Consider the following 72,089-nt stretch of genomic DNA (forward strand, 5'->3'; position numbering starts at 1 on the left):
CGGCAAGGCAGATATGAAAACCTGTGGGATAGGGTTTCTTACCTATTAAATGGAGACCGTATATCGCACAGCTATAAAATTCATATAGTCTTATTCATTAAAGTCTGCCCCACGTGCTGATATGAAATTCATCGCCATAGCCTGTCCGGTTATTGCGGTATGAATCTTCTCAGGAACCTGACCCGCTGCCCTAGCCATGTCTGATGTCATATTAATCGGTATTTTCTGACAAGTATGAATCTGCTATCCCCCTAAATATGACATGTATTGTTCATGAGTTACGGCATTTTATAAGTTTAGCCCTAAAATCTCTCAGATGGAATGAACTGTCATTGGGTGGTAACTCAGAGGGGGCCGGCATTGCCACACCCCCAAACCAGCTTCATCAAAAGCACATGGCCGGCAGGCGAGCCCTCAGTCCTCCACATTCCATCTGTATGAGAGCTGTCTGGTGCTAGCCAGAGGACACATGGCTAGTGGCCATCTTGATCGGCCATCTTGTCTGAACTGAAACAAAGGACATTTTCCATTTTGCTTGGATTTTAAATTGAGCTGAAACAAAGGACTTTACCAAGGAACTTTGATTCTTCCCACTAAAGGACATCTTTCCAGAAACTAAGTATTTTTTTCTCCCTTTCTTTATTTTCCTACTGTGTTATCTCATGTCTCAATAATTGTTGATTTTAATAATTTTCTGTATATATTAATTATTTATATTGCCGTGAATAAAAGACTTTATTAAAGTCATTCACTGTTCCGCTACCCTGCTTTTCAGCCATACACAGAAACTGATCCCAGGTCTCTGGAGAGATGCTACTACTATTGTTGATATCTAGACAGAATAGAGTGTGTTTAACCGTTTTTTATTCGCAGGACTAGTCAGTCAGTCGGGTCCACTGGTCGATTTGCCATCAGATTCGACCAAAAGATAGATCCCTCTCTGATCGAATCTGATCAGAGAGGGATCGTATGGCAGACTTTACTGCAAACAGATTGTGAATCGATTTCAGCATGAAACCGATCACAATCTGTGGAGCTGTGCCGCTGCTGCCGCCTCCCCCCCCCACTGCATACATTACCTGCTCCGCCGGCGCGAGTCCCCTGGTCCACCACTGTTTTCTCCGCCTGGTCCTGGCATCTTCTCCGCATCGGCTCCCGGCTGGCATACGCATATAACTTTCTGTCACTCCAGTGACAGCGGAAGTTCAAATAGAGCGCCCTCTATTTGTACTTCCGCTGTCACTGCAGTGACACAGGAAGTTATGCCGGATGCCGGGATGCGGAAGCTGATGTGGAGAAGATGCCGGGACCAGGCGGACAAGACAGCGGTGGACCAGGGGACTCACGCCGGCAGAGCAGGTAATGTATACCCGCTGTGCTGCATCGGTCGTCAGGCATTCGAACGCACTATCGACGCACTCCCGACCCGCTCCCGACCCTAAAAGAATCTTCCGCACGGATGGATCGAACGGGAGTCGACGGGAACGATGGATTTTGGACGGAAATCCACCGTTCTGTCAGTGGTGTGCACAGCGATTTCACTGGGCCCCTTAACAAAGTATTGAGAAAAAAAGCCCACCCCAATTACAAGCAGATACTTAAAGGACTATCGAGGCGAAATAGGTAATCTATTTTTTACTCGCCTGGGGCTTCTTCTAGCCCTTCACACCCGTCTCAGTTCCTTACCACAGCCCCAGTTTTCCTCATTGTCCCAGATGACGCACTGGATGACGTGGACGCGCAGGCTCCGAAAAGCAGACCCTGATGGCAGATCGCAATCATTACGGTCGGTCAACGGGGACAACTAGGTCAGGAGGACTGGGGCTGTGGCAAGGGACTAAGATGGCTGAGATGGGCTGGACGAAACCCCAGGTGAGTAAAAAATAGATTAGCTATTTCACCTTGGAAGTCCTTTAAGGAACTGTTATTGGAAGGTGAACATGAAGCCATTATCTCTATGGATGAATTAAAATATTTACTACCCAACCATTCATGAATACCTATCATATACTTCACCCCAAAAATTCATAAAGATATTACTAACCCACCGGGGAGACCCATAGTTAGTGGGGTTGGCTCCCTTACCTAAAGGATAGGGGAGTACATTGATATCTTTTTGCAGCCAGAGGTAACCAAACTCCCCCAGCTTTTGAAAGACACTAAGCACATGCTGCAGAAATTGATCAATTGCTGAAGACATGTGAATAACTGAGGATGTTGACATCGTAAAGTTGTACAGGTAGAAGAAAGACTAATTTAAGGAGGAGTTCTAAAAAGATTTTCTAGCAACATTGCTCCAATTGGAATTTTTAAGAGCGACAGATCCACCTGTTTTCTTGGGTGGTCTACATCCGGTGAGCGAACTGGCATTAGGAGTGAGAAGTGAAATCACAGAGTTTGACACGTGTATTGCACCCACATCCGGTGGAGTAACGGATCTTTGCCATACAGTATTACACATTGGCCTCGATTCATAAAAATGCTGTCGAGCAGGGAAACACCGCTGTCGGTATTTCCGCCTTCAAGGTGGTAATTCATAAAAATGTAGCTAGATGTGACAGGCGTGCGGAGATATTCCGCTGTAGGCAGGCGTTAGGCTGTCCTACGCATGCGGAAACAGGAGAAGCAGGCGGAGTCCCTCCGTGCGGTGTTCTCTCTGCAGCTGCTTGGGAGGTCTGTCCCATTCACTGCGCTGTATTCCGCAGGCTTCTCGCCACATCAGAGGTAGCGGTAATACCCCTCCGCATACCGCTACCTCTAATCTTTATGAATTGACTACTTGTTACTTTTGCTATGATAATCACCGCGCAAGGCGGTGATTTATCACTCTGCTCGCGAATGTCGTCTTTTTATGCGGAAAAAGCCTTTATGAATACAGATTTTGCTGTGTGGTCGGTAAAATGAGCCGTTTTCAGCATTTCCGAATGCGGGAATGCTTTATGAATCGAGGCCTATGTCTAAAAACGTAATGCAGATTGCCAAGTGGAGTGCAGTGCGAGTCTTTGGCTTATTATAGTGTCCCTTCATACTTTTTAATCCATAAGTGCCTCTTTTTCTCCTTACATTAAGTGATGCTTTCATCATTATCCTCAAGCCATCTCTTCAAGATCATGTTTTAAAAGCTTCAAGCAGATTTTGATGTTCGAGTTTACAGGAAAGTTACAGCGGTACCCGGTCTTAAAATAAGAAATACGTCTTTAGACTGTAGTTAGCATACTCTTTAGCATTCACAAATGTGTCCCATTGTAGAAGCCTTCATTGTTTGTGTAGCATGCGCTAGCATCAGGATTACAGAGTGAGACTGGCCTTGATGTCAGCTCTAGTGTGCCACTTATATATAAGTATACAAGGAAGTAACAGCCTCTATTCATAATGGATATGTTATGTACGTATGTTGGCTTTATGTGTGTTAAGCTGGGATTCTTTTTTTACTGTATACTCTGAAAGTGCAGGTCACTCTATGTTTTGCTGAACAAAAGGAAATTCAAATGTTGTAATAACATTTTCATCAGTATAGGTAGGTGCTGCTATGTTTTTACAATTTAACTTTGATTACCTTGTTATTCCAAATTGGCTCCAGTCAAAAACTGAAAGTTAGCTCAAATGACACTTTGTGACTATTTCAACAGTACTGAGTATTGAGCTGCACCTGTGCAGTGAAAGGAAGCACTGATGAAGGAGCACTTGTTTTTTCTGTGCTTGTGTGAATCAGAACTTGCAACTGCGCAGTTTCGATTCACGCGTCATCAGTAGAGGGAGCTTGCTGGTTTTCATATTCAACTGGGTGGCATTGAGCAGTGCCAGGCCACTTGAGTAAAGGTAATCTAGCCCATCATGGTCTTTATTTAAAAGATGCTAACCCAGTTCAAGCGTACTTTAACTTTCCAATGCTCAAACTTAGCAAATCTCTATGTACAATGTTTCTCCATAGAGAGAGAGACTTGTTGAATAGAACATGCGCGCTACAGAATCATGCAAATGCACCACCAATTCAATCTCTTTCAGCACATTTTAAAAACATTCTCTTAATACATTATTTCTCATTCATTTTATGTATTCATAACCTCATCCTTGGACTACCAGTACCAACCTTATAAAAGCTATTCATCGATCTGAACACCATTGCCAATGTCTATATGTTGCCTAGGTGCTGAGTATATTTCAGTTCACATGTATTTTTTTTACAGGGTTCACAATTGTATTAATGATAATTAGCTGTGTAAGTGGTGTGGAGAGGTCTGCTTGTATTGTATACATTGTATGGCAAGTAATAATAAGCCTATAGCTCATGCAGCAGGATGCTGTGATATTAAGGTAATGGCAGACATTTAGGTGCATTAGATCATTTCAGCAAATAATGTAAATTCAGAGCAAAGTACACAAAGAAAAAAAATCAATAGCAAAATTACTACCTCTCATGGAAATGAATATTGTCTCTTTGTGTAAAAGCCACACCACTCTTTCTGAAAAGTTTGAATTTAGAGATGTTTTTATAAATTTGTACATTGAAAATAGCTGCTTGTTAAAATAGGTGTCAGGTGTTGCCGACATACATTACCAATATATTACCATACCAATATTCTACTATCAGATTGTCTGACACCTGGCCCGTAACCTTATGCACATGGGGTTGTTGGGGTAGGAGTATTAGGCATTAGAAGGAGTGGTTAGTATTAGAATAGGGGCCAGGTAAAGCCATAGTAAAATATTGGTTATGAACATTACAAATATTTTAGCTATCATCCTCACCTGGTACCCAAGCCAACTAGTTCAATATATATATATTTTCCTATATATTCAATATATAGGAAAAGACTAAGGAAATTTAGCAAAACATTCTTTGGTCAGGATCTTGATGATTCCTCTTTGTTTCTAGTTCACATCTGTCATTCTGCAACACATAGAAATACAGTAATAGTTTTAAGTTGTCAATGGTTTTTATTGATTTTTCAGAATAAACACTTTAGAACAAGTGTATGTACAACTTTTGAAATGTTACAAACACGCAGCAATATTACAAACGGTCACAAATGGGATTGTACATTGGTTTGTTAACTTAGAAAGTTTCACTTTAAAGCAGATCTAAACCGGAAATTGAACAAGACAGATTCCCAAAGCTATTGTGCTAATTCATTTAAGTTATAGGTATTATGTTTGGGTCCAAACTTTTCAAATTCAACAACTCATTCTGTAGCTACCCTTCCCTGCATCTGTGAACCTATGTAAGTTTCATATATGTAAACTGAGATGTTAAAATTGCCCACCATCCACTTCCTGCTACAAGTTTGCTTCCTCATTTTAGACACACACTTTTTACCCTAATTCAAGATTCAAGCACTTTATTTTCATTGTGTTGCACAACAAAATTACTTTTTATGACAGCCCCACGGTGCATATAAGGAACATAGTGATAGCAACAAAGGTAGAAATAGAGGAATTATACATGTATGCCAGGGATTTCAAATATTTAAACAATTTGTACCCAGTGTTAATTATTTTAGAGAGTTCTGAGTTCAACAAGTTTATGGCAGATGGGAAAAAGCTGGTTTTCAGTTTGTTTGTGTGTATGCGGATTGATCTCAAAACAAGTACCTGATGGAAGGATCTCAGATAAGGCGTTTCCGGAATAAGTGTGATCCTAAAGTGGGAATACTGGGCAGTGTATCTATTGCTTTTCCTATTTTTCATGTAACAAGCCTGAATCCATAGAGGAGATAAAATATTCTCTCTACCACTCTACTTTGTTTCTATACACTCTGTCTATGCATCTAACATCTTAACTCTTATTAGATATTGTTTTATTCAATGCTGGGTTTAGTAGAGTTTTAAATAAATACTATAACTGGCTGCGGTAGAATTATTAATTAGTGACAATGTCATCAAATATACACCTTATTTGAGCTCCTTCCATCAGGTACTTGTTTGAGATCAAGAATGAGTTATCTGTATGTATGTATGTATTAAAAAGCTGTTATTTCCCACAATGCAATGAGGTTCACAGGCAGCAAACTGTGAGGTCTGGAAGCAGGGACACACACACACACACACACAGGGACAGGACGCAGAGACACTTAGGTATTATTATATAGGATAACACAGTGTTGGCTGCGCAGCAGTTACAAAACACACAAAAACTGTCCCAGAACACAATGAAACATCAAGACAAGTTCTGTAGGATCTTCAAATGAATTCTATTACTTTAAGAATGTTTGGAAGAATGAAGACATTAACTAAAATTGGCCAACTGTTGCAACTTTATACTAGTAATTATTCGCATGACTCAGCGCCCAAATATTACTGTTCTGTAAGAAAACTATTATTTGAAATAAAATGACTTGTTTAAACATTGCTTCGTAAAATTGAATTAAACTATGGGGAAAAAATGATTAAGACTGTGCCAAGTGGACCTTCAACTAACTTGGGTGGTGGATCTTCATATACAGTACAGTAGCTATTCATGCACCTAGTGCCCAGGTGGTTAACTGTCATACTTTGCTTCCATTGTTGGGCATGGGCACATGTATTACAAATGACCATAGTTTTGTCAGAAGCGGAGGTATAAAAGGCCACCTGGACAGCAAAATTCTTCTCAACAAACCTAAGATTGACCCATTCCTGTGTACTTCTGCTGACTGATGGAACCCTCTTTACAATGGTTATTGATATGTATGCATTGATAGGATCCTACACACCACTAAGTGCACCCACATACATGCATCTACATACACAGGGCACTCACATATGTACACTGCACTCACCTCCCAATTTGAAGTGACAGCAGGAACCCACCACCGCAAAGACTTGGCATCCCTCCTCCACAATCTGATGACATCCTTCTAGAAGCCCCAGTGAGACATCAGTGATGGAGCTGTTGGTGCACATGAGTGTGTAACAAAGGTTAGAGGAGAGAGCTTTGCTTTAGATTGAAAAATGTTGCAGAAGTTTCCCTTCATGATGGTGCTCACTTGGGGATAGATATATTATATCAGGGATAAACATTAAAGAACATGCCTTACAGTGTGCCTAATCACGTACATTTTAACCAAAGCAATTAAAACACAGCCAACTAAGATACATCTGCTGGAAATGTCCTTCCTATTTCCTTTGGTAATAAAACCCATCAAAAAGTTGTTCCGTTATGTCATCAGTTAATTTATGTTGTAAACAAAACCATTTGTCAATTTTAACATCTTCTACGCACATTAGATCAGGATGAGAACAAAGAATTTTAATAAGGAACCTTATCTGCATTCAGAAATCTTCATGAATTGTAAAATGTGTGCTGTATACAGATGTGGAATATTATCAAGCATGAAAATTAAACATAACTGTCAGCACTGTGAAAAGCTGATTGTAATAATTACAGCCTGTTGCCTCTGTAAAAATGGCCAGTTGATAATTAAGCCAATGACAGTAATTGTAAGTTCAGGATTTACCTGTTTAACTGGAAAGTGAGATTTCTCCTCACTTAACTTGCGTTTTCACTTTTCTATGGTGTATTCATCCTTTAGTAGCATGCAGAACCCATAGTGATATTTTCAGCATGCATTTTAGTCATGCTATCCGCCTGCCATTTGTGTATTTCTTTCCTCTGTGTTATGAGTATTTCTTGCCAAGCAGCCTGTTCTGTACTATTGAAGGTGAGGGGGAGGATGGGCAGAAGGCTACCCACTGTGTGAAAAACAATACCATAAAAATTGCTGTATGTTGTAGTCGTGGATGATTGATCTCTAGATGAAGGGACACCAGATTTTGAACAGTTCTTCCTGTGTAGCAGAACTTGCGGAGAAGCAGTTGATCAGTTAGACCAGGTGAGAGATTTGAAAGGCTATGATTTGCTGTTTCCTACCTACAGTAGGTTAAATCATTATATGATCATTATAAATCATAACCTTGCAGTGGAGTAGCTACGGAGCTGTGGGTCCCAGCACAAGTTTTACATTGGGCCTGCCAAGCACTTTATACATAACAATTGATACAGCGCACCAAAACATGCCAAGGACAACTACAGTGTCAGAGGTGCAAGCAAGGGAAAGGGAGCAGTTTCTTAATGGTTACTACTATTCAAGCATCTATCGAAGTGATTATTACCAGCACAGGACCAAGAAAGAGTTAATATTGCAGTTGAGGTAGGGCCCCTCTGGCCCAAGGGCCCCAGTGCGGTCGCAACCTTTGTACTCCCTATTGCTACACGACTGTAGCCTTGCAAATCAATCAACTCAGCAAACTGATCACCTGGCTCTTTATTAGCTCTGCTATAAATGAACAGCTCTCTTACATAGGCTGCAGTACTGTTTGCAGATCTAGTGGAATGTGGCAAAACTCAGAAATTATGGTGTAATGGGGGGCACGGGGCAGGTGCACCTTCAGTGATGATACCTCTATAAATATATGTTTATGTGTCTCCTGAGGAATCCAGCCATGATTCTTTTGTGAACCATGTTTGTCTGAGTTCTATAGGGACTTTTATGTAGGCATTTGCACTGAATTGCAAGGAAGGGCATTTCCATTACAAATCGTTGGCTAATGGCTACCTTGTTAGCACTTTATTTGCAATGCACTTGCAATGATTTTATGATTTGCGTGAGTGCTTGTTGTAGTGGCAACCAGCACTCACGCTGCTTGTAGTGGCAACCAGATAATCTGTGATGGTTTTGAACGCTGCTTGTAGTGGCAACCAGATAATCTGTGATGGTTTTGAACGCTGCTTGTAGTGGCAACCAGATAATCTGTGATGGTTTTGAACGCTGTTTGTAGTGGCAACCAGATAATCTGTGATGGTTTTGAACGCTGGTTGTAGTGGCAACCAGATAATCTGTGATGGTTTTGAAACAAAAGTACGTAAAGGTCAAAAGTAGGCATCGACGTAAGATGTTATTATTCAAGAGCAACTTCTTAATTCTACACAGTTTTATGCAAAATAGTCAGTGGAGCAGCAGGCTGAACTGTCATGAAAAACAAAACAGGTCAACCTAAAATGTGAGCTCACAGGCTGTGGTAGATCCAAAGTTGCCATACACTTTTTATTTTTTATTTTTTTTAAAACCATCAATTTTATTGATCAATCCAATAAAATGTTGTAGCACATCCATGCAGGTATTCATAAATTCTACAACTGATTGAGATTCATCGACTGTAAGAAAAGTTTCAATCCATTTTCTATAAATTTATATATACATATACAGTATATATATGATAATTTTATTGAATAAATGTAAATGATTGGTTGTATCATAATTGCCCAGCTTGATAAATATTCCTTAACGTCTCTTCAGTATTATTAGAATGTTTGTGACTTGTTTTAGGGCCTGTACACACTGCTGCGCTTGCGCTGCGTTTTTAAAAACGCATGCGTTTTTAAAGAGTAACTGTCAGGCTGCAAAAGCTAATTTAAACCTCTATTCTCCTGTGTTAAACAGTTTAGAAGGAAGCCAAAAAGGCAATACTGCAGTTAAAAATCTCTCTTACTTTAGATGTTTGCTGACAGCAAGGCTCCGTATTCCCAGGCTCCTAAGAAGGACTCAAGCCGAATAACAGATACTGCAAAGCATTCTGGGGCCCTCCCCTGGCTGCTAGTGAGGCTCAAGTTTCAACAGCATGTAACAGTCTAGCTCACAGCACTAATAAATCTCAGGGCAGAGTACACTGCAGGAGTCCTCTATTGTTCCTATCCACATGGCTAATTAATATTCACTGCACAGTAGTGTTATTCATTACCAGCGTTTGTGAGAGTGGAATCATCAGGAAGCAGGCAGGACATGACGACACATTTGGCTTCATAGGAGACAGACAAACATGGAACCTGCCATGAGCTGTCAGGAGCATCATTCTCTGCAAATACTATATAAAAATTATGTGAAGTACAAACGTGGACAGTGAAATGCATATGTAATGTAAGTACAGCCAATCTTTAGCTACTGATATATGTGTTTATTTTCTCTGAGACCTTATACCTAACAGCTCCTCTTTAAAATCGCAAGGTCTTTTGAAAAATAATGAAAATCGTGATGACTTGTACACACTGGTGCAATACGTTTTTAGAAAAACGCAATCGCAGTGCCTGCTGCGCTTTTTTAAGCGCAGCGCATGAAAAACGCATTAAAAACGCATGCGCTTGCGTTTTTGCCTGCGTTTTTCAGAAGTCAGTATCCCAGAAGACTCTGCAATCTCCTGATTCCTGTTGAAGTGTAAACTAGAAAAAAAACAAAGGATTCTTTAGCCAATCAGCAATTACAAGAAAAACGCAAACGCACCAAAACCGCAGACAAAAGCACATGCATTTTTAAAACTACATGCACTTTAAAAACGCATGCGCTTGCGATTTTGCTTGCGTTTTTCAGTGTGTACAGGCCCTTACTCACTTTTGTATAACTAAGGCCCATATGCAATTATATTTTTATCCTGAGTTTTCTCCTAGGAGATAATTTTTCATCTTCTATTTAAAGTAACTTTTCAGCACTTTTCAATTGAAAAAGTATCAAAAAGTAGGTGAAAAAGTACTATCAAAATAATTTTGAGTATTTTCTTGCTTGTTGATGGTTTAAAAGTCATTTTATTGACAAGTTTAAAATTATCACCTAGGAGAAAACTCAGGTGAAAAAATAAATTGCATATGGCCCTAAGTGTTGAAAAAATTATTTTTTAGATAAGATGAAAAATAATCTCCTGGGAGTATACTTAGAAAAAAAGTTAATTGGATAAGGGGGCCATTAAGTCTAATTTTAATTTGGTCTAATCTGTTATTATCTGACTCACAGTCCTGACTTGATTGTAATAATAGGTTACTGTCATCAGAATTTTTTTTTGAGCAAGAGTGAATTAACAAAAACAAAGCAATATAGTACTGCCAATAGATCAAACCCTACACAGGGTATTGACTGTCATCAGAAATGTAAACTTCTAACAGAGGTGCCAAGTGTATGTTGGACCGCTGGCTGTGTGATACTCCTGTTGTTTATTGCCTGATGAAGCGGGGATTTGCCTGCGAAATGCATTGCCAGTTGTATCTAGGAGTATTTGGCTCCACCCCTGGTGGAGGGGTGTCACACCCTCTTCTTTCTTCTATATACAGAGAACGACTTCTTAGTCCTGAGTGGGGACAGGCCTAAGCTCCCCACCTGCCGTAACAGTAGTTGGCTTTGAGGTAATCCAGGTTTATAAGTATAAATACTTACATTTCATATTTCTCCTACTCTTCCAATACATACTACACTATATTGGGCTCTCAGTTTTCTGTTTTATATCTCATCAGTGCATGGCATGGATTCATGTGGCTCTATGAGGTAGGACTTGAAACACCCAGAGTTACAGACTACGCAGCAAGCTCATGGTGAACCAGAACTCCTAGTAGTGTGTAAGGAGGTACAAAGGATCAAAAAGCCCTCTTACTAAAATGTTATGCAAAACAAAAGTTTTTCTTCACACTTCTTGGAGTTCTGGTTCGCCATGAGCTTGCTGGGTAGTCTAAAACAATCCTAACATGCACATCTAAACTGAACTAAGAAGTGCATCATTATCCTTCAGCCATTTAGTTGGCACTTGATTAGTTAACACAGCTGCTGGATAACTGGCACTTGGAGACTTTTTTCGGCTAATACAGCATCCACATCTAGGATCAGTAAAGATTTGTATTGAGGTGAATGTTCTGCTCTTCCATTGTAGCTTTTCCTGGCCTGTTCCTTTCCTGCTTATTCTGCCTCAGACAATAAAACACTTCATGTCTGTTTGCCTGTGCCTCATCATTGCGGCCAATGCTTTCATCAGCACCACCAACGGCTACATCATTAGAAAACATAAGTTAACTTCGCTGCTCTCCTCATTGCTGTAAATCAACAGAGGAGCTGTCAAGTGTAATATATAAGCTCTATTTCAGAAAATTGCACTTAAGTCTACATCCAGCTGTGTTGCTGTTTCTGAGCCAGGCTCACAGTAATCTTGGAAGAAGCCAACCCTGGTTGTTTTTTCCGTTTCTGCAACCCAGGCCCAAAGAACCTGCACTTCTCTCACAGTGGGCTACAACATCTCATTAGACGTTATAAATAATATATACATAAGACAGGGATCAGTGAAGTGATATGAGACATGAAAGTAGCAGTGAAAGGTAACAACAGGGTGTGACTTACTGATAAATCAAGCATGCACAATGCATTTTCTCTCATATCAGCTGTCAAAACACTTCAGAAGTTCATTACTCCCATCATCGTTTGAAGCCATCCCATTCCTGAAAAATGATTTCACACCAACATCAATCTGCATACCTAGATATCTATAAGACCTGAGTCCAGCTGTGCTTCAACATCAGCTGGGCCTATATCCATCATTATATATGAGGTGTGCCCAATCAGTGAAAACTGTTGGACAGAGACAGTGACTCAAAAAGTTTTTAATCATAAAAAAAAAATCATTCCTACATGAAGGCAACATCATTAAGACTAAGGGCCTGATTTATCAAGCTGCTCTGCTGTGAAGGAGCCCCCGTTCAGCCTGCCTTACTTAGCACCTCTCACTGCTATGTAAGGAGCGTGCCTGCAGAGGTTACGCGCAATGCTTACATAGTAACACACATAACTATTACTGCGGGCGGTCCTGCGAAGTATCATTACCGCGATACTTCACTCATGGCCGCTACTATGTCAATTTACATAGTTAAAACTATGTAAATTAACTTAGTAGCAGCCGCGAGTGAAGAGTGAGAAAGACAGGGTAAGGGCCCTTTTACACTTAATACGTTAGTACGCGTTAGTGTGCGTTAGTATGCGTTTTCTCCATAGCAGTGCATTGTGAAAAAGATTTCAGTTAAAATGCTTATAGTGTGAACTGTGCCACAAAAAAAACAAGGGCATTGCTTTGAAAATAAGTTTTCTTTCAGTTAAAACTGAGAACAGCTGATTAAAGTGGATCCAAGATAAACTTTTACTCATTGCTCCTTTCATATAGTTTATAGGGCATTCCTCAAGCCAAATACGTTTTTTGTTTTGTTTTAATACTCTAATTCCCTATAAACTAAACAAGCCTCACTAACAGCTTTTCACAGTGCCTTGGCACTGTAGCAAGGGCTTATGGGAGCTTAGTCTGGGCAGGAGGAGGAGGGGGCTACTAGCTATTGATTTCAGAGACAGAGGGGAGGAGGGAGGAGGAGAGGGGAGTGAATTTACACACAGGCAAGCTGATATCATCTCCAGCCCTCAGCCTGTGACAATGTTACATAGTTACATAGTTACATAGTTATTTGGGTTGTAAAAAGACTTACATCCATCAAGTTCAACCAGAGAAATGTGACAAGCAGAACATGGCTGCCCTCATTGTATCTCAGGAATAAATAATCATAAACTTTTGAAGCTGTTTGCAGCTAGATATGCTGTGTAAACTATCTAAACTTTAAATAAGATATTGTAATGCTTGGGGGTTATACTTTGACCTGAATAATGGAAGAGGCTACACAGGTTGCCCAGAGCAACTGCAGCTCTGGGCTTCCGATATCGCTACACATGAAACACAATGACAGCGCAGTGCTGCCTTAGCGATAGCAAGCATTCAGACAGGTACAAGACAGGACTAGATTGGAACGTAACTAGTAGCAACCGCAGCTCACAGTCACGTCCACAGAAGCAGAGCAAGCAGGCTAACAACAGTCACCAGCAAGCATCCACCCAGGCAAGACTACAGGATAGAACGTAACTAATAGCAACTGCAGCCTTTAGTTACGTTCCCAGAAACTAGAGTAGCAGGAATACTGCCAGTCACCAACGTGGTGATGGCAGAATCCAAGCTATCTGGATAATGGACTTCACTGACCCACCGCGGATTCAGCAAACGTCCATCAAGCATGGAACTAGGCAAGACACAATAATAATAAAAATAACAAACGGCTCAACTAACGGATAAATATATATTAGCAAGTCAGGTCGCATAGAACTACAATAACAGAACTATACAGAGTAACAAGGTGCCCAGCAGACCAGCGTACTGGCCGCTATGACAGGCAGGGTCTAAAATGGGAGGCAGACTTTTAAACCGGCATCAGCCAATGGATGCAAGTATGCAAATTTGAATTTGAATGCAAAGCTGAATAGTAATCATTCAATCCTGAGCTGACTTGCTTACCATTTGGTGTAATTGCCTTCTTAAAACAGAAGGGAATTTGCAATAATTCAGTTATAAGTGAACATTTGTGGTTACCCACAATGCACTACTACTAAATATGCAAATTATCCCTTTTCGCCCTTGTTAAAGAACAAGCGACACCCATGCTAACCTAGAAAGAAAAAACCCATATATAAGTAGATAAATACTACTTCTACTTACATAACATATTTATTGTGCTATCCACGTAATGATTCATGTGAATTTTACAAAGGAAAAGCAGAAAATCATATTCTAGGCAGTGGCCATCTTGCCAATTTAATGCTGACATCATATCTCCCTGACTCTTGTTTTCCCCCCTCCTTTCTCTTGCTCATTGTGTATTCATTAGCTGCCCTCCTCCCAGAGTCTTTTTTTTTATTAACACATCCAATCACTGAGTCACCTCAGACTTGCTTGTAAACACAAGTGATCAGCTAGGCAGGGAAATAAATGGAAGAGGAGGAATATATTATAGATAAAAAGAACTCCCAGCATTCAAAAGAACTCCCAGCATTCAACTTTTTGGCACTGTTTGGCACTAGGGCCAGTGCTCCTAAAGTATGTGATAACTACAAACCATAACAGCAGAAAAAGTTTTGAATGCAGGATTAGCATCTTTATCACTTAATACACTCAGACCAGTTGCTGTTGAAATTTGATTTTTATGGTGACAATACCGCTTTAAGCAAAGCAAGCATCCAGAACCGCTGGTGTATAGCAAGCCTATAGCTTTAAGTTTTACACAGCCATATCAAACCCACATGTAGACAGCCTGTTTCGGACTTTTGGTCCTCATCAGTACATGGCAACGATTGATAAGGCTGTATGAAATAGGGCTTGGACCAGTACAACAGAGTAAGCAAGCAGCTCAGGGTGACCCAAACTACTAGGAATGTATAGATTACCATTTGCTATCTGGCTGTGAATGCAAAGGACTCCCATAGGAAATACATGCAGTATTATGTAACAACATGCCTGCAGGAAATCCAGGGCTATCTGGCCACAGCTCAGCTGCAACAAACACTTGGTGGAATGATGACAGCATCCTAAGCTGCCCAGAACTGCAGAGTGATTGCAAATGACAATGAGACTCATTGCGAATGCACAACCGAATGCAAGCAGATAAGCCAGAACTGTCCGTTTGCAGCCCCACTGCAACGAACAGAACACGCTACAGGAGGGAGCCTTACAGATATATAGACAAGTTACTTGTTATAGTGTAAAAGGGGCCTAAGTCTTATATTGATTAATGGTTTGATTTTTAGGCATTTTTATCTAGTGAAAAGCATTGTAATTCTTAATGTGTTCTTTTAATTTACCTTATATTTTCTTGCACCACATCTATATTGCTGTCACAGTGTGTTTTGATTTTAAGAACAAAAATATGCTTACATCACCCTCCACACTGAAATTGAAACATTAGATATCAGAAATTCTTAGAAGGACTATTTTGTTTTCAGAAATCAAAAGCCATCTAGTTGCTTTCTTAAAATGCATGTGTGCATTCTAATTAGCCAACATTACTTAATTAGCTGTTAGTGTTTACCATGATTAGTGATAGTGAATTCTGTAGATACTGTAAATTAGATTCATTCAATTAACAGACATGATCAGTAAGGGTTTTGCTGTTTCTCCTCTCCTCGTATAGAATTTGGCTAGAAGTCTATCTGCCGAATGTTTCCTACTGTATTGGCATTGCTGGTGAAAGTGTATGATTTTTTTTAATTTAATGTAATGCATAGGGTTTCTTCTTTTGTATGTTTATATACAGGTAGTCCCCGATTTACAAAAGCCCGACTTACGAACAACCCGCCGATACGAACGGTATGGATTCAGTGTTCCAATGGGAACAAGCCCCCCCCCAAAAAAACTTCAAATTGGAATTTCAAATTAAAAAATTCAAAGAAAAAAATGGCGTTTAACCACTTGAGGACCGTGGGCTTTACCCCCCTTAAGGATCAGGCACTTTTTTTCCATTCAGACCACTGCAGCTTTCACGGTTTATTGCTCGCTCATACAACCTACCACCTAAATGAATTTTGGCTCCTTTTCTTGTCACTAATAAAGCTTTCTTTTGGTGCTATTTGATTGCTGCTGCGATTTTTACTTTTTATTATATTCATCAAAAAAGACATGAATTTTGGCAAAAAAATGATTTTTTTAACTTTCTGTGCTGACATTTTTCAAATAAAGTAAAATTTCTGTATACATGCAGCGCGAAAAATGTGGACAAACATGTTTTTGATAAAAAAAAAACCCATTCAATGTATATTTATTGGTTTGGGTAAAAGTTATAGCGTTTATAAACTATGGTGCAAAAAGTGAATTTTCCCATTTTCTGACCCCCTGTCATGTTTCATGAGGGGCTAGAATTCCAGGATAGTATAAATACCCCCCAAATGACCCCATTTTGGAAAGAAGACATCCCAAAGTATTCACTGAGAGGCATAGTGAGTTCATAGAAGATATTATTTTTTGTCACAAGTAAGCGGAAAATGACACTTTGTGACAAAAAAAAAGTTTCCATTTCTTCTAACTTACAACAAAAAAAAAATGAAATCTGCCACGGACTCACCATGCCCCTCTCTGAATACCTTGAAGTGTCTACTTTCCAAAATGGGGTCATTTGTGGGGTGTGTTTACTGTCCTCGCATTTTGGGGGGTGCTAATTTGTAAGCACCCCTGTAAAGCCTAAAGGTGCTCATTGGATTTTGGGCCCCTTAGCGCAGTTAGGCTGCAAAAAAGTGCCACACATGTGGTATTGCCGTACTCAGTAGAAGTAGTATAATGTGTTTTGGGGTGTATTTTTACACATACCAATGCTGGGTGGGAGAAATATCTCTGTAAATGACAATTATTTTTTTTAATTTTTTTTACACACAATTGTCCATTTACAGAGATCTTTCTCCCGCTCAGCATGGGTATGTGTAAAAATACACCCCAAAACACATTATACTACTTCTCCTGAGTACGGCGATACCACATGTGTGGCATTTTTTTGCACCCTAACTGCGCTAAGGGGTCCAAAGTCCAATGAGTACCTTTAGGATTTCACAGTTCATTTTGAGAAATTTCGTTTCAAGACTACTCCTCAAGGTTTAGGGCCCCTAAAATGCCAGGACATTATAGGAACCCCACAAATGACCCCATTTTAGAAAGAAGACACCCCAAGGTATTCCGTTAGTAGTACGGTGAGTTCATAGAAGATTTTATTTTTTTGTCACAAGTTAGCGGAAAATGACACTTTGTGAAAAAAAACAATAAAAATCAATTTCCGCTAACTTGTGACAAAAAATAAAATCTTCTATGAACTCACCGTACTACTAACAGAATACCTTGGGGTGTCTTCTTTCTAAAATGGAGTCATTTGTGGGGTTCCTATACTGTCCTGGCATTTTAGGGGCCCTAAACCATGAGGAGTAGTCTTGAAACAAAATTTCTCAAAATGACCTGTGAAATCCTAAAGGTACTCATTGGACTTTGGGCCCCTTAGCGCAGTTAGGGTGCAAAAAAGTGCCACACATGTAGTATCGCCGTACTCGGGAGAAGTAGTACAATGTGTTTTGGGGTGTATTTTTACACATACCCATGCTGGGTGGGAGAAATAACTCTGTAAATGGACAATTGTATGTAAAAAAATCAAAAGATTGTCATTTACAGAGGTATTTCTCCCACCCAGCATGGGTATGTGTAAAAATACACCCCAAAACACATTATACTACTTCTCCCGAGTACGGCGATACCACATGTGTGGCACTTTTTTGCACCCTAACTGCGCTAAGGGGCCCAAAGTCCAATGAGTACCTTTAGGATTTCACAGGTCATTTTTGTTTCAAGACTACTCCTCACGGTTTAGGGCCCCTAAAATGCCAGGGCAGTATAGGAACCCCACTAATGACCCCATTTTAGAAAGAAGACACCCCAAGGTATTCCGTTAGGAGTATGGTGAGTTCATAGAAGTTTTTATTTTTTTGTCACAAGTTAGCAGAAAATACTCCTAACGGAATACCTTTGGGTGTCTTCTTTTTAGAATGGGGTCATTTGTGGGGTTCCTATACTGCCCTGGCATTTTAGGGGCCCTAAACCGTGAGGCGTAGTCTTGAAACCAAATGTCGCAAAATGACCTGTGAAATCCTAAAGGTACTCATTGGACTTTGGGCCCCTTAGCGTACTTAGGGTGTAAAAAAGTGCCACACATGTGGTATCGCCGTACTCGGGAGAAGTAGTATAATGAGTTTTGGGGTGTATTTTTACACATACCCATGCTGGGTGGGAGAAATATCTCTGTAAATTGTTTGATTTTTTTTTTTTACACACAATTGTCCATTTACAGAGAGATTTCTCCCACCCAGCATGGGTATGTGTAAAAATACACCCCAAAACACATTATACTACTTCTCCTGAGTACGGCGGTACCACATGTGTGACACTTTTTTGCAGCCTAGGTGCGCTAAGGGACCCAACGTCCTATTCACAGGTCATTTTGAGGCATTTGTTTTCTAGACTACTCCTCACGGTTTAGGGCCCCTAAAATGCCAGGGCAGTATAGGAACCCCACAAATGACCCCATTTTAGAAAGAAGACACCCCAAGGTATTCCGTTAGGTGTATGGCGAGTTCATAGAAGATTTTATTTTTTGTCACAAGTTAGTGAAAAATGACACGTTGTGAAAAAAAAAACAATAAAAATCAATTTCCGCTAACTTTTGACAAAAAATAAAATCTTCTATGAACTCGTCATACACCTAACACAATACATTGGGGTGTCTTTTTCTAAAATGGGGTCACTTGTGGGGTTCCTATACCGCCCTGGCATTTTACGGGCCCAAAACCGTGAGTAGTCTGGAAACCAAATGTCTCAAAATGACTGTTCAGGGGTATAAGCATCTGCAAATTTTAATGACAGGTGGTGTATGAGGGGGCGAATTTTGTGGAACCGGTCATAAGCAGGGTGGCCTTTTAGATGACAGGTTGTATTGGGCCTGATCTGATGGATAGGAGTGCTAGGGGGGTGACAGGAGGTGATTGATGGGTGTCTCAGGGGGTGGTTAGAGGGGAAAATAGATGCAATCAATGCACTGGGGAGGTGATCAGAAGGGGGTCTGAGGGGGATCTGAGGGTTTGGCGGAGTGATCAGGCGCCCACACGGGGCAAATTAGGGCCTGATCTGATGGGTAGGTGTGCTAGGAGGTGACAGGAGGTGATTGATGGGTGTCTCAAGGTGTGATTAGAGGGGGGAATAGATGCAAGCAATGCACTGGCGAGGTGATCAGGGCTGGGGTCTGAGGGCGTTCTGAGGGTGTGGGCGGGTGATTGAGTGCCCTAGGGGCAGATAGGGGTCTAATCTGATGGATAGCAGTGACAGGGGGTGATTGATGGGTAATTAGTGGGTGTTTGGAGGAGAGAACAGATGTAAACAATGCACTTGGGAGGTGATCTGACGTCGGATCTGCGGGCGATCTTTTGGTGTGGGTGGGTGATCACATTGCCCGCAAGGGGCTGATTGATGGGTAGCAGTGACAGGGGGTGATTGATGGGTGGCAGTGCCAGGGGGTGATTGATGGGTGATTGATGGGTGATTGACAGGTGATTGACAGGTGATCAGGGGGACAGAGGTATACAGTATACAAGGGGGGGGGGGCTCTGGGGAGAATCTGAGGGGTGGGGGTGATCAGGAGTCCCCAGGGGGCAGTTTAGGGTTAAAAAAAATAGCATTGACAGATAGTGACAGGGAGTGATTGATGGGTGATTAGGGGGGTGATTGGGTGTAAACAGGGGTCTGGGGGGTGGGCAGGGGGGGGTCTGAGGGGTGCTGTTACAAAGTGTATTATACACTTTTCGTGCGGCGATCGTGGGGTTAACATCCCGCCGGCGCTTCCGTATGGCCGGCGGGATGTTGCGGCGGGTGAGCGGAGTCAGGCGCCGGCGGAGGATCGCGTCACGGATGACGCGATCGCTCCACCCATGCCTCTAAAAGGACCGCCGCCTCTGTGGGTGAGCTGGTCCTTGCGGGCTCCACTTCCCGGCCGCCCCTGTGCGTTAGGCGGTCGGGAAGTGGTTAAACTTGTATAAGCAGGTACAGAGGGCAGAGGTGACACAGAGGGGGACACTGGAGGCACAGGGGGGCACAGAGGAGGTACAGGGGACAGAGATGGCGCAATGTTCTGACTTAAGAACAGATTCAGGTTAAGAATTAACCTACAGTCCCTATCTCGTTTGTTACCTGGGAACTACCTGTATACTTTTTAAGGCGGACCCGAACTTTTGCAAACCTCACAATGTGAAATCTTTATTCACTTTTCTGTGTTCTGTGTTTGTTTAGGCAGATAAACCTGTATAATTAGTTCTCATCAGCAACTGTGAATAGACTGCTGGAGAGCTCTTCCTATGCAACTGCCCATATAGTAAACACTGAAACTTAACCCTTTCAGTGCCTTCGGCAGAAGTGAAACCTTTGTTAAACGTCATTTTTTAAAGCATTTCCATAAATTGTAAGGTCATCATGCTGTTGCTAATCTTTTAGAGCAGAGAGTAAGTTTTGAGTTTAGTTGATTAATTAATCAATGAATGAATTAATTTCATATTTGATGGTACACCACCTGCTTTTACTCATTGTATTGCTATAATACAAACATTATAGAGCTCTTTAGAAAAAACAACAGTATCTACAATAATTGTCAATCGATCAAAAAAAAAAAGTTTAAAACAATTTTTAGTGCTAAAAATTAATACATTTGCCATAATAATTCAGGAGATAAATCCATAAACGCCACAATAAAATACAACAGTACCATAACATTCAACCTAGCAGACAATTAGGAAAGCATTAGTTAGCTTTTTTATATCTTAAGACCAAAAACAAGCGTTACTTCATACCAGCAAAATGTCAGATGCTGCGTCAGGGTTGGCGATTCCTCCAGATGCATTATAAGTAGGGATGGGACGAATCCACAATTTCTTCGAATCCGAATCCGGATCCGAATCTAAAAAGGTTCTCGAATATCTCGAACCTTTCGAATCCCGAATCTAACGAATCCTGCACATACGAATTGTGCGATCCGTGGTATAGTTGCCCGCAGTATAGGTAGCGAGGTAAAGGTGCCTTCAGTATAGCTAGCTAGGTATGGGTGCCTTCAATATTGGTAGCTTTCAGTATAGGTAGCAAGGTATATGGGCCTTCAGTATAGGTAGCAGGGTATATAGGCCTTCAGTATAGGTAGCAGGGTATATGTGCCTTCAGTATAGGTAGCAGGGTATATGTGCCTTCAGTATAGGTAGCAGGGTATATGGGCCTTCAGTATAGGTAGCAGGGTATATGGGTCTTCAGTATAGGTAGCAGGGTATAGGGGCCTTCAGTATAGATAGCAGGGTATATGTGCCTTCAGTATAGGTAGCAGGGTATATAGGCCTTCAGTATAGGTAGCAAGGTATATGTGCCTTCAGTATAGGTAGCAGGGCCGGGCCGAGGCATAGGCTGGAGAGGCTCCAGCCTCAGGGCGCAGTGTAGGAGGGGGCGCACAATTCATTTAGCTGTCATTCCTAATTGTGTTTGAAGCAGAAAGAAATAAGACAAGGGGATACATAGCAGTGACTGCAAGCCAGATAACTAGATATTAAGGTGTTGGGGAGGTTGTGGGCCCTGTGGCACCTCTTAGTCTAATAGCAATCAGTGTGTGATGGCTGGGGGGGAGGGATGGAGGGGCGCACTTTGGTGTCTCAGCCTTGGGTGCTGGAGGACCTTGTCCCGCCTCTGATAGGTAGCAGGGTATATGGGCCTTCAGTATAGGTAGCAGGGTATATGGGCCTTCAGTATAGGTAGCAGGGTATATGGGCCTTCAGTATAGGTAGCAGGGTATATGGGCTTTCAGTATAGGTAGCAGGGTATATAGGCCTTCAGTATAGGTAGCAGGGTATAGGGGCCTTCAGTATAGGTAGCAGGGTATATGGGCCTTCAGTATAGGTAGCAGGGTATATAGAGGCCTTAAGTATAGGTAGGTATGTAGGTAGGTATAGGGGCCTTTAGGTAGGTAAAGGGACCTTCAGTATAGGTAGCAGGGTATAGGGCCTTCAGTATAGTTAACAGGGTATATAGAGGCCTTAAGTATAGGTAGGTATGTAGGTAGGTATAGGGGCCTTTAGGTAGGTAAAGGGACCTTCAGTATAGGTAGCAGGGTATAGGGCCTTAAGTATAGGTAGGTATGTAGGTAGGTAGGTATAGGGGCCTTTAGGTAGGTAGGTATAGGGGCCTTTAGGTAGGTAGGTAGGTACGTATAGGGGGCCTTTAGGTAGGTATAGTGGCCTGTAGGTAGGTAGGTAAGTATAGTGGCCGGTAGGTAGGTAGGTATAGTGTCCTGTAGGTAGGTAGGTAGTTAAAGGGACCTTCAGTATATGTAGCAGGGTATAGGGCCTTAAGTATAGGTAGGTATGTAGGTAGGTAGGTATAGGGGCCTTTAGGTAGGTAGGTATAGGGGCCTTTAGGTAGGTAGGCACGTATAGGGGGCCTTTAAGTAGGTAGGTAGGTATAGAGGCCTGTAGGTAGGTATAGGGGCCTTTAGGTAGGTAGGTAGGTAAGTATAGGGGCCTTTAGGTAGGAAGGTAGGTATAGGGGCCTTTAGGTAGGTAGGTAGGTAGGTAGGTACGTACGTACGTATAGGGGGCCTTTAGGTAGGTATAGTGGCCTGTAGGTAGGTAGGTAGGTATAGTGGCCGGTAGGTAGGTAGGTATAGTGTCCTGTAGGTAGGTAGGTAGTTAAAGGGACCTTCAGTATAGGTAGCAGGGTATAAGGCCTTAAGTATAGGTAGGTAAATAGGTAGGTAGGTATAGGGGCCTTTAGGTAGGTAGGTATAGGGGCCTTTAGGTAGGTAGGCACGTATAGGGGGCCTTTAGGTAGGTAGGTATAGAGGCCTTTAGGTAGGTATAGGGGCCTTTAGGTAGGTAGGTACATATAGGGGGCCTTTAGGTAGGTATAGGGGCCTGTAGGTAGGTAGGTATAGTGGTAGGTAGGTAGTATAGGGGGCCTTTAGGTAGGTATAGGGGCCTGTAGGTAGGTAGGTATAGTGCCCGGTAGGTAGGTAGGTAGGTACGTATAGGGGGCCTTTAGGTAGGTATAGTGGCAGGTAGGTAGGTAAAGTGGTAGGTAGGTAGGTAGGTAGGTAGGTAGGTGTCGCTCACCCCCATGGCCTCCTCCGTCCCCTGTGCCTCCTCGCTCACCCCTGCATAAGTATCAACTTACATGTCCAGTGGAGCGCAGACAGAGCGGCAGACCTCGTCCTTCCTTCTCGGTTCCCTCTAGTGGCCGGACCGGCTTTTACTGATGACGTCATTGTAAAAGCCGTCACTAGAGGGAACCAGGAAGTCAGCGAGAGGTCTGCCGCTCTGTCTGCACTCCACTGGACGGGTGAGTTGATACAAAGTATGCGGGCGGCCGGGCGGAGGAGGCGCGGGGCGGTCGGAGGAGGCGCGGGTCGGAGGAGGACGAGTGCGAGCGGCGGATGCGCGGCGATGCAGCGTCGGGATTCGGCGGATTCGTAAAGTGGAAAATGGCGTCGGGATTCGAATCCACGAATCTCGAATATTTCCCAATATTCGAGGGATTCGTGGATTCGCCGGATTCGTCGTCCCATCTCTAATTATAAGAAGTACAATACTCCCTGCTCTGTTCACCTAATTAGTCATGCAGGAAGAGAGGGGTTGCTGGGGAGTTGCGGGATACCACAAACATGACTAAATCCAGTGAATCTTTACAACCTGACTGATTACTGCAACTAAGACCTTGGTATTTTTATGACAATTAGAGATGACCTGTGATCTTGAATTTGTTTGCATGTGTGTGTTTGATTTGTTCCAGTGCCTGGTCTTTGTATCATAAGGGCGAATTAATTATGCCTATACCGTATATGCTCCACTTATAGCATGTACACATAAATTGGTTTGAAGGGATTAGTCCCAGCTTGAAGTCTAACCACACCTCTCCTGCCCTGCCCTCCTTTGACCTCATTCCGATCCCATCATTCTGCAACCATAACATGTGAGTAAATGATGGAAGGGGGCGGAGCTATACACTTCTCTTTTACCACCCATCACTTCTGCCCACCTGCCCTAAGATTTATGCATGACCAAGTATCCCGAAAACATGCAAAACGGCCATTGTTTACCTTCTGTGCACCTGCACCCACATCCTCTACTGCATACTGCAATGCACTTTAGCATTTGTACTGCATGGATGTCATGAATGTTACAGCTTATTGCTATGTACACTAGAGACTGTCTGCATTAAAAGTTGCAACATATCATTGATGGTGCCCGTCTTCTGCTTTCTTGCGTGATCCAGCTAATAAAAAAAATTGCTTGCAGGGCTGGATGGTGTGCTGGTTAAAGAGAACCAGAGATGAAGCACCCTCTTGTATTTTACCTTATAAATCAGTGGGAACATGACAGTAAACACCTAATCTGCTCTTTGTTTCATTGTTCTCTGTTTAATCTGACTGTTAGCACCTCTGATAAGAATCCCCGACTGAGCACTCAGTCTAGTTTTGCTGTGGAAAGATTATAGCTGAGTCTGTCTTCTCTGGTGTCTTTTTAAGCCCAAGCCTTCCCCTCTTGTGGCTCTGCTATAATGACTCAGCTATAATTATTCCCTGCAAAGCCAGACTGAATGCTCAGTCCGGGATTCTTATCACAGCTGATAACAGACACTTTTAGCAGTGAGGATGAAACAGAGAGCATGGTAAGTGTTTTCTCTAATGTTCTTACTGATATATATGGTAAAATACACAAGGGTGCTTCGTCTCTGGTTCCCTTTAAGGGCTCTGCCTCTGACACAGGAGACCTGGGTCCAAATCTCAGCTCTTGCTGTTCAGTAAGCCAGCACCTATTCAATGAGGAGTCCTTGGGCAAGACTCTCTAACACTGCTACCGCCTATAGAGCGTGCCCTAGTGGCTGCAGCTCTGGTGCTTTGAGTCCGACCAGGAGAAAAGCACAATATAAATGTTATTTGTTTTGTTGTTTTTCTTCCCCTTTTCATGTATTTCAGTAACATAATTATCCAAACCATGGATTTGAAGATCACGTCAGGACTAAGGCAAGGCTGATCCAAATGTTTAATTTTGTCTGTTCCCAGTCATTCTGATGTAGGCTTTCTTCTATATTTTAGATAATTATCTTATTGCGTGACTCATTTAACTTCAGTTTTAGCTAATCAATGTCCGAACATTTTAATCAAGCATTATTTAGTACTCGCTTCGGCAGGACATATACTGAAATTGAAATGATACAGAGAAGATTAGCATAGCCCACAAGGATCACATGCAGATTTGTGAAGCGTTCCATATATTTGAGTCCTTTATTTTGCTTTTGTTTTTTGTTTGTTTCTTTTTTATTTTCATGTGGTATAAATATCTTGCTCTATTTTTCTAGAATTTGCCCAAAAATTCTATGCAATGCTTTTATGTAATTTTCGAGTTGCGTTCTATTGTTCTGGAATGTTTCTCTATTGCTTAACCCCCTTGGCGGTATTCACGAGCAGAGCTCGGGCTGACTGACACATGTCAGGAGCGGTAAGCCCGAGCTCTGCTCGTTTGGGCAAAAACAGTGCCTGCAGCTAATTCCTGGGTCCCGCGCGCGATCAGCGCTTGTCAGCGGGACCCAGGCTTCTTCCCCCCAGGGAGGATCGGCGGTGCGTCGTGACGTCGCAGACGGCGAATAGTCATCGGGGAGGGAGGCTGTATGTAAAAAAAAGTGCCTGCAGCCAATTCCTGGGGCCTGCGCGCGATAAGCGCTTGTCAGCGGGACCCAGGCTTCTTCCACCCGGCCGCCTGAGTCCCCATTACCGCTCTGATCTTCGGGGACCCGGCGGCCAATTAGCCCATCACAGCGGCGGAGTGACGTAGGGGCGGCGTAGGGTCACAGGGGAGGGAGAGAGTATAAAAAAAAAAAATTAAAATAAACGCTTCTGATTGGGCCAAAACAGCATTGTATTGGATACAATGGGATTTTGTATCCAATGCAATGTTGCCTTTTGCTTCCTGGATTGCTGAGAGGAGCTGTGGCTGTTGAGCTGGAGAGGAGCTGGCTGTGATCTCTGTGATCTGTGAGTGCTTATCTAATCTGACTTCTGCCTAACTGTTACCGATTTTTGCCTGGACTTTGACTATTCTTTCTGCCTTCTGCCTGGATTTGATTGATTACCCGTTGCCAATTTTTGCCTGGACTTTGACTACTCTTTCTGCCTTCTGCCTTGATTTTGATTGATTACCCGTTGCCGATTTTTGCCTGGACTTTGACTACTCTTCCCGCCTTCTGCCTGGATTTGATTTTGTAACGAGCGGCGAGGACACGACCACCGCCGTCCCCGCCGCTCAGCTCGGAGCCCCACACGCTGGCTTGTCGCCGGCGCATAGCGTCAGAGCTATGCGCGCGCGCGGCCAGCGGCGAGACCTGTACGCGTCTCACAGGCGCGTCAGCTGACCAGCTGGTCGGCTGACGTCACAGGGAGCGCTCCTCGCTCCGGATTGGCCGAGCTGGCGGGGGAGTGTTTGAGAGTCCCCTGCCAGCATAAAGACAGCGAGCTGCCATTAGCTCGCTGTCTGTTGTTGCATACACTTCGTGCTAGCCCTCAGACCCTAGACTAGATCCCAGGTGTTGATGCCAAAGACTTCACACCTAGCCTAGGAAATATTGTTATTGTATTGATTATCTGTTTATGACTCTTGGCTTAATTCTGAATCTGATCCCATTTTCTGATTCTGTACTTCCGCCTTTCTGCCTTAAAGTTGCTGAACCTCTGCCTGATTACCGATTACTCTCCTGCCTCACGATTTTGTACCGATACTTACCTCTCTGTTGCTGAACCTCTGCCTGATTACTGATTACTCTCCTGCCTCACGATTCTGTACCGATACTTACCTCTCTGTTGCCGAACCTTGCCTGTCAGACCATCCTACTCACCAGTGGGCCCTTGCCACTGGTGAGGTGTGCTCTCTGGCCCGGTGCACACCAAAAACCGCTAGCAGATCCGCAAAATGCTAGCAGATTTTGGAGCGCTTTGTCTTATTATTTAGCTGCGTTTTGCTAGCGTTTTGCGGTTTGCGGTAGCGCTTTGCATGCGTTTTTGTAGCGTTTTGCGTTTTGCGTTTTTTAAGGAAAGAGGTAGAAAGAGTTGAACCAAAGGGTTAAAAGTAGATATATTGATGACATGTGGATCAAATGAAGGAATTAAAGGGCAATCACCAATATAAAAAGGGAGTGGTCCTTCACAGCATTGTGGGTTAGTTGAGGAGAGGTGACATAGTGCTTGAGAGTGAGGAGATTTTGCTGTGAGAGAAAATGTATCCAGATTTGCTCTTACTAATATGTGTAGCAGCATATATGAGACGCAGGCCAAGGACACGGAGATACTGGGTGCATCCCATACTGCAACAGCGGCGCAGGAAGGGTCAATTTTGGATACTGTATCGTGACTTGAGGCAGCATCCAGACAAGTTCTTTGGCTACACCAGGTTGTCTGTGGGCAGGTAAGATGTGTTTTGTTTGTTCTGTACCATTTGGCTTTCTTGTTATTTAAATAATTAATGTTTTAGCCATTGCTGAGCCTTATTTCACACTCTGTTGGACTCCAATGTACAAACCAACACACTCAGCAATCAGGTGTATGCATTAAAAGACTAATATTACCATTATGCTTGTTCCTGGTGTGTTATGCATACACTGCCTAACACCTATAGCTTATTTTGAGTACCCAGTAACTACTATAGTATATAAGCATCGTTCATTTTTGATCAATAACCTAAGGTACTAACCCCACGTAACACACATTTCTACCTATACCAATGTCATGCACCTATGAACAGCTGAAACTCAGTAAAGACACTTGTGGCCAGCGATTTTTTTTTATTTCTTGTTGGTAGTGGTTGCCCAAATAATTCTTTAGGCCATGTTGTGATGATACTTGTTTTGCAAAAACATAATGTATATGTCCACCAAAGAATTTTTTTATATCACAAACATCATCAGCAATTTACATATGCATCTGTCTTTTTGACAGTTTTGATTGTCTATTGACCAAATTGAAGGATGCCCTTCAACGACAAGATACCAACTATCGCCGTGCAATAACTCCAACGGAGCGTCTCCTCATAACTTTGAGGTATGTGAAAATAACTTTCAAATTTGAACATAAAACATAACGATTTACACTAACTATAAGGCCCACTTCCTAGTCATGTTGTGCAAGATAATCAGACATGCTACCAGTGTCATGAATGAAAGCTTGTGGAGCAGATTCAGAAGTAGTTTGTGGCTGGGTCTGAGCTGATAAATCAGTGTACACTGGAGTGTCTGATCTTTGATACCTATTAGCTTGCTCAAAACGCATAGGTCCTGTCATTGGATAATGAGGCTGCTGCCCATATGGCAGGTTTGCCATATGCATAGGTGGGTAACTAGGTGGGTCATACATACGGTGACTCTGGTAAGATTGTTGTGGGTATGAATGATACTGATGAGTGGCATGAGGCATGTGTTGTTGAGGGACATAGTTGGAGATATTTTCTTCTGGATGGCTCTGAGTGATCACTCACTTTTTGCATCTTGAGTCTTTGGTGACAATTTATCCCATTTTTCACCCAGAAACTCATGGGCAATGTTTCTCCAGATGTCATTCAGCCTTTGATGATCTTTGTGTCCAGGCAAGGTCTTGTCATACAGCTCTGGACAATTCTGTATCTTAATTATTAAATTTTCTGTGGTAAACCACGTGCCAGACATCTTGCACACACCTTCTCTGCAATCCCTCATGCAAAGCAGAACAACAGGAAGAACAAGAGCTTCAAGGAAGTACACTTTGACCTGCAAGAGCAGCTTCTGACAAAAAAACGCATCTGCATCCGCTTCCAAAAACGCTATACCAAGCGGTTTGACAGGCGGTTTGCGTTTTTCCTATACTTAACATTGAGGCAGAAACGCATCCACAATCCAAAATCTGCAGCAGCCCGGGAGTATGCGTTTCTGCAAAACGCCTCCCGCTCTGGTGTGCACCAGCCCATTGAAATACATTACCCTAGCGGATCCACACCCGCAAGCAGATCGCAAACCGCAGCGGAAACGCTCCGGTGTGCACTAGGCCTCTGTTGATACCCACCAGCTCCTCTGGCGCGGTCTCTTTAAACCAATAAGTTACTGTTGCACCAAGCACTTACACTTTGTATCCTTTAGCTATTCTTGTATTATTGGTGATACTGCAGATCACTACATAATCAGGAATAGCGTCTGTATTATAGGTGATTCTGCAGATCACACATAATCAGACGTCTGAGTAGCTGCACACGATCGTCACAGAACAACAGACCAACAGTTATGGAGGCACTGTGTGCACAAGTCCAAGCCTTGACCACGGTCATGAACAATCTAACGGCCACGGTCAATGAACAGCAGACCCAGATCAATCAGCTGTCTGCTGCGGTTCGGGCTTTACAGGACTCCAATTCACCAGTGCCATCCCCTCAGGTCATGGAACCGAGAATTCCCCCACCAGAGAAATTCTCAGGTCATCAGTCTGATTTCAGAAATTTCAGAAATCGCTGCCAATCTTTTTTTGAGCTTAAGCCGGTATCTTCCGGTACGGAACAACAGAGGGTCACCTTTATTAAAACATTGCTTACGGGGGACTCTCAGACCTGGGCCTATAGTTCATCCGAGGATCATGAAGCCTTAGAATCTGTGCAGAACTTCTTTGACGCCATGGCCGTAATATATGACGACCCTGACATCTCCACTACCGCTGAGAGGAAGCTAAAGACTCTCCGGCAGGGTCATAATTCGGTGGAGAATTATGCGGCAGAGTTTAGACGTTGGGCTGTGTCAGCTAGGTGGGGACAGTTTGCTCTACTTGATTTGTTTTCTGTCAGGCCTATCAGACTCCGTCTCAGACATTATGTTGAGTCACCCAGAACCCAAGACGTTAGATGAAGCAATCAGTTTGGCAGTCAAGATTGATCGTAGGGTCCGCTACCAAAAGCAGAGCAGATCCTGAGGCATTGTTAAGCCTGTTTCCATGGCTGCTTCTTCCTCTATCTCCTCAGATGAGCCAATGCAGATTGGCCATTCTCGCTTATCAGAACTGGAGAAGAGCAGGAGGAGAAAGGAGGGTCTATGCCTGTATTGCGCAGAGAAGGGCCACTTGGCACAGGTCTGTCCTAAGAAGGCGGAAAACTCCTCCGCCTAGGCGTAGTTAGAGGTTCTACCCTAGGCGAGCCAGTTTTACCTCTATCAGATAAAAGGTTACTTTTACCTCTTTCCTTTTTGTGGGAGGATAGAGTTATACATACCCAGACATTCGTGGATTCTGGTTCTGCAGCCAATTTTATGGATGTGGTATTTGCACATAAATGGGGTATTCCCGATCTGCCATTGGACAGACCTATTTGTGTTACTGCTGTGGACGACTCTCTGCTTCAGAATAGCCGGTCCCTATCTCAGACTCCTCTTCTCCCTTGTAAGGTGGGGGTGCTCCACAGGGAGAAGATTCAGTTTTTTGTATTGAAGATGGCCACTTCTACAGTAATTCTGGGTATGCCGTGGTTACAGAAACACTCTCCCCATAACGATTGGAGCTCAGGTCAACTGTTGAGCTGGTCCATTTATTATCATCATCATTGTTTAGAGAGGGTTTCTGTTTGCACTACCCAGATTCACTTGGAAGGGGTACCACCTCAATACTCTGAATTTTCCGATGATTTTTGTCCCAAAGCGACAGACAAGCTTCCTCCTCATCGGAGTTTTGACTGCCCTATTGAGTTGAGGCTTGGTACCATGCCCCCTAGAGGTCACATTTATAATCTTTCCGGGCCAGAGAAATCTGCTATGAAAGATTACATTAAAGAGAATTTGGCCAAAGGGTTTATTCGTCCATCTAAATCCCCTGCAGGGGCGGGATTCTTTTTTGTACAAAAAATGGATGGGGGTTTGCGGCCCTGTATTGATTACAGGGAACTTAATAAGATCACTATAAAAACCGCTACCCACTAGCTTTGATTGACAGCCTTTTTTCTCAGATCACTAATGCCAGTGTATTCTCTAAATTGGACCTTCGTGGGGCATACAACCTTGTTCGTATTCGTAGTGGTGATGAATGGAAGACAGCCTTCAACACACCCGACGGGCATTACGAATATCTTGTTATGCCCTTCAGGTTGTGTAATGCCCCAGCCGTTTTCCAGGAACTCGTGAACGAGATTTTTAGAGAGGTTTTGGGTCATTTTGTTCTGGTATATCTTGATGATATTTTAATTTATTCTCAGAAATTGGCTGAACACAGGAATCATGTTAGATATGTCTTGTCAAAACTCAGGCAGAATAATCTCTATGCTAAGATTGAAAAATGCATCTTTGAGGTGACCGAAGTACCATTTTTAGAATATATTATCTCCACATCGGGTTTGACCATAGGTCCTAAAAAAGTGTCAGCTGTTTTAGATTGGCCTCAACCCGTCGGGTTGAAGGCACTCCAGCGATTCTTAGGTTTCGCAAATTATTACCGGAGATTTATTAAGGGGTTCTCCTCGGTAGTGTCTCCTCTTACTGACCTCACTAAAAAGGGGGCAGATACTTACCATTGGTCCAAGGAAGCCCAGTCTGCCTTTGCTTTACTGAAAGAATTGTTTTGCTCTGCTCCTATCCTCCGTCATGTTGACGTGACTTGTCCATTCATTTTCGAAGTGGACGCATCTGAGATAGGGGTAGGAGCAGTATTGTCTCAACATTCAGGGTTCCAGGGTCGGTTACATCCTTGTGCCTTCTTCTCCCGTAAATTTTCTCCGGCAGAGAAGAATTATGACATAGGGAACCGGGAACTTCTGGCCATTAAATTGGCTTTTGAGGAATGGCGTCACTGGTTAGAGGGTGCGGAACATGTTATCACTGTGTATACGGATCACAAAAATCTAGAGTATATTGAGGGGGCCAAAAGATTGAACCCTCGACAAGCTCGTTGGTCCCTGTTTTTTTTTCTAGATTTAGATTCATTATCACGTACAGACCTGGTAATAAGAATGCCAAGGCGGATGCTTTATCCAGGTGTTTTGAACCCGAATCCGCTCCACCCTCGGAACCAGTGACCATCCTGCCAGACAATGTGGTTTTGGCCACTATTGAGACTAAGGACGACTTGAAGTCCAACCTGAGGTCTTTTCAGCAAGACTGCCCCGGAGGGAAACCTGAGGGGGTTCTCTTTGTACCTTTACATTTAAGACTCCAGGTTCTGGAGTTGTTCCACAGCCATAAGGTCGCAGGTCACCCGGGTTATGCCAGGACTGTGGAGCTGCTCTCTAGATCTGTCTGGTGGCCATCTATGTGTTTAGACTGCAGGGAATTTATAAAAGCCTGTCCTGTTTGCCGCCGGAGTAAACCGTCCCGTCAGGCTCCTGCCGGTTCCTTACAGTCTTTGCCTATGCCCGAGGAGCCATGGACTCATTTGTCCATGGACTTTGTGGGAGAACTTCCCAGGTCTGAGGGAAAATAGTCATTTGGGTGGTAGTGGACCGCTTTAGCAAGATGGCCCACTTCATCCCGCTGGAGGGACTCCCCTCTGCCCAAGAATTGGCTGACCTGTTCGTACACCACATCTTCCGTCTGCATGGCATTCCAGAGAATGTGGTATCGGACAGGGGTGTGCAGTTTGTGTCGCAGTTTTGGCGAGCTTTCTGCCAGCATTTGGGCACGTTTTCTTCAGGATATCATCCACAGACGGACAGACTGAAACAGTCAATCAGGCTCTAGAACAATTCTTACGGTGTTATGTGTCAGATGTCCAACATGAGTGGGTAAAATTTCTTCCATTCGCGGAATTCGCACATAACAACCTTAAGAGTGGGTCCTCCGGCTTCCCCCCCCCCCCCCCCCCCCCCCGGTGCTAATTGATGGAGATCCTGAATACGAGACCGAACCTGAATACGAGATCGAGGAGATTCTCGATTCTCGTTTTGTTCGGAATTCTGTGCAATATTTGGTCCACTGGAAGGGGTATGGGCCTGAGGAACGGTCATGGGTTCCAGGACATCGTCTTCATGCGGAGGAACTCAGAGACAGGTTTCATGAATTACATCCGGAGAAACCATGTAAGACGTGTCCGGAGTCCACGCCTCAAGGGGGGGGGGGGGGGTACTGTAAAGAGCGGCGGGAACACGACAACCGCCGTCCCCGCCGCTCAGCTCGGAGCCCCACACGCTGGCTTGTCGCCGGCGCGTAGCATCAGAGCTATGCGCGCGCGCGGCCAGCGGCGAGACCTTTACGCGTCTCGCAGGCGCGTCAGCTGACCAGCTGGTCGGCTGACGTCACAGGGATTGGCCAAGCTGGCGGGGGCGTGTTTGAGAGTCCCCTGCCAGCATAAAGACAGCGAGCTGCCATTAGCTCACTGTCTGTTGTTGCATACACTTCGTGCTAGCCCTCAGACCCTAGACTAGATCCCAGGTGTTGATGCCAAAGACTTCACACCTAGCCTAGGAAATATTGTTATTGTATTGATTATCTGTTTTTGACTCTTGGCTTAACTCTGACTCTGATCCCGTTTTCTGATTCTGTACTTCCGCCTTTCTGCCTTAAAGTTGCTGAACCTCTGCCTGATTACCGATTACTCTCCTGCCTCACGATTTTGTACCGATACTTACCTCTCTGTTGCTGAACCTCTGCCTGATTACCGATTACTCTCCTGCCTCACGATTCTGTACCGATACTTACCTCTCTGTTGCCGAACCTTGCCTGTCAGACCATCCTACTCACCAGTGGGCCCTTGCCACTGGTGAGGTGTGCTCTCTGTTGATACCCACCAGCTCCTCTGGTGCGGTCTCTTTAAACCAATCAGTTACTGTTGCACCAAGCACTTACACTTTGTATCCTTTAGCTATTCTTGTATTATTGGTGATACTACAGATCACCACATAATCAGAAATAGCGTCTGTATTATAGGTGATTCTGCAGATCACACATAATCAGACGTCTGAGTAGCTGCACACGATTGTGACAGATTGATTACCCGTTGACGATTTTTGCATGTACTTGGACTACTCTTTGCCTGCTGCCTGCACCGACCTCTGCCTGGATTTACTATGGCATCATCCTCCAGAAGGTGTCTCACCGCGGAAGCGCTGGCGGAATTGGAGGACAGCGATCTGCAGTCACTGGCGGACTCCAGTGACAATGACAGTGACGCACCTGGGGACCTGTCATCCGACCCAGATAGCGACAGCGACTCCATGACCAGCGAAGTTAGTGATGTCCGGGTTTGGTGCCCCATCGACCTTTCTCAGGCTGCGCCACCGCCCCCACATTTCCCTTTTCCTGGGGAACCTGGCTTGAAGAAGGAGTGCGAGTGCAACCCCCTGGCATACCTACAGCTTTTCTTTTCGGAGGCGGTTATTGAGAGGATAGTGGAGGAGACTAATCGCTATGCCATCCAACAATTGGCTACTCCTCAAGGACCCTTTTCCAGAAGCAGGACCTGGGAGCCGGTAACAGCAGCGGATATCTGGCTGTTTTTGGGCCTGATCATTCTGCAGGGAGTGGTGGGGAAGCCCCTGCAGAAATGGTACTGGAGCATGAATAAGATCATTGCAACCCCCTTCTTCGGTACCGTTATGTCCGAGTACTGTTTTTCCCTAATAATGAAATTTCTCCACTTTTCTAACAATGAAACTTTTGAGGAGTCTACCCACCCTGCTCCAAAACTAAAAAAAATCTGGGAGGTCTACCAGATGGTGGTGGAAAATTTTAGGACCACGTATGTGCCACAGAGGGACATCAGCGTGGACGAGAGCCTGATGGCCTATAAGGGGAGGCTGAGCTGGCTCCAATATATTGCTTCCAAGCGGGCTCGCTTTGGGATAAAATCACACACTCTATGTGAGTCAAGTACCGGATACATCTGGAATACTATTTTGTATACGGGAAAAGGCACAACATTTTGTCCCAGGTTTAGCGAGTTTGGACTGGCGACATCGTCTGTATTGTCCCTTCTGGAGCCTTTGTTGGACAAAGGCTACTGTCTCATCACAGATAATTTCTATACCTCCCCTGAACTGTCTGAGATTCTTATAAAGCATAAGACTGACACCTATGGCACTGTTAGGGCTAACAGGAGGGAGATGCCGTCGGCCTTTGCCAAGAAGAAGCTGAAGACTGGGGACATAGCTGCTTGGCAGAAAGGGAAGATGTTAGCCCTCCGGTGGCGGGACAAAAAAGACGTCTGTCTCCTCTCTACTGTTCACGACACCTCCACTGTCCCCACCAGAACGAGAGGAGGAAAAGATATTGCAAAACCGCAGGTCGTGGTGGACTATAACCACACCATGGGTGGTGTGGACAGAGCTGAACAGGCGGTGACCTTTTATCCTGCTGTAATGAAACAGTAGAAAAAATATTATAAGAAGATTTTCCGGGACCTGCTGGAACAGGCAGCACGGTGGCGTAGTGGTTAGCTCTCTCGCCTTGCAGCGCTGGGTCCCTGGTTCGAATCCCAGCCAGGGCACTATCTGCAAAGAGTTTGTATGTTCTCTCCGTGTCTGCGTGGGTTTCCTCCGGGCACTCCGGTTTCCTCCCACATTCCAAAAACATATGGATAAGTTAATTGGCTCCCCCTAAAATTGGCCCTAGACTACAGTACCTACACTGCATAATATAAACATATGGCAAAGGTAAGGATTAGATTGTGAGCTCCTTTGAGGGACAGTTAGTGACAAGATATATATATACATTGTACAGCGCTGCGTAATATGTCGGCGCTATATAAATACTAAATAATAATAATAATAATAATAACAAAGCATTTGGAATGCATACATTCTGCACAAGCAGGGAAGTGACAGACCAGTGACGCACGCTGACTTCATCTGGAAACTGTGCGAATGCATCTGTCTAAGGTACCAGACTGCATCGGATGCCAGAGTTGGACGCCGTGCCTCTTATGTGGTAAATCCGGAGCGCCTCACTGGCCGCCATTTTATGGAATACATTCCACCAACTCCCCAAAAAAATGCCCCAACTAGGACATGTCATGTATGCTGCAGCAAAAGCGACGAGAAGGGGAAAAGAATCAGGAAAGAATCACGATTCTACTGTCCAGACTGTGATGTTGCCCTGTGTGCAATTCCTTGCTTTAAAATATACCACAGACGGGAGGTGTATTAGGAGTATATATGTACATACTGCATAATCTGCTGCCTTATTTGTACAGTTTTCTTTCATATTATTGATACATTTATTTACTTCAACAATTTTGTGTTCCTGACTTTTATTTATATGCAGAATGTCTACCACACTTTTATTCTGATGTATTTTGGTGAGTTAAGACTTAAAAATTGGAGGCCTAAAATTCATGAAAAAAAATGTACCGCTTTTGACTCCTAATTCCTGACAGAAATGCACCGCCAGGGAGGTTAAATAAAATCTTTGAAAGTAAAGAATTATTTAATTCAGTTTTCCTCCCCAATATATGGAAATATCTGATTAAATATCTGAAATTAATACAATTTAAAATGGTGACAAGGTGATAATTTACCCTGACAGCAAAAATTGATACATCTTCACCCAGTTTATGCTATAAATTTGAATGGTTGGGGGACAGAATTGCATACTATATGTGGTGGAGCTGCCCAATTTTGAGATATATATGAGGCCACCACTTGTGACTACATTTGGTCTGGCTGAAAAAAATAGAGAACCTGACTTGTTTATTGATTAAATAGGTGGGCACGCTGTAGCACAGAAACTGATAGTTAAAAACTGGAACAATTCAGAATGCATGCGATTAGAGGATTGGGTAAATAAGATGTCAAGCTTCATTGAGGAAACTACAAAAAATCAAGCAAAATTACCGCGAAGAGTTATACAAGCTAAAAGCAATATGGAAAAAATATATACGCCGCAGGAAAAAAGGGCGCAGGAGCCCTTACACAAAAAACGCCATAGGAGCCTATGATAAAAGCCGCATTTAGCGGCATTAGGGGGAAATGTGGGCGCATGGCAACGGCCGTTAGCGGGCACCTCAAGGCACCCAATTTTATCATTGTTGCCATGGCTTCCACAAAGCAATGCCGCAATATAGCTATCTGAGTTACGCCAATCCTGCTGTGCTCCCATGCTGGGGCATGCGTCCCCAAGTGTGACACCTATTCTCTTAGGGACGCATGTCTGTTGTGAACAAAAACTGTTTTTGGAGAATTTATGCAGTATCACGCTACATGAGGTTATTGTGTTTCGTTACAGGAATCCAGGTTTGCAGGAGAGCGCAGCAGGATTGGCATCACTTTGAAACATTTCTGGAAATAACTGCAGCGAACTCTATCAGGTTCTGATTTGTATTGTGTGCAGCTATTGGCGTGGATATTCTTTTTACTTTGGATATAGGTATCTGCAAGCCATTTTTTTTCTGTAAGCCTGCATTTATGTGAGAGGCCTAACCATATGTATATGTGTATTGTGATCAGGTGTAGGTATACAATCTAGCAAGAAATATCTAGGCTAATAAAGGTCAACTGCTGTACACTAATATCGGACCTGTGAATCATTATGTAGTCACCAGCACAAAGGCACTTTGTTAGCAAAAACAAGCAGCACTTTGCACCTTATGGGGATATTTATGGCACATAGCACTTTCCATATAGCTTAGTATACATAGAAAAGTATAAGAAGGATTTTATATGGTTTATGTTTACAATGTGACTATTACACACAAACACAACAGTATTAGTGTGTGTTTGCAACCATTACTTACACCCCAAAAGTTAATTTTTTTTAAAGTATGTATACAATTCTTGATCTATAGGCATGCATGTAACATTGTATTGTGTGGCTGTTTTATACACACACACACTTCAATAGATTACAAGTTTGATGACTGCTTGTTAAAGCAAAAACATTTTTCAAATCTGATTAATATATTGTATATTCTCCCTTGTAAGCCACATTTTATAGCACCTAAAATGTGCTGAAAAGTCCTCCCCTTAGCTTATATGCGAATCAATAACTTTTTCCTGGTTTCTAAGGGAAAGGTGAGTACCTTGGTCGACTTATACACGAGTATATATGGTATGCAAGATTGCACCTTCTGTTTCCAGTGTTCATTTTACTGGCTACATTTATAACAAAAATGAAGACAGCACCATCCAATTGCTCTTTCACATCATTCATTGAGACTGTCATAATACATGCAAGGTTTGCTCCTTCATCAAGCTCTGTCAGTCTGAAAACACATCATTAAACATATGTTTATATAGTACACCAGAGAGAAATACACCAATCACAGGCTGCAGTACTGTCAGCCAATCCCCATTCTGCTGCGACCAAGCAGACCTGATGGGAAACTTATTACACTTTAGTATGAACCAATAGTATGAAGACACCCACTTTTCAAAAAGCCATCGACCAATCACAGAGTCCCTTAGTCCAGACACACAGTCTAAACTGGAAGCAGCCATTGGAACCTCCCACCAGGTCAGGCGGGGAGAAGATTGTAGCCTGGAACAAGAGGATAAGATAGACAAGTAAGGCAAGTAAGAGGTCAAGTAATAGTTGAAAAAAGTGTCTGAATCTCGGTCAAGTCTTTGTGGTACAATAAGTTCAAGAGTCTGTCTTGTGGTACAATAAGTTCAGGAGTCTGTCTTGCAGCTTCTCCCCTTGGTGCCATGAAAATTTCTCAGTGAACTCTACATTAATTCTATTGTCCCTCTTCATGCTTGATTGAGAAAGGATCTGTTGTCAGGTTTACCCTACTACAGAGTGCTGCAGTGTAGGGGCACATTCTTTGGTGTATGTCCATGCAAGGTTGTGAAACCTAGATTAAGATCAAGGAAATTTAGGCAAGTTCCTAAGGTCTAGAGAGAGTCTAGGGGCCTGACTGATCTCTAGGCATCCTTGTCTCAATGGCTGAAGTGGCATTAATTATCATTTGACCTGCCAACACCAGCAGTTTACGTGATGACAGGTGTCACTGAGTCATTGGAGACCAGGATGTGTAAGGGAAAGTTAGAACATGTGTGTCTCTATTGTCATTGGATGGTTAGAGAGGTGAGTCATTTCATCCCTCCACTGCACTCTTTGCATGATGGGGGACTCTGGCTACATATTACCGGGGGCTCCTCTAATGACCTATACTGATGTACAATTGCTGAACTGCGTGCTCCACAACATCCAATCCAATTATTCCTATAAAAGACAACTCCACAGAGTGTAACACTGTTACAGTCAATATTCCAACACCCGTGCTTTAGTGAATAAGTGCTGCACACGTGAACACACTCTTTCCTCGATTGCGCTCACCAAATAGTAGCCACCTCAGATAACAGGTGGGTCTAATTCTTGGGAATTAACCCCTGCCTCACAGGCAACATTAGTGCAAAACTATTAGACTTGCATAGTGTTTGTTCCAACTGCAGGCAATAGAAGCATGCACCATGCTAATACCAATTACAAGACAATGCCATGCTAATAGCAATAAAATTACTGACAAGAAATGAACAATGTTAAGAATTATTAATAAAACAGTCAAGTCAATTTCAATATTTAACCCCTCTGGCTCCTGTGTACCTAATTCACATATGCATTTGGTTTCTATCTTAGACAGTTCCCCAATGCGACTGCATCCTCTTCATGGGGGGTTAAGTTTTTCTATCCCACACATTTTCATTCTGTTGGCATTGCATACATTATTACCCAGAAAATGTCTAGGGACACTGATTTTTATGTTATTTTTAAATTTTATATTGATGTTCATTCACTCGCTCCTTGAGCTCCCTTCCCGTTCACCCCACATACTGCAGCCCACAACTGCATGTTATGCAATATACACCATACTTAGTGCTATTTGTGATAAACACTCTGATCTCAAATGTGTGTCTGTTGCTATGGGATACAACAAAAGTGGACCTGGTGATTATATCTAGCTACATATACGTGGATGGGGTTGTCCTACATCTGGCTACCTATCTTACGGGGTCTGCTGGCAACCTATACTGTGGTTCCTGTCTTTCTACCTATACTGGGAGGCTATGTCTGGCTACCTCTAACTGAAAGCTCCACTTGTTACATATACTGGGGAGTACATCTTGCTAATTATACTGTGGAGGTGCTAAATGGCTGCCTATTACTGGGGGGCCCTCTCTACCTACCACCTACTAGTAGCTACTTCTGGCTACCTATACTGGGGGGGGGGGCTACCTCTGGCTACCTATGATAGTGGTCACATCTAGCTACCTATGCTGGAAGGCACCTCTGGCTACTGCTTGGCAAAAGTGTGCCCAGGTCTGTGAGGAAAAAGGGGGTTTTTATTCACTACCATCGTTTTCCTCTACTTTGACATTTTTTGGTCCCTCTTGTTAAGTTAACAAGAGATGACTGTAAGGCACTTACCGTACATACTCAACTATAAGTCTAGAAGTTTAGGTCTGACTCACTAAATAAAAGTATAGTGGTCGACTTATACACGAGTCATGAGCAACACTAAACAGTGTGTACTACTAGTGACATTCCCATTTGAAGAAATTTACCCAGTGGTAAGTGACACTTTCTTGATAAACGAAATGCCAATAAAGTTAAGGAAAGGTGGGGGGTAAGGCTGCGCATCCCTAAACGCATGTTGCAATTGAATGGTTAATCGCACAGGCATACACCGCCTCTGCCAGACTGAAAAATGCATGCCCTGCATCCAAGACAAGTGCTAACATTTATTTAATTAGGAGGAACTTTAGCTTCCAATATGGTTTGCATGCAAACTATATTATACTAGACACTTGCGCCACAGTAAGGCAAACCTCCGAGCAAGTGACCTAACCTAAATTTAAAACCTTGGGAGAAGCTAAGCAAAAAATGTGTAACTTACATTTGGTTGAACAGCGAAGGAGAACGCCAGCGCATACCACTAAGGCTGCATCTGAAATTACCACCAGCTCAGTGTGAAGCACCTAAATAGATTTATAGGGGTATGCGCTGGCGTTCTCCTCCCTGTTCAACCAAATGTAAGTTACACTTTTTTTGCTTAGCTGCTCCCAAGGTTTTAAATTTAGGTTAGGTCACTTGCCCGGAGGTTTGCCTCACCGTGGCGCAAGTGTCTAGTATAATATACTTTGCATGCAAACATGTAAGGGATAGCGGAGATGCCGCTGCATCAGGGAGTGGCATGGCGGCTATCTCCGCGTCTCAGCCAGCGGCCTTCGCCGCATTGTTACATGATGGAACTTTGCTTGCTCCCTCAGTCGCACATAGACGCGCGTGCACAGACAGGATCTTTATGCAAGCAGAAGGGGAGTCAGCTGATCAGCCGGTCAGCTGACTCCAACACTGATTCTGATTGGCTGAGTGACTGGGGCGGTGCTTAGGAGCGCTCCTAGTATATATAGAACAGGCCTGTCAGTTGTTCCTCATCTGCTGTTGCATATGCTACGTGTTAGCACTCAGACCCATAGTCAGATCCGAAAGTGTGCCTAGAACCAGCAGGAGCTGGGGATCCACACTTAGACAGATTGATAGCTTAACGTACTAATTGAATTGTATTATTTGTTATGACCCTCTGCTAGCCTTGACTACTCTTCTGTCTTGTGATACTGTGCCTTTGCCTATCTGATCCAGTTGCCGACTTAGCTTATCCCTCACTCTGATTCTGTCTTCTGCCTTTGTACTGTATCTGTCCGTGTGTTGCCAAACCTGCTTGTCTGACTCTTCTTCCCTCACCAGGGAGCTTAGTCCTGGTGAGGGACTCTCAGTTTAGTTATCACCTGCTCCTCAGGTAGATAGCTGCAGTATAGTCTGAATCACCTGCTCCTCAGGGTGATAGCTGCAGTATAGTCTGAATCACCTGCTCCTCAGGTTGATAGCTGCAGTACAGTCTTAATCACCTGCTCCTCAGGTTGTTAGCTGCAGTACAGTCTTATCACCGTCTTCTCAGGTTGATAGCTGCAGTACAGTCTTATTCACCTGCTCCTCAGGTGACTAGCTATTATAGTGCTGTCTGGATCTCTTGCCCCTCAGGAGATCATCTGTTGCAGTACAGTCTGAATCACTCGCTCCTCGAGTGATCTCTCTACATTTTCTTACTGTACATCACCCGCTCCTCAGGTGAACCTATCATTACTCATCTGAGTCTCCAGCTTGCTGGAATACTGATTACTGTGTTGTTTAGAGATACCCCCTTTACCAGCTCCTCTGGACAGTGGGTATCTCCATTTATATTTACTGTTGCACCAAACACTATCTTACATCTTAGTATCCTGTGTGTCTTGCTTTACTTGTATTATTGGTTATTCTGCAGATCACCACATAATCAGGTATAACGTCTGTATTATTGGTGATACTGCAGATCACCAATAATCAGAAAATCTGTTCTTGCTGACACCGATCGTTACAGAACAGCAGACCAAACAATATGGACGCACTGCGTAGTCAAGTTGAAGTCCTGATCGCTGCGGTAAACGATCTTACCAGAGTTATTGGTACCCAACAGACTCAGATCACCCAACTGTCTGGGACGGTTCAGGTACTTCAAACGACTATCGATGCAGTGCGATCCCCTCCAGTAATAGACCTTCGCATGCCCGTACCAGAGAAGTTTTCTGGACAGAGATCTGACTTTCAGAATTTCAGGAATCGTGTGTTATCTTACTTTGAGTTAAGGCCTAATCTGTCAGGGTCTGAGAACCAAAGGGTAACATTTATAAAGACACTTTTGACAGGAGATTCACAAACATGGGCATATGGTCTGCATGCAGAGCATGAGGCTTTATCCTCAGTTCAGGAGTTCTTTAAGGCCATGGCCGTTATTTACGATGATCCAGACGTGGCTATTACGGCTGAGAGGGAGCTAAAGACTCTCAGGCAAGGTCGTAATCCGGTGTAGAATTATGCCGCAGAATTTAGGAGGTGGGCTGTGTCAGCTAGATGGGGAACATATGCTTTATTAGATTGTTTCCAGTCAGGGTTGTCCGATGCAGTCTCTGATTTGATGCTAGGGCATCCTGAGCCTAAATCCCTGGATGAGGCAATTTCGTTGGCCGTGCGGATTGATCGCCGCATTCGCTATCAAAAACTAACCCGTGGAAAAAATACTTTAAGATCTATTTCCTACGCCTCTTCTCCACCTCCGTCATCACAAGATGAGCCGATGCAAATTGGTCATTCTAGGTTAACTCAAGTGGAAAAGGATCGCAGAAGGTCAGAGAGACTCTGTCTATATTGTGCTGAGGAGGGTCACATTGTCCAGAATTGTCCTAAAAAGTCGGGAAACGCTGCTGCCTAGGTGTAGTCAGAGGTAATGCCCTAGGCGAGCCGTCAGTACCTCTAAACAATAATTGCTTGCTCCTTCCCTGCTTCATTACCTGGGAGGGTCGGGCCACGCCCACAGAAGCATTTGTGGATTCAGGTTCTGCAGCTAATTTTATAGATTATGACTTTGTAAAAAAATTGGGGATTCCCTTACTCCCTTTAGACCGTCAGATTCTGATCACGGCAGTAGATGACTCTCCGCTGCAATGTAGACAGCCTCTTTCCCAGACACCCTTGTTATTGTGTAAAATAGGGGTTCTACATAAGGAGAAACTACAGTTCTTTGTCCTGCAAATGGCAACTTCTACCATAATCCTCGGAATGCCTTGGTTGCAACTTCACTCTCCTCAGATTGACTGGGCCTCAGGTCAGCTACAGAGCTGGTCAGCCCATTGTCATCATCACTGTTTGGAGAAAGTTGCTGTTTGTGCTACCAAGGTTCAGGTGAAAGGAGTGCCAGTGCAGTACGCAGAAATTTCTGATGTGTTTTGCCCCAAATCAGCAGATAAACTCCCCCCACACCGGAGTTTTGACTATCCCATAGAGCTGAGATCAGGTTGTATAGAGGTCTAGAGGTCACCTCTATAATCTGTCAGGGCCAGAGAAGCTGGCAATGCAGGAATACATTAAGGAAAACTTGGCCAAGGGCTTTATCTGTCCTTCCCGGTCACCTGCTGGGGCTGGGTTCTTTTTTGTACAGAAAAAGGACAGTGGGCTTCGACCCTGTATTGACTATCGGGGGTTGAATAAGATCACAGTGAAGAATTGTTATCCACTACCGTTGATTGACGATTTATTTGCCCAAGTTACCAATGCCAGTATTTTTTCTATGTTGGACTTACGAGGGGCATACAACCTTGTACACATTAGGGATGGTGATGAATGGAAGACGGCGTTCAACACGCCCGACGGGCACTACGAGTATCTGGTCATGCCCTTTGGGTTGTGTAATGCCCCTGCTGTCTTCCAAGAGTTGATCAACGAGTTTTTCAGAGAAGTTCTGGGAAAGTTTGTGTTAGTATATCTGGACGATATACTGATTTTCTCACCTAATCTGACAGAAAATCGGAAGCACGTGAAGTTTGTGTTAAGGAAATTGAGGCAGAACTCCTTGTATGCAAAACTAGAGAAGTGTCTCTTCGAAGTCGCTGAAGTTCTTTTTTTGGGATATATTATTTCCACTTCGGGTCTCTCCATGGACCCTGGAAAAGTCTCTGCTGTATTGGAATGGCCTCAACCCGTGGGATTGAAGGCACTCCAAAGGTTTCTGGGCTTCGCCTACTACTACAGGAAGTTTATCAAAGGATTCTCTTCGGTGGTGTCACCCCTCACCAGCCTCACCAAAAAAGGGGCTGACACTTACCATTGGTCAGCAGAGGCACACTCTGCTTTTGCTACATTAAAAAAGTTATTTTGTTCTGCTCCTATTTTGAGACACGTAGATGTCACCTTCCCCTTCATCGTTGAGGTAGATGCATATGAGATTGGGGTTGGGGCTGTGCTGTCTCAGCGCTCTGGCCTTCGAGGCAAACTGCATTCCTGTGACTTCTTTTCTCGTAGGTTCTCTCCAGCCAAGAGAAACTACAATATCGGCAATCAGGAGCTCTTGGCCATTAAGTTAGCCTTTGAGGAATGGCATCACTGGCTTGAAGGGGCAGAACATACAATTACTGTTTATACTGATCATAAAAATCTGGAGTACATCGAGGGGGCCAAAAGGCTTAGCCCCCGACAGGCTCGCTGGTCTTTGTTCTTTTCAAGATTCAGATTTATTATAACGTATACTCCAGGCAGTAAGAATGTCAAAGCAGACGCACTGTCTAGGTGCTTTGAGACTGAGACAGTTCAGCCAGCAACCCCTGAGACCATTTTACCTCAAAGATTAATGGTAGCCGCCACGGAAACCTGGCAGGATTGGGCACTGACCTTAGGGCCCTATCAGCAGGATATTCCAGAAGGGAAGCCCGAGGGGGTATTGTTTGTGCCACTTCCCTTCCGCTTACAACCCCTACAGTTGTTTCACGCCTAAGAACGCAGGGCATCCCGGGGCTGCTCGAACTCAGGATCTATTGGCCAGATGTGTATGGTGGCCTTCTTTGGCACTTGATTGCAAGGAGTTTGTAAGAGAGTGTTCTGTATGTGCCAGAAATAAGCCCTCTCGTCAAGCACCAGTGGGTACGCTACAATTCTTGCCAGTGCCAAGTGAACCATGGACTCATTTGTCTATGGACTTTGTAGGAGAACTTCCCAGGTCTGAGGGCAAGACGGTCATCTGTGTGGTAGTTGACAGGTTCAGTAAAATGGCTCATTTCGTCCCATTGAAAGGACTCCCCTCAGCTCAGGAATTGGCTGATCTCTTCATCCAGCACATTTTCCGGCTGCATGGCATTCCAGAGAATGTGGTATCAGATAGGGGAGTCCAGTTTGTGTCTAGATTCTGGAGAGCCTTTTGCCAACAGCTCGATATGGACTTGTCATTTTCATCAGGCTACCACCCACAGACCAACGGACAGACAGAGAGTTAACCAGTCCCTGGAGCAATTTCTCAGGTGTTATGTGGCAGATGCTCAGTCAGACTGGGTGAAGTTTTTACCTTTTGTGGAATTCGCGCATAATAACCTGAAGAGTTCTTCTTCAGGTTTTTCTCCTTTTCAGGTAGTTTCAGGGATATCTCCCAAATGCTCTCCTTTACCTGTGGCATCCTCCCCTTTCCCGGCTCTAGAGTATTGGCAAAGGGTATTGAAGGAAGTCTGGGTGCTGGTAAAGAGGAATCTGGGAAAAGCCTTTCAAACGCAGAAAAGACAGGCGGATAAAAGGCGGTCAGTTGAATGGAAATTCTCTCCAGGAGACATGGTGTGGGTATCTACTCGGCATCTGGCGTTAAAGCAACCATCTCCCAAGTTGGGACCCAGATTTGTAGGCCCATACCCGGTGTCTAAAAAGATTAATGATGTGAAATATATGATTGATCTCCCAGCCAGCATGAGAGGTGTGAGATCATTTCCTCTCCAGGTGGATTCCTCTCCCGATGTGATGGTTTACGATCAACCTGAGTATGAGATAGAGAAAATTTTGGATTCACGATTAGTGCAGAATTCTGTACAGTACTTGGTCCATTGGAAGGGGTATGGTCTAGAGAAGAGAACTTGGGTTCCGGAGTACCGCATGCATGCCGAGGATCTGAAAAGAGAGTTTCATGAGCGATACCATGAAAAGCCGTGTAAGAAGCATCTGGAGTCCACTCCTCAAGGGGGGGGGGGGGTACTGTAAGGGATAGCGGAGATGCTGCCGCATCAGAGAGTGGCATGGCGGCTATCTCCGCGTCTCAGTCGGCGGTTTCCGCCGCGTGGATACACGATGGAATTGTGCCTGGGATTGTGGTGAATGAGGAGGAAGCCGCTGCAGCGTCGAGTGGCATGGCGGCTGTCTCCGCATCTCAGCCAGCATTGTTACATGATGGAACTTTGCCTGCTCCCTCAGTCGCACATAGACTGAGGTCTACGCGCACGCGCGCGCGCACAGACAGGATCTTTATGCAAGCAGAAGGGGAGTCAGCTGATCAGCCAGTCAGCTGACTCCAACACTGATTCTGATTGGCTGAGTGACTGGGGCGGTGCTTAGGAGTGCCCCTAGTATATATAGAACATGCCTGTCAGTTGTTCCTCGTCTGCTGTTGCATATGCTACGTGTTAGCACTCAGACCCATAGTCAGATCCGAAAGTGTGCCTAGAACCAGCAGGAGCTGGGGATCCACACTTAGACAGATTCTGTTGATAGCTTAAAGTACTAATTGTATTGTATTATTTGATATGACCCTCTGCTAGCCTTGACTTCTCTTCTGTCTTGTGATACTGTGCCTTTGCCTATCTGATCCAGTTGCCGACTTAGCTTATCCCTCACTCTGATTCTGTCTTCTGCCTTTGTACCATATCTGTCCGTGTGTTGCCAAACCTGCTTGTCTGACTCTTCTGCCCTCACCAGGGAGCTTAGTCCTGGTGAGGGACTCTCAGTTTAGTTGTCACCTGCTCCTCAGGTAGATAGCTGCAGTATAGTCTGAATCACCTGCTCCTCAGGGTGATAGCTGCAGTATAGTCTGAATCACCTGCTCCTCAGGTTGATAGCTGCAGTATAGTCTTAATCACCTGCTTCTCAGGTTGTTAGCTGCAGTACAGTCTTAATCACCTGCTCCTCAGGTTGATAGCTGCAGTACAGTCTTAAACACCTGCTCCTCAGGTGACTAGCTATTATAGTGCTGTCTGGATCTCTTGCCCCTCAGGAGACCACCTGTTGCAGTACAGTCTGAATCACTCGCTCCTCGAGTGATCTCTCTACATTTTCTTACTGTACATCACCCGCTCCTCGGGTGAACCTATCATTACTCATCTGAGTCTCCAGCTTGCTGGAGTACTGATTACTGTGTTGTTTAGAGATACCCCCTTTACCAGCTCCTCTGGACAGTGGGTATCTCCATCTATATTTACTGTTGCACCAAACACTATCTTACATCTTAGTATCCTGTGTGTTTTGCTATACTTGTATTATTGGTTATTCCGCAGATCACCACATAATCAGGTATAACCCGATCGTTACAAAACCATATTGGAAGCTAAAGTTCCTCCTAGTTTAATAAATGTTAGCACTTGTCTTGGATGCAGGGCATGCATTTTTCAGTCTGGCAGAGGCGGTGTATGCCTGTGCGATTAACCATTCAATTGCAACATGTGTTTAGGGATGCGCAGCCTTTCCCCCCACCTTTCCTTAACTTTGTAACTATGTAACTGTCAGGTTAGCTGCTCCCAGCCCCTCCTCCTGAGTTTCCTGTTTGCATAATAAGTAGTAGCAGATTTGCATATGATTTGCATCTGAATTTAATGCGAAGTGTGCAGAAAATCTATTTAGGTGCTTCACACTGAGCTGGTGGTCATTTCAGATGCAGCCTTAGTGGAATGCGCTGGCGTTCTCCTCGCTGAAATGCCAATAAAACCCAGGACTAAAAGTCCTGACCACAGCAATGAACAAGGAAAGAAGCAGGGGGAAAAATACTGGGCTGCAGGAAGGGGGGGGGGTGAATAATTGTTGCACTTGGGGGCCTGGAGAAATAATTGGCTGCATTTAAAGGACAGGAGGGGTTAATGGGTGCAATACTTTATTCAATGCAGTCATTAACACCTCCTGGTTCCTAAGTGCAGCTGTTAATTCTTCCTGTTCCCCCAGTGCAGTTATTAACTTTTCTGGGTAGACTTATACTTGAGTCAATAAAATATTCCAGCCTCAGAGGGTCAAATACTGGAGTCAACTTATACACGAGGCTGACTTATATTCAAGGAGATATGGTATGTAAAGCCTTTCTCTATGGCAATAGAGATAACTCTCACAGCTCTTTCAGTTTCCTGTTGGGACTTCTCGTTTGTCCATTCATGTGCACTAATTGGAATGACTCCAGAACAATTTAAATAATCCTTTCTCAGGAGAATGTAACCAGCAGCCACCGAGGCTCACTTGAATCTCATATTAAACTTCCCTGTTTTAAATAAACCACATGCATGCACAATGCAGTCGAACATGGTAACACTGGGCGTTGCACTGCATGATTGCTGCACATTTATTTGATACATTGTGTAAGCTGTCTACCAATGAAGTAGTGCAATGTGTGGCAACAGAAATTGGAATTTGCACACACATGGACAGCTCCATGTTTCTTTAAATGGAGCTATACACATCTGCATTAGCAGGTGGTCACAGCTGCTAATATACACAACAGAGCAGTAGCGCACTGTTTGAATTTATCACTTTTGCACCGCCCCTGGCCAGGGTCATGCATGACGTGCAGAGCACATGCGCTGCTGGGATCATGTAGTGTGGGGAAACCACTAATGCGGATGTATGTAGATGACCAGGAAGGACTGGAGTTGTATAATGGCAGGCTGGCAGTGTAGCGTAGAGACAAACCTAAACCTCTGTGATAATAAATAAGTTGTTGAAGTCCGATGTTGCAACAGGTAAGAGTTGTTAATTTCCCGCTTTTTCTTGTTAGACCTTAGGAAGGTCTTAAAGAGGAACTCCAGTGAAAATAATGTAGTAAAAAAAGTGCTTCATTTTTTACCATAATTATGTATAAATGATTTAGTCAGTGTTTGCTCATTGTAAAATCTTTCCTCTCCCAGATTCACATTCTGACATGTATTACATGGTGACATTGTTACTGTGGGCAGGTTATGTAGCTGTTTCTAGCTGTTCTGGCTGTTACAGACAGCTGTAAACAGCCATTTCCTGTCTGTGAACATTGTTACATTGTGTCAGTTTGCCCAGAGTACCGCGGTACTCAGAGCTTCTTGTGGGAGGGGTTTCAGCACAAAATCAGTCATACAGCGCCCCCTGATGGTCTGTTTGTGAAAATCATTATATTTCTCATGTAAAAGGGGGTATCAGCTACTGATTGGGATAAAGTTAAATTCTAGGTTGGAGTTTCTCTTTAACACAGTTTTCTACAGTAAACAGTATAATATAAGCATTCTTTTGGCACTTCAATATATTGCTACTCACATTTGCAGTCCTTTAGCTTATAGTGAAATGCCTTCACAATGTTTTATGATGCAGCCTGAGATAAGCTTCAAGAAAATATTCCCCAATCTCGTCTTTGTGGGATATACAAGATGATTACCACACTACTCCCTCATACACACTCCTGTTCTTGTAAATGGCAAAGCATTTGCTGTGCTAAACACCAGCACACGGCTGAAAATAGAAATACCACAATGTTCAAGGAATCCTGGTGTAGGCTGTAGGTGTGACACAATGCCCTGGAGCAGATGAAGAACACTCTTCTTCTGTCTATTTTCATCATGTGTGGGAAATCAGGCACAGAGGTGTGTGTGTGTGTGTGCGTGCGTGCGTGCATGCGTGTCCATAAAGTCTTTTTATTACGGTGCTCTTAGGCTGTGCTGTGATGATGTCTTTATTTTCAACATATCATTTTCAATATAATGTTATGTAGGCACTTTGCTGAGGCAATGAATACAACTTATTTCCATGGCAACAGTAAGTGTAACATAGAGAACTGTCTTGCTCTCTCATTCACTTTTTAGATTGCCCCGGGGTGAATTAGAACGCATTGCTGTGGCAAGCATGAGAAATTAAATGTTAAAACACACACAAAAAACCCTGAAAGAATACACTTTAGCTAAGCATCTTATAGCTGCTAATCAACCTTGTTGGCGTGTTGTTCACTTCTGAAAATAGGGATAATGATTCATTATACTCTACTTAAAAGCAGTAGGATTAGCTATACTATGCCAGGGAAAAAACACATCTATAAGTATATCTATAAGTATATAAATACTTGATCTACTTACATAACACATGTATTGTACTGTCCACGTTTTGATTTCAGTGAATGTTATACAGTATAGTAAATGAAGAGAATTCTGTTCCTGGTGGGAACCATGTCTTTTGCCCACAGTTTAGGCTAAATTCTGATGTCATTTCTGCCCTTTACTTTTTTTCTTTTCCCCTCCAATCGCTGAGTCACCTCAGCCTTGCTTGTAAACACAAGTAAGCAGGGGATTGTGTTTCAGATAGGCAGCTAGGCAGGGAAATAAATGGAAGAGGAGGAATATATTACAGATAAAAGAACCCCCAGCAGGCAACTGTTTGGCACTGACTACTAAAGGGCCAGTGCTCCTTAAGTACTGTATGTGATAACTCCAAACCATAACAGCAGAAAAAGTTTTGAAAGTTTTGAATGCAGGATTAGCATCTTTATCACTTAATACACTCAGACCAGTTGCTGTTGAAATTTTTATGGTGACAATCCCACTTTAACACTTTATGGTAAAAATCCTAAAGAGAGTCACCACTTTAAGTGGCCAATGAATTGCACTACACTACAATTAGAAAAGTATAACAATTTATTTACTCATCAATAAACAATTCATCCTCTTCCACTATTTAGTTCGGCGTTAGACGCCATTCAAATTAGGAGCTTTCTTCCCCCACTGCATCTCTTGATAAAGCAGCTTGGATGCTTCGATACCGGTAGAGTCGTCCGCTGGGGGCTCCCTCCTCCTCTCCTCGCCCATCCATCCATTTCCAGGGTCTGAGTAATAGTATTGCCTCTTGATTATTGTTCACCTGGGTCCCTGCCATTATAGTTGCCTTCAGCACTATCACTCGCCAATCTTGTTTTTGCTTTGGTTTTTTTCTTGTGATGTGATATATCGCCATATTCACTGTATGTTATGCACATTGGTCTGTATGACCTCCTGAGTTTTCACTATTGCACGTATCAGGTGTATACTATTTGAACCCGGGTTCTACACCTGTTGATGGCTCTTATTGAGCATCATAGGTGTTAGTTATATAATATTATTGATTCATATCACAGAAATATATATTTATATGATATTCTACTTTTTCTATGATACAGGATGTGATGTTACTGGGACAATTGTGGAGCGGAATAATTTAAGTGTTTTTAGAATACTATATAGTGTATTATTTATTGATGATTAAATAAATTTCTATACTTTTCTCATTCTAGTGTAGTGCATTTCATGGGCCACTAAAAGTGGTGACTCTCTTTAGGGATTTCAGTTTCTAGGCCCTTGCACACACTTATTACTGTGTGCTGGTATTTAATGCAAACTTTATGGTAAAATGTTCTAAGTTATATAGATGTGCAGTATGTAGAAGATAAAAAATGCTTATGGAATGCTATAGTATTCTCAATGCTCTATAAAGTCTGGATGATTAGTTCTGACATAACTTGAAATTTCCCAACAGGTAAATACTGTGACTGTAACAAGAGAAGGTGTGTCTGTCAAACCTGAAATTTGGAGAAAATTATGTTCATGAACTGGTTGACCAGGTGCATAAAGATGAGATACCTCCCAGAATTTCAAGGCAGCTTGACAGGTATACTAGATGAACTTGGTAATTATCTAATCAGAGGCAAGAGGTGCATTGCATACACCGATTACAGACAGGGCACAGAGTGCATTGCCGACTGACCTGCTAAACACATGTGTGTCTGGTAAGTAAGCAGTGAGTGCAGTACAGTCTGGATGTTTTTCTTATTCTTTGTTCATTGCAGGAGAACTTAAATTCACAATAGATCCTTCCACTCCATACCCGCCAAAAGACATCCTGCGGATGCAGTCTGCTGTGTATTGCATTTTCAAGAAAAAATCCCAGACTGCATTGCACTCACTGCTTACTAGACACACTTGTGTCTAGAAGGTCAGCAGTGAATGCATTCTGTGACCAGGCAGTGATGAGTGGGTGCAGTTTAACTCTTGCCCATAATTAGCAAGTGCAGATAGTAGACCTGTCAGGCCACCTCAAAATTCTGGGTGTTATCGCATCTTTATACTTCTGAGCTGTTCAATCAGTTCATATATATATATATATATATATATATATATATATATATATATATATATATGTGTGTGTGTGTGATTTTTTTCAAGAATCTAAGGCTTGACAGGCTAACATGCCTGTTCTGGTTAGATTCCCAGTATTACTTGTTGAGAAATCTCTGATATAGTCATCCAAGTTTAAAATAAATGTTTCACATGTAACAACCTCAATTTGTTGAGGAAGTTTATACAGCAATAACTATATTGAAGTGGCCAAAATAATGCTTATATTATACTGTTTACTGTAGAAAACTGTGTTAAGACCTTTCTGAGGTCTAACAAGAAAAAGCAGGAAATTAACAACTCTTACCTGTTGCAACATTTATTATCGCAGAGGTTTAGGTTTGTCTCTACGCTACACTGCCAGCCTGCCACTATACAACTCCAGTCCTTCCTGGTCATCTACATACATCCGCATTAGTGGTTTCCCCATACTACGTGATCCCAGCAGCACATGTGTTCTGCACTTCATGCATGACCCTGGCACACATGCGCCGCTGAGGTCACGCAGTATGGGGGAAACCACTAATGTGGAAATACGGAGCCAACCAGGAAGAAGAACTGGAGCTGTATAATGGTAGACGGCCACAGTGTACCGCAATATCTGAAGATGCATGAGCAGAAGAGAAACATGTTGAGAAGCAGGATCGGAGTAGGTGGGAGAGGACCGTGGTGGCAGGATGTGGTATGTGCTTCCCTGCGCACTCTGCATCACAACTGACCATTTCTTAAGAATACAAGATGCAACAACTTTTCCCCCCTTTTTGGGAAATAAAAAGTGTGTCGTATATTACAAAAAAAATTACTGAATAACCAGTAGTGTCATCATATTTAGAATCCACAGTATCACTTGTCTTAGAGCCCACACACCATCTCTTCAGAACATTATTTTGTACCCAATTTACTCTTGGATAGCTCTATATATAACTTTCCTATACATCAACTTTAAACACAATCAGCACCGACCTTATTTACTTTTAGTCTTAAATTTTCTTCTAGGAGATATTTTCACAACTTATCAATAAAATGCCTTTTAAGCCAACAAAAAGCATGAAAATACTCAGAATAATTAGGACAGTACTCTTTCACCTTTTTTCCATTACGTTTTGAGCTGCAAAATGCCAAAAAGTTATTTTAAACAGAAGTTAAAAACTTAGGAGAAAAAGTGAATTGATTAAGGGCCAACATGTATATTAAAGCTATAGAAATTAGTATTTCTCAAAGACTCGTTGAAGCTATATTACTTTATCAAGAATCCATGGGAACAGCAATGGGTGCCGTGTTTTCACCCAATTAGAATTTAATTATGGGAATACTAAATCTATTAGGATCCCATTTCTAATTAAAAAAAAATCTATAATTCTACATAAGTATATCATAGACGGTCAGATTTTCATTAGGGAAAGACTAATCATCTCACATTTTTTAATCTCTTGACATTTTTAATTGCCTGAACAATAATGATTGGAGATTAATATTCACCAACATCTTAACACTATTGAATTTCTAGATCTTCAACCTTACATGTTTTTCTTACTCCTTAAGCATTAAACAAATAACAAAGTGACATTTATTTACAAGGCTTACATTTTGAATCTTGGCATATGCACATTATCTTTTAGCTATTTAGATGCATCAAATATACTTGCTTCACAACAAAAACAAATAACAAAAAAGCAGTTATCATATCCCAAATACTTTGCAACACAATTATTAGAACGTAATAAAAAAAAAATAAAAAAGCCCTCACCACTAACGTATATTAATCCACGTAGAGAAACAACTGTTTACCAATCCGCAATAGAAATAGAAGAGGGTACATTCAAGTTGCTATTCAATTTTTATTCCAGCATGGTTAAACTTTTGCAGCAGAAAGGGAATTATGACTATATTTCTTCTTTAAGATTTTTTAGATAACTATGAAGCTATATGACCTCTAACTTGGCCAACAGCTTAACATCTTATTACTTTTGGTATGTCTTCTGCCAGGTGAAATTAAGACTTTGTTTCATTAGGAATAGTAGGACTTAGGGATATTAATTATAAGGGCTTCCATGTTTTCCTCCTGGTTATGTACTAGACTCCAAGCTTGTACAAACTGCACTTTTATTGTATTATGTAGAGTCTAGAGTCCAGGCTTTTAATAGGTTACACTAATAGTTTGAAGGCCAGAGCAAAGAGTAGTGGAGACAATGAGCAGCTCTGTCTTACACCCCTCTCAATTATAACTAGGGGACGGATGTCCCAGCACAAAAATCTTAGCTTTAACCACTTGCAGAGTGCGCTGATTGAAATCTACACCCTGTATGGCACCTGTTATCACTGCTGCCAGGGTGTAGATTTCAATCCTCCTTGCTGGACTGATCCGCCACTCCTGCCGATCGTGCTGCTTTCTTGCTGCTGCAGCCCCCTCGCCCTGCCATCAGTATGATGGCAGAGCTCCCTGAGCCGGTCAGGAGACAATTTCATTGGCTCCTGTCGCCATGATCACTGTGAGCCAATCACATTGGTTCACATTGATAACAGGGTCAGGAGCCAATAAAATCAGCTAATGACCAGCTCAGGGAGCTTTGCCGTCATATAGACGGCAGAGCGAGGGGGATAAATTGATGGGAGATTGCTGTGAATGGCGGTAGCGGAATAGCAGTGTGCCTTTTTTTCTGATCCTTAACCTATTGGAGACCGACTACCTAACCCCCTTTAAGAACCAGCCGTTTTTGCAATGGGGGCGCGTTTGGGGGGTCAGGCAGCCGGATACCCAGTGTGGCTTGCTGGGCATAGTGTCCACCCTGTAGCCGTGTGTCCCCCCTGTAGCCAGCAGCCTTCACTCACCTTCCAGGCTCCAGCAATGAGCCACAGTGGACCAGTCGGCATCTCTGCTCCTACTGCCGCTCAGTTCCAGGTCGCTTCTTGATGACGTCATCAAGCCGGGATATGGTGCTGACGTCAGAGCAAGCAGAGATGCCGGCCAGAGCGGAGGTGGGTGCCGATCGTCGGGGGAATGGCAAGGAGATGAGTGGATCCTCTTCTTCCCCCCACCGCCGCAGCTGTCAAAGTGATTACTACGATCCGCCGGTGATCATAGTGATCACATGATCAGCAGCCATGCACAGTGCTGATCACTATGGGGAGATGTCAGCTGTCATGTGACAGCTTAATCTTCCCTCTTGGGTGCGCTCAATCGCGTTGGGGGTAGAAACGGCGACCGCATCAGCCTAGAGCAGCCACAAGTGTCGTGTAGGATGTACACCAGCGGTCCCCAAAAAGGTTAAGGGGCCAGAAACTGCTGGTACGAAAGCGGTGAGGTTGGGTGTACAGCCTTTTCAGAATCGATAAAAATACTACTGAAAATTCTAAACAGTTATTGCATTTCCAACTTAGCATATCAACAAAGGCCTTTTCAGTATCGTCCAGGAGGGTTAAAATGGAAATATTACTGTTATAAACCATGTACAGTAAACAAACATGTTTTCAGGTCCCTGACATAGAGGGTTGAATCCCAATTGTCTGAGTGTATTAAATCACAAATAATCATGTCGAAGCCTGCCATACACTGGCAGACTTTTTCCTGACATGCTTAATAGATAGATCTCACTCTGATCGACATCTGATCAGAGAGAGATCTATTGCTGCACTGAAATTAATGGTTTTAGGCACATGATTTATCAGCAGCAGCTAATGTGTCAATAAAGTCTTAAAGAGAATCTGTATTGTTAAAATCGCACAAAAGTAAACATACCAGTGCGTTAAGGGACATCTCCTATTACCCTCTGTCACAATTTCGCCGCTCCCCGCCGCATTAAAAGTGGTTAAAAACAGTTTTAAAAAGTTTGTTTATAAACAAACAAAATGGCCACCAAAACAGGAAGTAGGTTGATGTACAGTATGTCCACACATAGAAAATACATCCATACACAAGCAGGCTGTATACAGCATTCCTTTTGAATCTCAAGAGATCATTTGTGTGTTTCTTTCCCCCCTGAGGGGGGAGTGCATAGCAGAACCACAACACTGAAGAACTTGGCAGCCTTCCAGACACAGGCTGACAAGTCTGACAAGGGAAAGATACATTGATTTATTACAGAGACTGTGATAGTACAAAGTGCTGCAGTAAGCCAGAACACATTAGAATAGCTTTTGGAACTTGTAGGATGATAAAAAACAGGATGCAATTTTTGTTACGGAGTCTCTTTAAAGTATGATTAGTAATGAATACAATTATCACAGAACAGACAACTACTGCATTTTCCAGCGTATAAGACGACTGGGCATATAAGACGACCCCCCCATTTTTCCAGTTAAAGTATAGAGTTTGGGATATACTCAGAGTATAAGACTACCCCTCTTCCAACGCACACCAAATAAAAATAAAAAAATATATATACTGGTGCTATGTTTGAACATATACTGGAAATGTACTGTATGTGGTACCCAGTATATAACAGTATAACAGTATATAGGCAATTGACTGGTTGGATTGGTCAACTCTCCCTCTCCCTAAAAGCGGATTGGTCAGCTCTTCCTGTCTCCCTGTTTATCAGAGCCGTATAGAAGAATAGACTGTGCTGTGCCCATGAAACACGCCTCTTTCACCCTTCTGACCCGCCCCTGTATCCTATGTACCTCTTTCTCTGCCTCACAGATCTCACACATGTGCGCCTGCGCCGCTTCAATATAGTCCTCAGCAGCGAGATCTGAGAGGCGGTAACAGGATAGGGTGGGCCAGATGGGTGGAAGAGGTGTGTTTTATGGGCACAGAGCGACCTCTTTCTTCCATACCCAGGGTGTCCCAGACCTTGCAGCATGAGCGGTGAGCTCCCCCACAGCCTATGCGGCCGGTGACCGCCGAATCTTCTGCACCCAGTAATTAAACATCAGCGTGTCACGTACGCGCACCGCTTATCACCCGGCATCAATGACACCCAGCGTATAAAAGGACCCGTGACTTTTCTGAAGATTTTCAAAGGTTCAAAAGTCTTATATGCCAGAATATACAATATACAGTACCGGTAATTGGCTAGTAATCAGTAGAAATTCCTTTTAGTCCATTTGGAGGTTTCAAATAAGTGTTGGTAAGTTTAACAGTAAAAGAGTGCAGTTAAATCTTAGAACCAGGTTACAAAGAAATTCACAGTTCAATGGATTAGCACAAAAAAACAACTAAGAGAACAAAATGTCAGCAACTTGTATAATTAATGTGGCTTTCTGAGCCAACAATCGTGACCCTGCGCCCTGAACATTGTTGCTGGAGGCTGGGGGGCGTATTTTTCCCTCGTCCATGTGCTCTCTTTCTGGTTACCTGTGGCCTACTGCCTCTAGCATGCTTTCATCATCACCCATATGCGAATTCAGTGCTACATTCACTTATGTCCTCCCACAGAAATAAACACATCTATTGTCTGTAACACATAGAAATGGCTGGCATTCCAAGCTTTTACAAGCATGTAACAAACACAGGGAAATAAATGTGTAAAGAGAGCACAGCAGCATTCCTTTAGTTTCAATACACACTTTGAATCTACACGTAGCAGCCTAGGTGACACAATTATTAGATATCAAGCAAGTCATTCACTTGAAAGTACTCCAGGAAGACCCATTATTTCTATCTACATTCTTTTCTTATTATAAGAGTACTGTTATTCTGAAAACTTGCATTGAAAAGTTCTGTACACTTTGTCGACACTTACAGTATTGTTGTAACAAATGATAAAGCCCATACACTGGCCTCCCTTCACCCCTTAGCACAAGATTGCAGAACTCATCATGAATAATACTGAGTATCCAGTTGTCTTTTTATAATCCCCCCATCCCCAACATAATTACACAGGCAAGTCACTCACTTAACATAATTGGCAACATATCACTGCAAACAACATTAATAGGCAGCATTCCCCCCCCCCAAAAAAAATCAATGGTTCCAACAGAATCAAATTTCACATTTTCAAGCTGTTTGTATAGGTGGGTCATGTGTAAGTCAGATGCTTGTTAGTTGGGGACTACCTGTTGTTAGGTTTGACCAGAAATCGAGCTACATTTCCTTAGTCTTGTGGTGTCTTACATTATTCCAATGCACGTGACCTATCGTGCTCTTGTCCGTTTGTTTAATAAACATTAGATGTTTTATGAACCAGACACAGCTAAGCAGAGTTTTGTCTTCTATTGATTTGATAATGGACATCCTGTTTACTCTGCTCCCATACTGTGCGTGGTTTGCAGCGGACTTTTCCTCTACTACAGTAGGCGTTAAATATCCATATCACAAAAAATATTAAAACGCAAGCTTTATTGCAACATCTTAAAGTGGACTTGAACTCAGAACTTCCTCTCTGCTCTCATAATAACCTTTAAAAAAATAATTTTTACAGCTGATACAAATCCTGAAATAAATCTTCACTGTTTCTACTTCCTGCTTTAATGGAAGCAGACATATTGTTAACATCCTGTGCTTTCAAATGAGCTTATCTGCCTTATCTGCCATGGCAGTCAGGTGACGTAGGGAGAGATCAAATTACAGCTTGTGATTAGACACAAATGAGGGGGAATTAGACAGGTTAAACTCTCTAAATACATACAGGGTGCATTTCTCCAGGTTTTCCTTCTGTCCTGTGCAAGAGTTCAGGTCCATTTTTAAGAGGTCAAAATACCTAAATAAACATTACAACAGCAGTAAACATCCATAGACATAGTGGATGCAATAGAAACAATTACATAATTACAGTACATGTGTATGCAGTACATGTATTTAATGACCATCTGTTTAGTATATGTGCCAGATTAGTGAACAATAAAGTTTTGCGAGCAATGCCGCGCCACCCAGAGAGTAGCACATCTTAATATATGTAACTTCAGTATTTGAACCTGAAGTAAGGGTACCTTTGATGGAAATGAAGGTTTTTTTCCCTTTTGCCCCAAAAGCTCCTATTAGCCCCTAATTGGATCATGCTGTTTTCACCTTCAGCTGGATTAACAGGTATATGTGAAGTTGCAGACTAGTGTTGTACCTTATTTTCTGGTTGAACTCGATGGACGTATGTCTTTTTTCAACCTAAAATATGTAACTAAGTAACTATGATCTTGTAAGTGTAATGGCCCATACTCACGGGCAACTTTTTGGGCCTGTCGCCAGCACACGTGAGCGTGTGGGCGACAGGCCGGCGACAGCTCCTCGCCAGGTCCCTCCGCGTACACACGCGGAAGAGGGACCATCGGCGCGACGGAAGCTGTCACCGACATTCCTCCTCCCCCCGCCGGAAGCTCCGTATACCTCAATGGAGGATGCTGTCACTAGTCCGCGTACTCACGCGGACTAGAGACAGTTGCGGCGGAGTTGCGGCGGCGACTGTCGCCAGACGATTGAGCAGTTCGATCGCCTGGCAACATCAGCGACGGGCGACAGTTTGGGGTGCACGCCCGTGCAATGGCGCATACTCACGGGCGACAATTGTAGCCCGTTAGTATGGGCCATAAGGAAACATTTATGGAGCCAAGCCAAGTGTTATTGTAACTCCCTCCCCTCCCCCCCCTCCCACACACACACACACACACACACACCACACCAACCCTTCAATTGAGTAAGTCCAAAAATAGGGGATATTGGGGTAATTTATTTGTAAAATGATTTTCTCTTTGTATGAAATAGATTCCTTCAAAAGTCCAATGACAGATATTTTCAATAATTTAAAAATACCTTCTATAAAATGTAATCAATAAAACTGTCTGAATTAAAGTGCACTAGAGATAAAATATATCAATGCATTTATACTTACCCAGGGCTTCCTATTTCCTACCCGGGGCTTATACTTACCCAGGGCTTCCTCTTTCCTACCCGGGGATTATACTTACCCAGGGCAGTAGTACTGCACAGGCCACAACATGAAGGGGGCTGAAGGAAGCCCCTAAGAAGTATAAATACATTCATTTATTTCATCTCGGTTCAATTTAAGGTTTTAATTATTTATTCAAGGTGGAATAGATGAAGCTAAATCAGATGCAACAAAATATGAGAGATAAACAGCAGTATCCTAAAAGTGGCTTGGCTTAATGAAGTTGTTTCACAGTAAGGCTGAGCACTCCACAATAAAATGCATGGATTCCTTTGATGCCTGTCGAGTTTCAAATCACAACTGCTTAAAATGCTGTGGTCTTTATACTACTACTTATGTGCAGTTGTAGAAAAGGAACATTTTAAGAAATATACAAAAATGAGGTAGTGTTACAGTATATATGGGCAGTGGCGTAGCTATAAGAGCCGGTGTGTGTGTTTTTTTTTTCCATCAGGCCTCCTCATACATATTTTACAAAACAACTGACATAGATCCCCAGTGTCGGAGAAGTATAAGCAGGGGTGGGGAACAGATTGTTAATAGTTCTCACCTTAAAAACACAACCATAGGATATTATTACCAGCATGACACTAATAAAGAGCTAGAACAGTGGATGAAGGAGGGCCAGTGGGAGGCTCTTCCAGTCCAGGGGACAAGGTGTGATCACCACCTCTGCTTCTCCAGTTGCTATGGCACTGTGTACAGGTGCAAATTAGGCAGGGAACACACTTGTCTTTCAGTTTTCTGCGCGCGTTTTCCTGCATACTTTTTCTGCACACCAAGTGTGTCTCTATGCAGGAAAACGTGTGCGTTTTTTCATAGCAGCTGATGTAATTGATACAAAAAAACTGACAAAATGTGCAGGATGTCAGTTTTTTTTCTGCGCGAACAAAATATTAAGTGTGTACTAGCCCATTGATTAACATCAGTTCTCAGTTTTTCTGGGAAGAAAATGCGTACGAAAACAGTCAAGTGTGTTCCCTGCCTCAAGGATTTCTCCAGGATGGAGTGGGTGAAGGAAGTAAGGAATGGGGAGGCATACTGCTCATTGCCATACCATTGCCAAAACCAGAGTTTTATACTGCAAAAATGAAATATCTTCTTGAATAGCAGTTATTGCCAAATGAATTAACCAGAACTCTAAGGGCCATATTCTATTGCTGAACTCGCCAGCGCTAAGCACTGGCGAGTTCTTAACTTAGGCGATGGGGGCATCGCCTAATCTAATTAAACTTTAGACCCCCCCAGGCGGAAAAGAACTCGCTTGAGCGATATAATCGCCCAGTGAGTTCTTACCACGGAATCCAATTACCCTTATCATGTCCCCGGGAAGCGATGCTTCCCGGCAGACATCAGCGTTAGCTTAGACCTGCAAAAAGCAGGTCTAAACTAGCTAACGCACGTCGTCGCAGCAGCATCTGGGGGTCTCCTTTAATAAGGAGACCCCCAGAGCTCCCTGTCGGGTCGCCGCACAGTTTAGAAGCCGCAGCTCTGCAAAGGCTCCCCTGTCATATGTACCGCCGCCGATCACCCGCCGCCTCTCGCCGCAAAATCCATCACGTAATTACAGTGTATCTAACACTGTAATTACTGTCCGCATAGAAGGAGACCGGGCAAAGCATCTTTGAATCTGCAGCCGGGCTCCCCATTGGTCCGCTGTCTGAGCCATTTTATTGGTTCAGACAGCAGAGAGTTGACTTTGCATTTTATTTGTAACTGCTTTATTCATGTTCTAACGTAAGCAGAAATGCTTTCTGACTGTCTGACTTTTTTCAGCAGATCCTGCAGTGTCAGAGAAGTGGTTATTTACATTCCTCACTTGATACAATTAAATACAAGATAACATTATCTAAAATTCGGATGCGTCCAGCTTTGCTGGCAGGGAACTTCTAAGTCCTGTGTGTAACCCTTTGAATGCTGTTCTAGTAAAAAAAATGCTGGTTGTATATAATATGCTGTAAATAATGTATTAGAGCAAAGAAGAAATGCTGGGTTTCATTCCGCTTTAAAAGGAGATCAGTGACTGCATTAAAAGTAATTAACTTCTCTTGCACAGAATGTTTATGCAGTAGAGTGTTGTACCATGTTAGCCATCAGTAAAAGCAGGATGCTTTGAATCAGGATGATATATTTTATTGGCTAACTTAAAAAGAGTAAGCTCTATTACTGTATGCAGGAATAGAGTCTGAAGAAGGCTTATTAGCCAAAAGATTACGCTTGTTTTTTTCAAGTGAGTCAGTAACTGGTATTATCCGGATTCAAAACTTCCAGCCTTCACAGAGTGTCCATGTGCGCATTAATATTTGAAAAAAATAAATTTCAAGAAGCACTGTAGTGAAAAAACCATAATGAATACAATTGCTTATTTATTACAATATTAATTTGTAGATTATTTGGTCAGTGTTTGGCCATTGTAAAATCTTTCCTCTCCCTGATTTACACTCTGAAATGTATCACTGGTGGTTACATCTGTAGTTCTGCCAGGTGATCTGTATGGAATGTTTGTTACTGAGAGTTCTATGCACAGAGGGAGATACTGCTCGCTTGGCAGTTGAAAAAAGCTGTTATTTCCCACAATGCATTGAGGTTCACAGACAGCAAACTGTTAGGACCATGGTCATGAGATGACACTGTGGGAGGGGTTTCACCAGAATATCAGCCATACAGACCTCCCCCCCAGATACCCCCTCCTTCCCCAATTATCTGAGAAAAGGTTAAGATTTTTGGTGGTGGGAAAGGGGTATCAGCCACTGATTGGGATGAAGTTCAATGCTTGATTACAGTTCCTCTTTAAAACATTAGTGATGGCTATGAGTTCTGGCTGTTCTCAGTTCAGTACTAAAATACCACTGACTTCAGGTGTAGCTAGCGTACTAAAATATATAAGCATTTATTTTTATGTAAATGTGATAAATAATAGTGAATTTAAGCCTGCTATTTTGGTATTATGCATCATGGAAGCAAACGGAATGATTATATTGTGAGCACTGCACACCTCTCCACAGGTGACTAGCATTTGATGAAATAATAAAATTGTAATAGAAGAAATCAATGTGCCTTTTTAAAACTTGGATTAGATGTGAATGCCTTTTTTCCCTCCTGCCGGGACCTGCAGCATGCACAGTGGCCTTCAGAGCTCTCTCTGCAGTGTAACAAAATGTACCACCAGTTAAACTAAATAAAGCACACGTGTAATGTGCTGAGTTTTCATGCACAATTTCTGTTCAGAGGTTTTGCTTATAATAAATTAAAATAAATGGTTATTAACGATCCACAAAAAAATGTGGTTACAATTTTTTACGTGTAAGTCAGCTTGTGTGTTGTGTTATATGTCAGTAAAACGTGTACTGCTTCTGTTAAAGGGGGATTGGAACATAAAAAAAAGTTAGATACTCACTTAAGAGGAAGGAAGGCTATGGATCCCTTAGATCCCTCCTGTTCCTCTCTGTGACCCCTCGTTCCACCACCGGGCCCCCAGGACTGCCTTCAACTTTATTGTTGAAGAAGCCTTTGGTTCACGGAAGTACTCGGGTCTCCAAGTACTTCCAAAGACGAGGGGTCCATTCTGCACACGTGCAAGCATGGACTTGCACTTGCACAGTACAGAGCCGCGTTTGGAATGGGGGCCCAACAGTTTAATGAGGAGACACCGAGAGGAACAGGAAGGGGGATCCAGAGCCTTCCCCCCTCTTAGGTAAGTATCGAACTTTTTTTTCTTTTTAGGTTACAGGTCTCCTTTAATCACTTCAGGACGAGAGTAATTTTTACATATCAGAACTGCTCCCATTTATTCATCAGTAACTTTATGACTACTAATCCCACCTAAATTATCTTTACACTGTTTTTTAAAGGGAAGGTTCAGGGAGGGTGGGTAAAAAATAAAAATCAATTTCAACTTACCTGGGGCTTCCTCCAGCCCGTGGCAGGCAGAAGGTGCCCTCGCCGCCGCTCCGCAGGCTCCCGGTGGTCTCCGGTGGCCGACCCGACCTGGCCAGGCGGGCTGCCAGGTCGGGCTCTTCTGCGCTCCAAGGCCCGGAACTTCTGCGTCCCACGCCGGCGCGCTGACGTCATCGGACGTCCTCCGGGCTGTACTGTGCAGGCGCAGTAGTTCTGCGCCTGCGCAGCACAGCCCGGCGGATGTCAGTTGACGTCAGCGCGCCGGCGTGGGACGCAGAAGTTCCGGGCCTTGGATTGCAGAAGAGCCCGACCTGGCAGCCGGCCTGGCCAGGTCGGGTCGGCCACTGGAGACCACCGGGAGCCTGCGGAGCGGCGGCGAGGGCACCTCCTGCCTGCCACGGGCTGGAGGAAGCCCCAGGTAAGTGGAAATTGATTTTTTTTTTACCCACCCTCCCTGAACCTTCCCTTTAAGGACAAATTAGGCTTTTAGTGTGTGAAACTTTTGTTTAGTAATTACCTTATTTTATATGCATTTTAAAAACGCCCTATTTCTCCATTTACATCCACCATAGCTTCACAATAAACAGTGCTAAGTATAAGTGAAACCTACAAATGTATTTGCTTATCCATCCTGGTTACTACAACATTTAGACTATGTTTCTAGCACAATTTATGGTGACAATATTGTATTTGGAAATAAAGGTGTATTTTTTTCTGTTTTGTATTTTTTTTTTTTTTTTTGCTTTCTCATTGTACACTATGGATGATTACAAGACTTTATTTGCAAAAATAATAGTAATATACCCTCATGGAATAGATATTTAAAAAGCCAAGTTCCCAAGGTAACAATACATGTTTTTCTCTTATATTCTGTCACTTTGTTTTCATTTTAAAAGTCTTTTCCTCAACCACAGTATTAGCTATTCAATGGTACTAAGCTGGTAATGGTCACATCAGTATATGAGTAGAGGTAGTCATTAACAAACTGTTCACCTCCTCTGCTTATACCTCTCATACTGTCGATGTGCTTGACAGGTTTTGTTGCGCATAATGAGCTCTTATGTATAGAATGCTTGAGGGTCCCAATGTAAAACATGCACTGGGGCCCAAAGCTACTTAACTATGCCACTGCACATAGCATTACATTAGCAAGAGCTTTTAAAGTGGACCTGAACTCTTGCACAGGACTGAAGAAATACATAGAGAAATGCACCCTCAATGTATCTAGAGTGTTTAGCCGGTTTAATTCCCCCTCATTTGTGTCTAATCACAAGTTGTAATCTGATCTCTCCCCTGTGTCACATGACTGGCTATGTCAGAGATGGCAAATAAGGCCATTTAAAAGTACAGAAGGCTAACAATAAATAAAAGGTCTGCTTCCATGAATCAGGAAGTAGAAACAGTGCAGATTTATAGCAGGATTTGTATCAGCTGTAACAAAGAAATGTTTTTTGTTTAAAGTGTATTATGCTGTTGCGCATGTTTTAGAGCTGAGTTCAGGTCTGCTTTAAAATCACAAGAATGAATCACAAGAAAATCACTTACAAAAAGCTCTTGCAGTGCGAAGCAGCGCGGGGTTGCCTTTTATCACAGCAGTAATTTTTCTATAAATCCAGGTCAGGGGCATAACTAGAGGGGATCAGCCCCTGAGATTGCTGGGGGGCCCAGAGCTGTGGGGGGCCGCAACTAGTAGCCTTCCCTTCCTCCGATGCAGGGGACTATACTTCTGATAAGGGTTTTTGTGGCTAAACTTGTAATGGATGTGAAGATCATAATGGCCACCCTTGTTTTATGACCCTTGTGAGATGGGCCCCAAGGCCATGAAGGGCACCAAGGGGAGGCAATGGAAGAGGTGTGAACATTGGAGGGCACCGTAAAAGTTTTGTTTGTTTTGTATTTATGTTACGGCCAGAACCCGTAGTGTGGCCACTTCTAGTTCTGGCCGGCCACTTTGGGTTCTGGCCGGCCAATGTGCGAAGTGGCCGCAGCGCAGCGGCCAATGTTAGAAATGGAATGTTACGCCGTCTTGCTGCGGCCAAATTGATGACAACTTGCATAATTTAATGAAATATAGCCGGCAGCAATGTAATAGATGAAGCTGCCGGCTTTCGCACTGCCTCTCTCCTCTCCCCCCCCCACTCCCCCCCCTTGTCTCTCCTCTCCCCGCCTCCCATACAATATACGTAGCAGCCGGGGACATGCAGCCGGAGAGTCGTTCGTCGCAGCAAAGCAGCAGAGCGGGGAGGCTGCAGACATTGCTTCTGCCAGCACCCGCTCTGCAGGAACGGCAGGATTCCCCTGCCGCGACGAACGACTCTCGGGACATGCGTGTCCTCGCCGGCTGCTACTTATTGTATGGGAGGCGGGGGGCGATCGGGGAGAGAAGAGAGGCAGTGCGAAAGCCGGCGGCTTCATCTATTACATTGCCGCCGGCTATATTTCATTAAATGAAGCAACTTGTCATCAATTTGGCCGCAGCGAGACGGCGTAGCATTCCATTTCTAACATTGGCCGCTGCGCTGCGGCCACTTCGCACATTGGCCGGCCAGAACCCGAAGTGGCCGGCCAGAACTAGAAGTGGCCACACTTCGGGTTCTGGCCGTAACATATACACCATACTAAAAAAGTTGTTATTTCTATTGCATGCATACTAGTACAGTAGCACAAACACTAAATCACCTCCCTTATAGCATACAATCTCTAATAAAGCCAAGTCACTTATGCTTTCTAATGTTCTCTAGCATAGGAAGCCCTAAGCAAATGACGCCAGTGTGTGGAGTCGGTTTGCTCTTCCTGTGCTTATGAGGCATTCCTCTGGGACTCTGACTTCCTCTCACATCCTAAAAAACGACAGCGTCCTCACAGATGAATTAGTATCACCACCAAACTGGCTTTAGCATGTGTGTATGTACACTGAGTAATATGTTGGCACTGTATGAACAGAGAAAAAATATGAATAAATGAATAAGCAAATAAAGTATGATCCTTTAGGCAGGGAACACACTTGACTTTTTTCGCGTGCTTTTTCTGCACAGAAAAACTAAGAACTCATGTTAATCAATGGGCTAGTTCACACTTAATATGTTTTTTGCACGCAGAAAAAAAAACTGACATTCTGCATGATGACTCTGCACATTTTGTCAGTTTTCTGTATCAATTACATTAGCTGCTGTGAAAAAACGCACGTGTTTTCCTGCATGGAAACACACTTGGTTTGAAGAAAAAGTATGCAGAAAAACGCGCTCAGAAAACTGAAAGACAAGTGTGTTCCCTGCCTGACATTTCCGTTGGTTACTGCTTCCAGCTTCCTGTAGGTTTGTAGTGTTCTCTGAGTCTTTGTGGGCTGCATATAAATGGACCTTAGCTATAAAAAGGGAGGTGCCACTTGAATCTGTACAAAGTCATCTACAGCCATAGTATGAGAGATCAACCACAGTTTTTAATTCTGTTGTGTAGCAACTGGAATAAAAAATCCTAGAAAGAGATTAAAAGTGGAATAAAAAAATCCTAGAACGAAATTAAAAGTGACCAAACACATGACAGAGGACAACAGAAATGCAAAGGCCAATTTTTCCTCAACCTCTGCTTTTGAAATGGTTTATCATTCTCTACTTCCACAGACCTTCTCATCACTGGGGATAAAGAGCCTATAGCATTCCTGTATTTGCTTCTACCTGTCTGGGAGTATTCTGGGAGACCAGGAATTATTTTCCGTGGCTTAGGAATTCTCAGAAACAAACATTCCTCAGAGCTGCCCTGACAGCACTAAAGATGTCTGCACCTGTGATAAATGTCAGAATGTAAATTGGGGTGAGGAAAGATTTTAAAATGGTCACACACTGAATAATTTATAAAGTAATATTGTAAAAAAATAAGAAATTGTATTTGCTGCATTATTTTCAGTACAGTTCCTAAACCAATTAAAGTCTGCAAGGCCTTTCATAATCCCCTTGTACAGTACTGTAGCATCTAAATTATTTTGTTCTTTCCCATCTATGCATAATTATGTCATTGCATCATTTATTTTAAAAGGATTCTATTAATTCTATCTAAAATGTCAGTAGACTTGGCAATTGTCCGTCTTATTTGTTGCACACAGGAAGGCACTTGTGGCACACTAATCATTTTATATTGGGACAGGAAAAATACAATGTTTTTGGAGTTATATACAGTATATTTTGTAAATTATTTTACTGTGACATTTCTAATATTAGTCTTATGATCAAAACTATCCCTTGTAACCTCAGCGATAAAAGGTAATAGCATTTGTGGTAAAGGCAAACTTATTCGCGCAAACTTCGGCGGTTCGCGTTCACGATCGAACGCAAACTTTATGGCGGTTCGACCCGCCCCCTATACTACATCATTAGGGTCAACTTTGACCCTCTACATCACTGTCAGCAGGCACAGGGTAGCCAATCAGGCTACACTCCCTCCTGGAGCCCCCCCACCCTCATAAAACGCAGGAAGCGTCAGCCATTTCACTCACTCGTGTGGCTGCAGTAATTAGAGAAAGGGAGAGAACCTTACTGCTGCTGACATAGGGAAAGCTTAGTTAGGCTCTTGTGTTAGGCTTGTTAGGTTGCTCCTTCTTGCTGATCTTATTGCTAAAAAGCACTCCTCATCCTCAACAGCTCTTTTTAAAGGTTATTGTTGTTCTTGTGATCAATTTTTTTCTTTGTGTGTGTCCCACGGACACTTGTGTTGCATATACAGCCTTGGTAATTGTCACTGCCAGGCCCAGCACATTCAGTGACTACCTGTGTGTGTGTGAAACAGCTGCACATTTGTAATACCAATCACTGCATACCCACCTGTTGTTGTTCAGTGCACCTACCTGCCTAGGTGACCGCAGGCAGTGTCACTGCACCTGTTCATGGTACCTGTGTGTGTGTGTGAAAGGTGCACATTTGTAATACCAATCACTGTATACCCACCTGTTGTTCAGTGCACCTACCTACCTACCTGACCGCACGCTGTGTCACTGCACCTGTTCACGGTACCTGTGTGTGTCTGTGACAGGTGCACATTTGTAATACCAATCACTGCATACCCACCTGTTGTTCAGTGCACCTGCCTACCTACCTATGTGACTGCATGCAGTGTCACTGCACCTGTTCACGGTACCTGTGTGTGTGTGTGACAGCTGCACATTATGTAATATCAGTCATTGCATTCCTGTTCACTGCACCTGTGTGACCACACGCTGCTTTATGTACCAGTCTGTGCATACCTGTTAACTGCACCTGTGTAACCGCACATTGTTGTACCAGCAGTCACTGCAACCTGTTCACTGAACCTGTGTAACCACACATTGTTGTACCAGCAGTCACTGCAACCTGTTCACTGCACCTGTGTAACTGTACATTGTATTAGTCAAGTCAGTGCATACGTTTCACTTCATCCCCCACAATATGGACAAAACAAGAGGCAGAACCAGAGGCAGGCCACCTGGCAGGTCTGTTTGAGGTCACGCTGTCGTGATTTTGTGCGGCCCTCGACCAAAGTACAGTGTTCAGAAGAAGGCACATGCCATCAACCCCCAATATTGTCAGGATGTAGTTGACTATTTAACACAAAACACCTCATCTTCCTCAGCTTCCGCACGCAAGCGTGACATATGTTCCTCCTCCTGCTCTGATTCTGGCACCCCACTTAACACTCCTTTGGCAGCCATCACCAAAGTGCCATCACCCCAGGGCTCAGCGGTGTGAAAAAAATTTTTTGTGTCTGCCCTCTGTACTCTCTGCCCCCGAAAATTGAGCCATGGAAAGATCAAGACCCGCGTAGGGACAACTACCTTACGAATGCACATGATTACAAAGCACAAACTGCAAAGTGATGACCACCTGAGGAAAAGCAGCACACAAAAGCAAAGCCACACACCGCAGTGTAAGATACCAGGCCGCAATTATTTCTCAAAAAAGGCGATACCTAAACTGTACCGTGATATTGAAAGGCAAGTGGTGACATCTCTGGCACACAGCATTGCGTCAAGGGTCCATCTGACCACGGATGTCTGGTCTGCAAAGCACGGTCAGGCCTGCCCAAAGACCAAGTCAGTCTCCACACACAGCATCTCTGCCTGCACGCCGTGTGAGTGCCTGCCCCAAGACTAAGTCGGTCCCTACACAGCATCTCTGCCTGTAGGCCGCTTGACTACCTTCTCCGCCACCACCAATAGGATCCAGGACTCCAGGTGGATTCCTGAATTTTTAAGGCCGCTGCTAGCAGCGGCTGCTATAATAATTTTTCTGGTGCGTGTACATGCCTGACAAATTTTTCTGGCTGCACTGCAGCTGCAACAACAAAACAAAAGGCATGTACATGTGTCAACTCCCCTTCGTGATAGTTACCTTGCCGCGGTGAAGGGGCTTGCATATCACAATGAATCAATGACCGCCAGCTATATGAGTGTCTCGGGCGGGGGGGGGGGGGGGGCACACCCAAGATAATAAGGTTGTTGCTTCATTGTGGACAGACCAAATTTGATCAGCTGGACAGTCACTGTTGTTCTGTCATTGAGCTACCTCAGCCCAGCGGCCATATGGGCTTGAAAACCGCTATCGCCTGCACTCCATGGTGCGCACCAGTCCAGCATGGCCATCACCACACAAACAGCTGTTTGCAGTCACTGCATAGCTTTCACTGCATCTGTGACAGTACAATGTATTATACCTGGCAGTCGGTGCATACCTTTCACTTGAATAAAGAATACCTTTCACTTAAATGAATGGCAGACTTGCCCTCCATAACATGAAGAGAGGGAAACCGAGAGCCCGATATGGTGTAGTATGTTAATGTAATGGTATCTGGTGATAAAGAAGGTGATTATACTCACAAAGGTAGGTCGCCACCAAGGCAACCACTGGGCGAGCAGGCAGGGAGAATTATAACCTGACCCCGCTCAGGTCTAAGAAGTCGCTCGCTGTAGATAGGAAAAAGTGGGGATACACCCCTCCACCAAGGGTGGATTAAATTATTTTGTAGCAGGATAACAGAGGCGCCAGGTAGAGTAAAATTAATTAAAATCGTTAAAAAGGGTGAAGTGGGTGGACTCACCTCCCTTCTGGAAGAAATGGCGGGACAACGGGCAAGTTACTTGCAGTTTAAAGTAACATTTAATAATAACTCCAAAAGTGCAACGCGTTTCACGGGTAACAGTCCCGCTTCTTCAGGCAAACGATTTTTGGAGGGTACACTGTCTGGTCAAGAGCTGGGTATAGTACCTCTGTCTCTTTCTTGACAGAGGCGCTATACCCAGCTCTTGACCAGACAGTGTACCCTCCAAAAATCGTTTGCCTGAAGAAGCGGGACTGTTACCCATGAAACGCGTTGCACTTTTGGAGTTATTATTAAATGTTACTTTAAACTGCAAGTAACTTGCCCGTTGTCCGGATGTTTCTTCTAGAAGGGAGGTGAGTCCACCCACTTCGCCCTTTTTAACGATTTTAATTAATTTTACTCTACCTGGCGCCTCTGTTATCCTGCTACAAAATTTCCTTCCATAAGATTCTCGTTGCAGTAACTGCAG

General features: G+C 43.4%; 1 protein-coding gene and 1 non-coding gene across 2 annotated transcripts; both read left to right on the plus strand.

The window, feature by feature from the left end:
- Positions 1–25,355: 25,355 nt before the first annotated feature.
- LOC137532791 (U6 spliceosomal RNA) lies at positions 25,356–25,458 on the plus strand. Its single transcript, XR_011024001.1, has one exon. It is a non-coding gene; the product is annotated as a U6 spliceosomal RNA (small nuclear RNA).
- Positions 25,459–34,220: 8,762 nt separating this feature from the next.
- LOC137570196 (piggyBac transposable element-derived protein 4-like) lies at positions 34,221–35,522 on the plus strand. Its single transcript, XM_068278902.1, has one exon. It carries the CDS (start codon positions 34,221–34,223, stop codon positions 35,520–35,522), a length of 1,302 nt encoding a protein of 433 aa, XP_068135003.1.
- The last annotated feature ends 36,567 nt before the right edge of the window (positions 35,523–72,089 follow it).

This window comes from Hyperolius riggenbachi, chromosome 1, assembly GCF_040937935.1.
Source record: "Hyperolius riggenbachi isolate aHypRig1 chromosome 1, aHypRig1.pri, whole genome shotgun sequence".
Taxonomy (NCBI): domain Eukaryota; kingdom Metazoa; phylum Chordata; class Amphibia; order Anura; family Hyperoliidae; genus Hyperolius; species Hyperolius riggenbachi.

Excerpts from the sequence above, each read along its gene's own strand:
- LOC137570196 (XM_068278902.1), top strand. The coding sequence starts at position 34,221 with ATGGCATCATCCTCCAGAAGGTGTCTCACCGCGGAAGCGCTGGCGGAA.